Source organism: Prunus persica, chromosome G2 (assembly GCF_000346465.2).
Source record: "Prunus persica cultivar Lovell chromosome G2, Prunus_persica_NCBIv2, whole genome shotgun sequence".
Lineage (NCBI taxonomy): Eukaryota > Viridiplantae > Streptophyta > Magnoliopsida > Rosales > Rosaceae > Prunus > Prunus persica.
Window position 1 is genome coordinate 12,841,761 of NC_034010.1, and position 72,089 is coordinate 12,913,849.

The 72,089-nt window shown below is 37.2% G+C and overlaps 2 protein-coding genes across 2 annotated transcripts; both read right to left on the bottom strand.

Moving 5' to 3' along the window:
* On the bottom strand, positions 10,120-37,487 carry LOC18787917. Its single transcript, XM_007221318.2, has 7 exons — positions 37,050-37,487; positions 33,630-34,118; positions 33,404-33,547; positions 32,401-32,493; positions 13,344-13,391; positions 12,807-13,228; positions 10,120-10,931 (listed from the first exon to the last, which is right to left on the bottom strand). Exons 1-7 carry the CDS (start codon positions 37,351-37,353, stop codon positions 10,323-10,325), a joined length of 2,109 nt encoding a protein of 702 aa, XP_007221380.2. The 5' UTR covers positions 37,354-37,487; the 3' UTR covers positions 10,120-10,322.
* Positions 53,820-55,552, bottom strand: LOC18787910 (ankyrin repeat-containing protein NPR4). Its single transcript, XM_020557279.1, has 3 exons — positions 55,421-55,552; positions 54,882-55,307; positions 53,820-54,428 (listed from the first exon to the last, which is right to left on the bottom strand). Exons 2-3 carry the CDS (start codon positions 55,242-55,244, stop codon positions 53,820-53,822), a joined length of 972 nt encoding a protein of 323 aa, XP_020412868.1. The 5' UTR covers positions 55,245-55,307; positions 55,421-55,552.

A 72,089-nucleotide genomic window follows, 5' to 3' on the forward strand; every position in this document is an offset into this window, starting at 1 on the left:
CTTACCCTTCGCTTAGCTATTGTTTTCCTACAAACACTTGAACTAACTTAGGCATCAGAGGGCCTTTGGCCAACACCCCCCGGGTGTGGTCTATTTACTCCAATCTTTTTTACAGGAATCGAGGAAGAGAGAGAAGGAAGATCGAAGGTGGAAGTATCTAGAAGCGAATATTCTCTTGCGAGATTATTTGCACAAACAGATATTGAACTTCAAATTTTTATTATAGGATGCCAAACACATACAAGATTCAAAGAAGTGACAACATCATACTAAAGTTATACAATATCACGTATACATACCATCAAGAATTTATGTACATAGTTTGACGTTCCTATCAAATATTCCTCTTCCATAAGTAGAAATGAAAATCTCTATAAGAAGAGGAAATTGTATCCAAATAAATAAGGTGACTGGAACACTAGCAAGAAAAATAATTGGAATAACAATCCATGATTGTTCATGAATCATATAATGAAAAAGCCAGATGAAAAGGCAACCATTATGGCAGGGATAGATATGAATAGGGAGGAAAGGCCTATTATCATCTTTGTTGGCAAGGATTTGAGGAAATCATTTTCTACATAACGTGATGTAAGGATTCTCAGAAACATCAACACTAAATTTGTGGAAGAAAAGAGTGATATAGCATCTGACACTATAAAAACCATAAAAACCTTTTTATTCAAGAATATGGGAATGCCTGTTTCTCCATTGTTTCCACCAGCAGGGACTGTGAATGCTGAAGCAAACATAGTGGTAATAATGAGAGCACCTACAAGGCGGCCCTGAGCATGTGCAAGTGGTGCCACCCCACAGGGCCCCGAAATTTTTTGACATGTATATTATATAGATTAATATTACAAGTATTATATATATTTAAGCGTGTAGAAAAATAACACAACTGTGTATTTGGTTTTGTTGGTCTTTATTGCCTCAATGATATCATAAAATAAAATAAAAATTATTGTCTTCTTCCTCTTCTTTTTTCTCAAATTGAAACATTAGAACTTTTATAAATTTAATTTATGATATCATTGTATGCTAATTAATGATGAATTTTAATTGTTAAAAAAGTTGTTTTAAGGTATCAAGTCATGGCAAATTTTCTATTTTCTTTAGTATTTTCATATTATATTATGTGAGGTCCCCGTTTAAGTTCGCACAGGGCCTTCAAAATATCAAGACCAACCCTGCTACATCTATACAAGAAGTTGCAGTTTCTTTCATCCATCTTTCCCCTTCCTTCACCAATTCCTTGTGGTTCTTGGTAAGCAAGAACTTATGAAGGCTATTATGAGAGGAAACTCTTCAAATAGTAACATTGGCTTTACAAGATTCTTCAAATTCCATGACTGCATCTTGAAATAAAAAATACAGCCAGGCAAGCGCGAGATGTTGAGGGTAGGGACCACTCTTTGGTGGGCAGGGGATAGAAAAACAAAAGGTCAGATGGGTGAATGACAAAATCAAAGATGTCAAACAACCTTTTAAATGGAGACTGCAATTGACCAAAAAAAAAATGGAGATTGCAGAAAATTTAAGGGGGAGGATGGGGGAGAAATATGGGTGGAAGGAAGACAATGAATGGAACTATGTATCCCTCATTTATTTTTTAATTTTTGCGGATTAAAATAGTTAAAAGATTGTTTTGGTAAAGTAAGGAGTATGACAAGGGTTTAAATTACAAGCTATTAGTGCCATTAGATTAATCCAATGCTTTTTATTAAAGAGTTGTTCATAGGTCCTATTTTTAGGTCCTTAAGCCATCTCCAGTCATAGGGCTAAATGTAGTCTAAGGCTAAAAATTTAGCCCTCCAAAATATTAATTTTTTAAAGAATAGTGCAGGGCTAAATTTTTCCATCTCCAGCTATACAGGGTTATATTTTATAGTCCTTCATATTTTATTATTTTGAAAAAAACTATGATACAATACTCATACATTCTACAACTATATATTGTTTAATTTAATTATAATTTTTTTAAAACAACACTTGAAAACATTTAAAAAGGTGATCACTTGTAAATTATAAATAAAATTAAATTAAAAAAAAGGATGGGTTTCAATGAAATAGTAACCGACTTATGTAAGTAGGCTTTATATAGTTAACCGACCTTGACAAAACATCCCAGCCACATGTTCAACCGACCTTGAAAATATGTTGAAGGTTGTGGGCTGGGGTTGATATTTTTTAACACTAATCTTCTTAATTACGGAAAAAGCATCAGGCCTGCACGAAATTTGGATTGCGTGTAAAGACCTGGAAGTCTTCTTCCTCCAAGCCTCGAACTGACAAGCGTTTTCTGGTTTAGGACGTTCAGCTGTACCCTACACTACATCTAGGGGTGGTTGCGGTTCGGTAACCGCGAATTTTTACTCAAACCGCAAACCGACCGACTATTTGCGGTTTGGTGATTTTTGAAACCGCAAACCGACCGCGTTTTGCGGTTTAAAACCGCAAATTCTCAAGCATTCACAAAAATATAAATTTACAACCTAAATAAATAAATACACAACCTCAATTTCTCAAGCATATATAAATTCACAATCGATTCCAATTCTCAAGCATTCACAACCTAAGAAAATTAAAGTTACAATTCCAAACATTCCAATTAAAGTTAAACTTCTCAAGCATTCCAATTCCAAATCCTTTAAATTTACAAACCAAAAGCAAAATGAATTAAAGTTACAACCAAAAAGAAAAATCCAATTCACAGTTAATTAAAGTTACAAACTAAAAGGAAAAATGCAATACACCAATGTTACAAACTCAAGTGTTGGTGGTGAGTGGATTTGAAGAACCCCTTTGTGTTGTTTGAGCACCAATGCTATCTACAAATAAAACAACATAGTTTAGTACATTTTATTATAAGAAGAAGCATAAATAACATTAGCATAAATAAACTAATTACTTACAAGTTGTCATATCTTCCATTTCCTTGTAGAATTCAACCTCGTCATCTGTTGGTTCCTTGTAAAAGGAAAATTCGTCCGCTCTAAGCCAATCACTAGTACACACTAATGCCTCTACCATTTTAGGATGCAAAGAGCTTCTAAAAGGATCCACAATCCTCTTGCCTATACTAAAAGTATTTTCACTAGCAACCGTAGAACTTGGAATTGCAAAGATATCCTTGGCAACTTGTGAAAGAATAGGATATCTTGTTTGGTTCCCTTTCCACCAATTCAAGAGAAGAGAAGGGTTTACAATTTTACTTAATTATTCATAGAGTATAGCCATGCGGCTATACTTTGCGGTTTGCGGTAACCGCAAATTTTGAAAATCAAATACCGCAACCGCAACCGTAAATGCGGTTCGGTTCTTAATACCGCGATTGCGGTTCGGTTTATCGCGATTGCGGTTTTATTGCGGTAAAATATCGGTTGGTTTTTGCGGTTTTTCGGTTTTTCGGTTTAAAATGCCACCCCTAACTACATCCCAAAGGCCTCTAGCCAACAAGTAATTTTTAACCAATGCACTCCAGTACTCAGTTATCTTCGTTAAGAACTTCCACAACAATTGCATCGGCAGGAACCACAGGTTTCACCACTCTTACTGATACTAGCGGCTGAAAGCTGACCCGGCTTGCTATTTTTGTTGTTTTTATATTTAGGTCTCAGATCAAAGTTTACAACTCAGAAGAGTAAAGGATCTCATCTTAGTGACCGTTTGGCATTGCTTATTTGGGGTAATAAGTGATTTTTAAACAAATTTGGAAAGCTCAACCCATTTGGTAAACTGTGAAAAAATCACTTATTGTTAAAAATTGCTGTGAGCACTGGCGGACCCAGAATTTTTTTAGCGGAGGTGCAATATTGACTAAGTATGAAAAATGGTTTTTCAGAATAATCATTTTCTCAACATAATTTTTGGCGGCTTTTATTCCTTATACATCAAATAAGAAAACTTGATTTTATGGGATTTTAATATAAAGTATATATTGATTTAATGAGCCATCATTTTTAGCCTAAATCGTATTTTGCACTAAAACCGAATTTTCATATTTTGATTTGGTGGGAATTTGATTTTCTAGTATTTTTATTTGAATCCAAATGCGGGGTACTTCCTTATTTACATTATAAACTTAAGTAAATGGAGTAATATAAAAATAAAAATAAGGTAATCTGTATACCAGTTAAGCAAAGGGGCAATTTGAAGCATCTACAATGATTTTTCCGACAAGGGGAGGTGCAGTGCACCTCCTTGCGCCTTAGTAGGTCCGCCCCTGGCTGTGAGAGAAAGCTATAAGGGAAAACAGCTAATGAGGTGCTTTCATTTTCTAATTATGCAGGAATCAGTTTCGAAGAGGCGCTTGGTTTCATTTTTTGATTATGCAGAAATCAATACCAACAACACTTTTTACAAAAATTTTACCAAACGCCAAACTGTTTTATCTCACAGCAAATCTAACAGCGATTATTTTCACAGCATAGCAATGCCAAACTGGCCCTTAAAGTAGTGTTGGGGGTTGAGTGCATTAAGAATGAGGCCTTTTCTTTTCAAGCATTCTTTAAGTACTTACATTTGTTCTTTTTCTTTATCTGGAAGTACCACGCCAGTATACCAATATTCCATCTAGTACTTATATACCCAAAAAAATTAAAAGAGAAAAAGAAAAAATTCCAAAGGAATTGAGATTACGAATCATGAAAACTTCAACGACTAAATAAATAAATAAACCATGTAGCTTATGTACACCATGTAGTTTATGTTTTTTATTTCAGCATTCATCACCAATAAATAAATAAACCAGTGTTTTGTTTGTTTCAATACTAACAGAAGTGTTGAAGTATAACCCTTCGAGCTGAAGGTCTTGGCGCCAAAGCTGGTTCTAATTTGAATGTTTTGCTTAGTTCAGTTTTTTTTATTAGTTTTGTTTAAAATCTTCAGGTTGTAATATGAGCCCTTAGATCATAGTCCAAGTGGCCTCTTATCTAGCCTAGGATTTATTCTGTTAGATTATGACAAGTGGCTTCATCTCATAAGATGATAGCATCAATGGCTAGGATTAGATCTATGTGCAAATAATCTGTTAAGAGAAGAATCTCTCTTCTCTCTCCTCTAACGGTTATATTGCTCACTGTAATGAAAGCTCTGTAGCAGCTCATGTTTTGAAATACAGAAGTCGTTTCAGCTCAACATCTTCTTCTTCTCCATTCTCCAATAAATCTAAAACCTCCAGAAAACTAAATCATCAAAACCACAAACTCTAATATGGCCTCAGAGCCAGGTTGGATTGCTTAAAAACTGGGAGTGAATCTGTGAAAAGAGTATCAGACTTGATTCAAGCTATTTTTTGAGCTACTCTTGAAGTTTGAAGCTGTAATCATCTGAATCAAGTGCCTAATATGGCAGGATCAGGAACAGCTGAGCTTCGCACACTGATTTTCAATGGAGAAAATTATGAATTCTGGAGTATTAGGATGAAAACCATTCTGAAATCCCATGGACTGTGGGACCTGGTCGAAAATGGGCTCACTGAGTCAGACTTGAAGAAGGAGAAAGAGGATGCTTCCATTTCTGAAAAGTCTCCAACGACTCAAACTCTAATGAGAGATGCTCGAGCACTTGGATAGATTCAAAGTGCTGTCTCAGATCAGCTCTTTCCCAGAATCGTTAATGAGGAGACCTCAAAGGGTGCTTGGGATATTCTGAAGCTGGAGTTCAGAGGTGACAAACAAGTAAGAAATGTTAAATTGCAAGGTTTGCGTAGAGAATTTGAATATGCTCGCATGAAGGATTGTGAGACTCCATCTGTATATCTTGTTAGGCTGTTTGATATGATGAATCAAATGAAAAGTTATGGAGAGGAATTATCTAGAGAGAGGGTTGTGCAGAAACTGTTGTTTAGTCTGCCGAAATCCTATGATCTTATTTGTTCTGTGATTGAGCATTCTAAGGATCTAGAAACTCTGGAAGTGCAAGAGGTGGTTGCCTCCTTGAAGAGCTTTGAGCTCAGATTGGATCGCCATACTGAAAATTCTACAGAAAGGGCCGTTGCTAGCCTGAATATTGAGGAGAAAAATCCTAAGAGTGGCAGTTTTTCTGGAGACCAAAAATCTCAGAAAAACTGGATTATGGCAAGTGCTGGTTTGAAGGCAAACCTAAATGCCATGGATGTGGAAAATTTGGGCATATGATCCGAGAGTGCAATGGAAATAAAAATGCACATAAGGTGAACTATGCAAATCAGGTGGAGGAAACAGGTACTTTGTTTTATATGTGCAATGCTGCAACAGGTGTGAAAAAGAATCACTCATGGTATATTGATAGTGGTTGTAGTAACCACATGACAGGAGATGAGGGACTCTTAGTGAATATTCAAAGGAATTTGACTTCTAAAGTCAAGATGGGGACTGGAGAGGTAGTTCCAGTGGCAGGAAAAGGAACTCTTGTGATAAAAACCAAGCTGGGGAAGAAGCACATTCAAGAAGTAATGCTTGTACCTGGTCTGGAAGAAAATCTACTCAGTGTTGGGCAAATGATGGAGCATGGTTATTATCTTGTGTTTGGAGGGAATATGGTGAATGTTTATGATGATCAGTCACTAGGAAATCTGATTGTGAGGGTTCAAATGACCAATAACAAATGTTTTCCACTTACAATGATGCCTGCAAGTGAGTTGGCTTTAAGAGCAAGTGTTTCTCACTGCCAGCAGACATGGCACAAGAGGTTAGGACACTTAAATGAGAGAAGCATAAAACTGCTTGAGAATCAGGGCATGGTTCATGGCCTACCTCATTTGGAGCAAGTCTCAGTGGTTTGTGAAGGCTGCATGCTAGGAAAGCAACACAGAGATTCCTTCCCCTTGGAGTCTACTTGGAGAGCAACATACCCTTTGGAATTGGTTCACACAAATATTTGTGGACCAATGAAAACATACTCAATCTCTGGAAATAAATACTTCCTGCTATTCACTGATGACTGCACTAGAATGTCATGGGTGTACTTTATTAGAAACAAGTCAAGTGCATTGGAGTGTTTTAGAAAATCCATGACTGAGCTGCAAAGTGGGTATAAGATAAAAGGCTTGAGAAGTGACAGGGGTGGGGAGTTTCTGTCAAGTGAATTTAACAGTTTCTGTGCAGAGGTTGGCATTCAAAGGCAGTTAACAGTGGCATACTCCCCTCAGCAAAATGGAGTAGCCGAGAGGAAGAATAGAACAGTAGTTGAAATGGCAAAGGCCATGCTGCATGAAAAGAGTATCCCCTATGAATTTTGGGCAGAGGCTGTAAATACTGCAGTTTATCTATTAAATAGATGTCCTACTAAGTCTCTAAACAAAGTAACACCTTTTGAAGCCTACACTGGGAGAAAACCAGGAATTGCACACTTAAAGATTTTTGGATCACCTTGTCATGTGCTAATTCCTTCAGCATTAAGGCGCAAGCTTGAGGAAAACAGTCATAAGTGTATTCTTGTAGGCTGTGGACTGTGTGAAAAAGGTTACAGGCTATTTGATCCAAGCACTAGGAAGATAATTCTGTCCAGAGATGTGCAGTTTGATGAGGATGGTTTATGGAAGTGGGATAATGCACAAGAGGGAGAAATAACAGTTCCTATGCCTGCTGAAAATCAGAACTGTGAACCAAGTCTAGACTTGGACACACCACTGCAAATGGATGCAGGAACCACAGTGCAAGATGAACCAAGTCAAGACTTGGACATATCAACTCAAATGGTTGAAAACACTATCCTGCAAGATGGGAGAATAAGTGGAAGCTCACAAGCCATTGACCACACACCAAAGAAATGGAGAAGTGTAAATGAAATCATGGCTCAGTGCAACATCTGCATTGTTGAACCTGAAAGTTTTGAAGAAGCAAACCTTGATGAGTCATGGAGAAATGCAATGAAGGCTGAACTGGAAATGATTGAGAAAAATAACACATGGACACTAGTGGACAGACCATTTGGTAAACCAATCATTGGTGTCAAATGGGTCTACAAGACGAAACTAAACCTAGATGGATCTGTGCAGAAGAACAAGGCCAGATTAGTGGCAAAAGGCTACTCATAGAAACCTAGAATAGACTACAATGAAACATTTGCTCCTGTAGCAAGGTTGGACACCATTAGGACCTTGATTGCTCTTGCTGCACAGAAGGAATGGAATTTGTACCAATTGGATGTAAAGTTTGCATTTCTAAATGGAGTGTTAAAAGAAGAAGTTTATGTGGAGCAGCCACAAGGGTTTGTTAAAGACAATGAAGAAATCAGGGTGTACAAACTGAACAAGGCTCTGTATGGACTAAAACAGGCTCCAAGAGCCTGGTATGATGAGATAGATTCGTATTTCAACAGGGCATGATTCAAGAAAAGTCCTAGTGAGGCAACACTTTATGTCAAAACAAATGACACTTCAGGTATCCTTATTGTTTCACTCTATGTGGATGACATTATCTATACTGGAAGTTGTCCAGAGTTACTTGAAAAGTTCAAGATTGATATGATGCAACATTATGAAATGACTAACCTTGGCCTACTCTACCACTTTCTTGGCATGGGAGTAGTGCAAAAGGATAAATACATCTTTCTTCATCAAAAGAAATATGCATTGAAGGTGATAGAGAAGTTTGGTTTGAAGGATTGTAAATCTGTGACAACTCCACTAGTTGCAAATGAAAGGTTGTGCAAGGAAGATGGTAGTGAGGCAGCAAATGAGAGTGAATATAGACAGATTGTAGGCAGCCTGCTGTATCTGACAGCTACAAGACCAGACATCATGTTTGCCTCAAGTCTGCTTGCTAGATTTATGCATAATCCTACTAGAAAGCACATGGGAACAGCCAAGAGAGTATTGAGATACATCCAGGGCACACTGGATTTTGGAATTGAGTTCATAAAAGGGAAGTCAGCTACTTTGATAGGGTACTGTGACAGTGACTAGGCAGGAAGTGAAGATGATAGAAGAAGTACCTCAGGCTATGCATTTACACTAGGATCTGGTATGTTCTCATGGGCATCCATTAAGCAAAATACAGTAGCCTTGTCTACTGCAGAGGCAGAATACGTTAGTGCTGCTGAAGCAACATCACAGGCTAAGTGGCTAAGGTTTGTTCTTGAAGATTTTGGAGAAGAGCAAGTGGAAGGTACACCAATCTTGTGTGATAACACCTCTGCTATTGCAATGGCTAAGAATCCAGTTTTCCACCAGAAAACTAGACATATTAGCCGAAAGTTTCATTTCATCCGAGAAGCTATTCAAGCAAAGGAGATTGACCTAATCTACTGCAAGTCAGAGGATCAAATTGCAGACATTCTAACTAAGGCACTGTCCAAGGATCGGTTTGTGTATCTCAGAAATCTACTTGGTGTGAAATCACTCAAAGGGTTAGAAGGGAGTGTTGAAGTATAACCCTTCGAGCTGAAGGTCTTGGCTCCAAAGCTGGTTCTAATTTGAATGTTTTGCTTATTTCAGTTTTTTTTATTAGTTTTGTTTAAAATCTTCAGGTTGTAATATGAGCCCTTAGATCATAGTCCAAGTGGCCTCTTATCTAGCCTAGGATTTATTCTGTTAGATTATGACAAGTGGCTTCATCTCATAGGATGATAGCATCAATGGCTAGGATTAGATCTATGTGCAAATAATCTGTTAAGAGAAGAATCTCTCTTCTCTCTCCTCTAACGGTTATATTGCTCACTGTAATGAAAGCTCTGTAGCAGCTCATGTTTTGAAATACAGAAGTCGTTTCAGCTCAACATCTTCTTCTTCTCCATTCTCCAATAAATCTAAAACCTCCAGAAAACTAAATCATCAAAACCACAAACTCTAATAAGAAGCCAACTCTATGGATCAAATATATTGAAAAACTTAAGCTGATTCTGATTTGTTATTTTTCCTACTAATAAACAAAAACGTGCACCTGAGTTAAGATAATCTTCTAGTTCTGAGATCCAGTCAAGCATTTTTTACTATTGCTAGGGTACAGAGGCTTTCACCTTGTTCTTTTCGTTGCTCGATCTTCGTATGTAACAGGCAGAGCTCAAAACAAAGTCAAACAACTTTAAGACTTGATCCCAAATTATTTTCTCACACGCTTATCTTCACCAAGAATCAACAACATATTATCAGGGTGGGGAGGGGAGCGAAGCAAAAGCTTATCCAACAATTATATCTTCACAAGAACAAATAAAATAGATATTGAACTTTTAGTTTTATTATAGGATGCCAAACACATACATGGCATGGACAATGCATACAAGCTTCTTAGAAGTTACAACATTACGAAAGTTATACATTACCACTTATACGTACCATCAAGAAATTATGTCCATGATTTCACTTTCCTATCAAATATTGCTCTTCCAAGTAGAAGAATTTATGCCCTCGATTTCACTTTCCTGTCAAATATTCCTCCTCCATAAGTAGAAATGTACATCTCAACTAGAAGAGGAAATTGCATCCAAATAAATAAGGTGATTGGAATACTAGCAAGGAAAATCATTGGAATAACAATCCACGACTGTTCATGGACCATAATGAAAAGGGCAGAAGAAAAGGCAACCATCATGGCGGCAATAGAGAAGAATAGTGTGGAAAGCCCTATTATCATCTTTGTTGGTAAGGATTTGAGGAAATCATCTTCTGCATAACGTGATGTAAGGATTCCCAAGAACATCAACACTGAAGTTGTGGAAGAAAAGAGAGATATAGCATCTGAAACTATAAAAGCCATAAACAACTTTTTATGCAGGAATATTGGGAAGCCTGTTTCTCCATTGTTTCCACCGGGAATTGTGAATGCTGCAGCAAACATGATGGTAATAATGAGAGCACCTACAACTGTACATGAAGATGCAGTTCCTTTCATCCATCTTTCTCCTTCCTTCACCAATTCTTTGTGGTTCTTAGTAAACAGCTTACGTGGCGTCATACCGTCGTTATTAGTAGAGTCTTTCGTCCGGGGTAATACAATAGTCTCGACCTCCTACATTTTTGTTGAACACAAATATTCATATGAGTAAAAGATTATTACTCTATTTTTCCAATAATTCCCCCTTGAATCTTTGAAATTTGAGAGAAGCCATACAAACCCAAACCATTGGAGAGCAGAGGTAACAAGAAGACTAGCATGCTGACCATAAAGTAAGTTGAATAAGACATCTTAGGGCCGACCTTTATTCCAATTTTTCTTTTCATTCTGCATTTGACGTTTCTATTAAAGGTTATAGTTTAACTCGTGCTATTTTGCTCTAGTTTTCGATTAGAAAATGCGTTTGAAGCATTAGTTTTCAATATTGGAATGAATAAACTACTAATCGTAACTGTGCTGACCACCTTTCTAGAGCATCTACAACGGGCTCCCTAAATGACCTCCTTAAACAAATTTTAGGGAGGAATTGGAAAAATACAACTCCAACCATACTCCCTATCCACCTCCTAAAATAGGGAGACTTCTAGGAGCTCCTAAATTTGAGAAAAGAGAAAGGACTCCTTGTGGCATCCTATAATTTAATGATGCTTTATTTTATGAATATTTTAAACCTTTAATTAATGATAACTATTTTGTATGTTATTATTTTTATAGAGATAGACCAATTAAAAGATAGTTATAGCATAATTGGAGTTAAAATTTTATAGAGAGCTTCTAAAATAATGTTTATATGTGTTTAGCTAAATTTTAACTAAAAAATAGAGAGCATGATTGTCGATTCTTTTACACTTTTTGTAACGAAAACATGCTCTCAATACACAGCATGATTCTAAAATAATGTTTAATGACTCATTTCAGCCCAAACAATTTATTTTCATCTATGTTACAATTTGTATAAGTTGAAAAAGTATAAAGTAACTCCGATTTTCTTTAATTTTTTTAAGACAGCATCCGTCTATCTGCTGATGCAATGTAATGCAAACGTTGGAAAAGCCACAATTTGACAAATGAATATTGATGAATGATGTAGAGAACAAAGATGAACCCATATGCTTAGTGGATAATGCTTTTATTGATTGCGTGCAGGCCTTCATTTGAATATGCGCATAAAGCTCGAGGGCAGTTTGAAATTGGTTTGGTTAGACTTAGAGCACTTCGTTTATACCAAAACAAGTTTGACACCTTCATGAACAAACCAATAGCAAACCAAAAACAAAGAGAAAAAGTTCGAATAATATTAGGGAGATTCACTATTATACCCAATATGGGGGCCCAAATTATAAAAATACCCTACATAAAATGGACTTTAGAAACACACCCAAAGCCCATTTACAACATAACAAAAAAGCTTTTAACTTCTTATAAATTACAAAACTGCCATCAATTTCTTAAAACAAGCCCAACCCCAAAATCTCATAAAAATACCCAAAGCACTCAATAGGGCATCAAAGTAATTTAATAATCAATATTAAATTCAATAAGGCCAGCTATCATTTTTTGGGTTTTTTTTGGGTTTGTTTATAGGAATTCAATTGTGTAGAGTTTATTTATAATATTAGTGCTAGAAATGGGTATATCACTAAATATCTCATAATATTATATTTTACACACCAAGGCGGAGCCAGAAACATAGATCATGGGGAATAGTATATAAAAATTTGAAATCAGTTATTTTTGTCTTTTATAAGCATATGACATGTAATGTTAGATGCCTTTGTGATTTATTATTTTAGCTAGTTTGTAGCAGAATGACCTTTGAACTGTAATTGAAAGCAGATCATGCCTATTAATAAATTACTATAGAGTGCCCACGGCCGATTCCCACAATTTACAAACAAAAAAGGGTCTTTAAAAGGGCATATATATGAAAGCTAATTCATAAGAGAGAAGAAAAAAAATAACTATGAATTATATAGAATATGTTCTGACCTTAAACCATTGCAGTTCTCTCTGCATTTGCAAAGCTGCACCTGAGATATTATCGAGCTTTGCCAATGGGGATAGCATCCCGGTCATATGTAGCGAGCAATTGCCATAGTTATCTCCAAAAGTTCCAATCAATGTTCTTTTTCTTTTATTGAGTCTATAAATAAGGCTATAAATTTTTTCTTGGCGACATTCAATTGCAAACTGAAAGGGGTCCCTTCCCATTTGGTTCTGGATCCACACGAGATCTGGTCTTGCTTGCAATACACTGTCAGTAAACTCAAACATCCCTTTCTCGATAGCTCTGAAAATTGCTTTACGTACATAATCTTTGCTACGTGAATGTTTTATCAATTCACACATGTGATGTAGGAGTTCAAGTGATTGAATATGCCCCTGTTTTATTTGGCGTATGCGGTTGATTCCTAGGTTGGCATTTAAAAAAAAAACATGTCATACCACTAATTCATGAAAAAATTTATTGCTAAAACAATTAATGGAGAATAAAGAAAAGATGAAAAAAAAAAAATTGTAGCATACCCAAACGTTCAAGGAGATTTGATTTCAAACCTTGCAAGAGACCTACCACTGCAATGGAAATTCAAAATCTAAATATAAGATGGTGAAAGCTGTATGTATCTCTGTTAATTAGATGATGACAAAATGTATAAAAAGGAAGAAGTATTAGTTCACTTGAATATTTAGATCCATACATGGATGCGAACATGTATAGTGGGCTGGGCTGAACCCTTATCCCCACTGGTTGTTGCATCCGGAAAAACAAGCGGGCGACGTGATGCTGTTCTGGGACTCCAACCCTCGCAAAATATGTGCGGCTTTTCGCCTACTCGCCGATATTCGGAGCATGAGCACGCACACAACTTTTCAGTTATTTTTTCTAAATGATTGTTCATCCACACGTCTTTTATATAGGTGTTGATGTAACAGCTTTCAAAATTAGATGACTAGGTTTTGAATAATTCTATATATGTTTTTTTTTTTCTCCAAATCAATGTAAAATAAATTTCAACAGCTAGTTTTCCAATTATCCAAAATTGCAACTCCTTTTTTGTTTTAATCTAATTATATTTTCCCTATAAACACCCAATTAATTGCAATAAAAAAATTCACCACTCTTTTTCCATTTGCTCAAATTTCAAGGACATTTAAATTTAGTTAATTAAATTCTTGAAAACAGAAAACTCAATTCAGCTCCATATTTCGCTACATGTGTCTAATAATATCATTTCAGACGGTAATGTGGGCAAATGGACATATGAATGATTGGTGTGTGTCTGGAGGAAGTTCACGTTTCACCCCAAAATTAATTTGCAATGAGGAGGAGTAGCCCAATACCTTATAAGTCCTTATAAAGTTTTCTAACTTTCCAATGTAGGACATTTTCATATTCACATTCTCATAGTGTCTCATTCAGGCTCGATAAAAGCTTCCTCCATATAATATGCATGTGATGTGGAAAATTATACAAGCAATATAATATTTATAATGTCCCAAATAAATTCTTAATGCCATTTCCAGGCAGGACCCTTGATAAACGCAAACCAAGTTTGAAGGATGTTGAGAAGGTCTCTCAATATCCTTCCGATACTTCTTGCATTTTGGACATAATTGGTGAGTTTGCTCGAGTGTAAAGCCCAACGACCACACCCGCTCCATGTTACCGAATATGTATTGTCTACGTGTTTAGCTAGAAAATTCTCCGCACATGCCAGAGCATGTGAGAATGTGAAAGTGGAAATGTCCTAGAAAGCTTAAAAACCTAGCAAGAACTTATGAGGAGTTTGGTGCAAATGTCCCATCAAATGGTAATACAAAATGAGTACGATATGATAGGAGTGCAGCTAACGATGAAGGGAATAAACTTATGCATCAAGAAGAGATAAAGGCTAGTTAGATGAAAAGATGAGGAAGCTTTCAACATTTTCAAAATATGCAAAGCAAAAGAACCAATGGGAAATGATGGGCTAGCTGCTATAAAAAGGGAAGTAGCTAGAGTCTCTAAACATATGAGAGAGTAAGCAAGAAAGAAATGAAGGAGAAGTAGGAAACTATGCACCATAACAGCCCCTTGTGGCTCATTCATTGATAAAAGGGATATTCATTGAAATGTCACCTGAACTTATACCTTAGTTTTAATTTGTCACCTGAAAAAAAAAATTTAAGTGAAATGTCACCTGAATTTTTCAAAATCCAATATTTGTCACCTGACTTTAACATCATCCAATTTTCCAACTATTTTCAAGGGTATTTTAGTCTTTTTATTTTCAAAAGTATTTTAAAAATGGAAAATTCATTATAAAAAAATTATGAAAAGACCCTTGAAAATTATAAAAATTATATATCGTTTCACATTCAACCCCCAGCCATTTTTACATTTAAGCTTTATTTTTTTAATAATAATTTTTTCCATTTTTAAAATATCCTTCAAAATGAAAAGACTAAAATACCCTTCAAAATAGATGGAAAATTGGATGATGTTAAACTCAGGTGACAAATCATGGATTTTGAAATAGGTGACATTTCACTTAAGTTTTTTTTTCATGTGACAAATTGAAACTAAGGTATAAGTTCAGGTGATATTTCAACAAATATCCTTTGATAAAAAAATCTGTAAAATTATATCTTCATTATGTTTATGTTACCATTTTTATTTTCAGTTAGTATGAGGAACTAAACCTCTAAGCCCTAGGATAGAGATTGAAGCACTAACATAATTTTCAAATTTTCAAATTACTCCGTTCCATGCTATTATGGTTCTTGTGATGCCATGCTCTCTTCAATGTTAATGGATTCCTTTATGTTTAATCGAAGTAAACACTCTCTCATATATATATATATATATATATATTTCTTCAAGAGTATGGTTTCTTGAAGAAATTGGTCATTCTCCCTTTGAATCTAAATTTCGTTCTTGTTTGAGTTGGAGCTAGCCAGCTGGTGCCATGGGATGAAAGACCTGAAGAAGGAGTTGCCATTGCCATGAAGACCTAAGCTACTGGTTTTGCTAAGCTGGAGAAGAAGATTGCACAAATGAGGTAAAGCTCATCTTCCTAAATATACTTAGGAATTTTTTGAGCTTGCTAGTGTTTCTTTGTAAGAATCTTTTTGCTTAGTGGATTGCTTGATCGGTTGATGACCCCCAGTTTTTCCCAATGGTGGGTTTCTGGGTGAACAATTTCTGGTTTCCATCTCTATAAATTTTCTAGATTTGTGTTCTTGATAGTTGACTAGTCATCGCATGAAGTTCATGTGTTTCTGGATTTGTGTTCTTGTGGTTAACTAGTCATCATTTTCTGCTGTTTGGTGTTTACTTGATTGTGTTGCCTTCACACACTTTCACCGTAGTTGTTGCTAGCACAGGGGATGCCTAGATTGACGGGTCCTTCTGAGTGCCTAGGTTGTCACAAGTAACTCTCTAGGCTTGCAGGTACATCTTGATATGCTCTGTGTATGTTATTATTTGGTATAATTCATATATGACAGTTGACTAGTCATAAGAGTATTTGGTCAAGGTCTAGAGTGTGAAGTTTGTTGTGTTTTTGGTTGAATATCATTTAAATATACTTTTCGTCACCTAAGTACGTATTACAGAGATGACTAGGAAGTTTATTCCGAAAGGTGTGGTGAGCCAAAGGGATCCTTTGCCCCCATATCATCTTGTTTTATGCCTTGAGTAGTTAGCTCATATTCTACAACATCATGTCACTAGTAAAAAAAAACCCTTGCGCGACCAAATTTTGCGCGACGAAAAACTATTCGTCGCTCAAAGTCACTTTGCGCAACGAAACTTGAAACTTCGTCGCTCAAAGTCTTGTGCGACCAAATTTTGTGCAACGAAAAATAATTCGTCGCGCAAAGTCACTTCGCGCGACAAATTTTTGCGCGACGACAATACATCGTCGCTCAAAGTCTTGCGCGACCAATTTTGCGCGACGAAAAGTAAACTTCGTCGCGCAAAGTCCTTATAAAAATAAATAAAATAAAAAAATTATTTTTTAAAATCTTTGCATGACGTAATCCAAACATTTTGTCACCTAAACCAATTTATTTTTGTTTCTTATTTTGTATGCATAACACTTAAGAAATTAAACGGTATATATATTTATTAAGTAGCTTTAAATTTATTATTTTAGATCGGATCGGATTTTTGTTAGAAAAATATATTATTGTTGTTCGGATTGGGTTTTTGTTAGAAAATATATATTTTAAATTGACGATTGAATTAGTTCATTGTATTCATATAGGGTCAAGGAGTGTAGCTGTAAAAAATCATCAAAATCGGAGTTAAAATAACCGTTAAATCAAGATTTTTCATTATAACTGTCGATAAGTTTTGTCACATTACTTGATCTCTGAATGTTTATTTTTTTCGATTTTTGGAGTATATGATCTCGAAGTATAAACAAACAAGTTTGACAGTTGGATCGTTGAAACTAGTTTTTTTGAATGCATATGCCATCAAAACAATATATTCACTAACAATTAAGAGTTTATTTATACTTTCGTTAAATATAACATAAGATTTTGCGGTATCCTCTAGTGTAAATATTTTAAATTGAAGATCAAATTCAGTCATTGTATTCATATAGGGTCAAGGAGTGTAGCTGTAAAAAATCATCAAAATCGGAGTTAAAATAACCGTTAAATAAGATTTTTCACTTATAACCGTCGAAAAGTTTTATCCCGTGACTTGATCTATGAATGTTTATTTTTTTCGATTTTTGGCGTATATGATCTCAAAGTATAAACAAACAAGTTTGATGGTTGGATCGTTGAAACTAGTTTCGTAGAATGTGTATGCCATCAAAACAATATATTCACTAACAATTAAGAGTTTATTTATATTTTCGTTAAATATAACATAAGATTTTGTGGTATCCACTAGTGTAAACATTTTAAATTGAAGATCAAATTCAGTCATTGTATTCATATAGGGTCAAGGAGTGTAGCTGTAAAAAATCATCAAAATCGGAGTTAAAATAACTGTTAAATCATGATTTTTCATTTATAACCGTTGAAAAGTTTTGTCCCTTTACTTGATCTCTGAATGTTTATTTTTTCCGATTTTTGGCGTATATGATCTCGAAGTATAAACAAACAAGTTTGACGGTTGGATCGTTGAAACTAGTTTCGTAGAATGCGTATGTCATCAAAACAATATATTCACTAACAATTAAGAGTTTATTTATACTTTCGTTAGATATAACATAAGATTTTGTGGTATCCACTAGTACAAATATTTTAAATTGAAGATCAAATTCAGTCATTGTATTCATATAAGGTCAAGGAGTGTAGCTGTAAAAAATCATCAAAATCGGAGTTAAAATAACCATTAAATCATGATTTTTCATTTATAACAGTCGAAAAGTTTTGTCCCGTTACTTGATCTATGAATGTTTATTTTTTCCGATTTTTGGCGTATATGATCTCGAAGTATAAAAAAAAAGTTTGACGGTTGGATCGTTGAAACTAGTTTCGTAGAATGCATATGCCATCAAAACAATATATTCACTAACAATTAAGAGTTTATTTATACTTTCGTTAAATATAACATAAGATTTTGTGGTATCCACTAGTGCAAATGTTTTAAATTGAAGATCAAACTCAGTCATTGTATTCCTATAGGGTCAAGGAGTGTAGCTGTAAAAAAATTCATCAAAATCGGAGTTAAAATAACCGTTAAATCGTGATTTTTCATTTATAACTATCGAAAAATTTTGTCCCGTTACTAGATCTCTGAATATTTGTTTTTTGCGATTTTTGGGGTATACGATCTTGAAGTATATACAAACAAGTCTTATGGTTGGATCGTTGAATGGTGTGTGTATATATATATATTTATTTATTAAGTAGCTTTAAATTTATTTATTTTGTACGTATAACACTTAAGAAATTGAATAGTATATACATTTATTAAGTAGCTTTCACCTTAATTATATTTTAAATCATAAAATATTTTTTTTTTATTTTTTATTATTCAAAAAAATTATTTTTATAAATATTGTGCTACGAACCAATTTTTCGTCTCTCAAAAGTTTGCGCGACCAACAGTTCGTCGTGCAAAACTCAAAAAATTTGGGCGAGTACCAAAAATGGGACGCGGGTTTTTAAAATTGAAAAAAAAAACTTTAGACTTTGCGCGACCAATATTTTTTGTCGCTCAAAACTTTGCGCGACCAATATATATTTTTCGTCGCGCAAAAATTTGGGCGGGTACCAAAAGTGGGACGCGGGACTTTTTTTATATAATTATTTTAGACTTTGCGCGACCAATATGTACTTTTCGTCACGCAAAAATTTAAAAATTTAGGCGGGTACCAAAAATGGGATGCGGGAAATTTTTTTTTTTAAAATAATTTTTTTTGACTTTGCGCGACCAATATTCCTATGTTCGTTGCGCAAAGTTAAATTTTGGCGGGTACCAAAAATGGGATGCGGGAATTTTTTTTAGACTTTGCGCGACCAATATGTATTTTTTGTCGCGCAAAGTTAAATTTTGGCGGGTACCAAAATGGGATGAGGGAATTTTGTGAAAAAAGAAATATTTTTTTTAGACTTAGCGCGACCAATATTCCTTTATTCGTCGCGCAAAACTTTGCGAGACCAATATGTTTCGTCGCGCAAAACTTTGCGCGACCAACAATATTTTTCGTCGCGCAAAGTGATACGATTTTTAAAACCGAAATAACTCCTCCACTATTTTCTCAATGTCTTTCTCTACTCTTACCTCTCCTCTCTCTTTCCCTCTCCCCAAATCCCACCGTTTCTCTCACACTCACTCCTCTCACTTAATCTCTCATCTCTCTCTTCACTATCTCTCACTCTCACTCACTCTCTCATCTATCTTTTCATTATCTGTCACTCTCTCATCTCTCTATCACTATCTTATCTAATTCTCTCACACTCACTTCTCCCTCTCATTCTCACTCACTCTCAATCTTGCCAAAAGGTATATTCTCTCCAAATTTTAAATTTTTTTCATTAATATGTGTTTTTGGAGTTAGTTTTGAGTTTGTGTGGAGTTTGGGGTTGAGTAAAGGGGAGAGATTGGAGTTTGGGTTGGATTTGTGGTATAACAATTTTAGGGGAGATTATGTATTCTTTTTTTTGTTGTTGTTGTTATTTGACCATATTTATTTTTTTGTAGGTAATCATCGAGACTTTGATGGCTAAAGTTGAGGATTAGGAAGCTATCAAAACATATCATCCACCACTACCACCACAATACGCTTGTATTAGAATTTTATTATTGTACTTTGTTAATTTATGTGTACATTTTGAATATTATATATATATATATATTGGATAATTTGATCACTATTTTTCATGTGTAATTTTATTTTGAATATGTCAATTTAAATTAAAGTAATTAAGAAAAATCTTACAATTAAATTAAATTTAAAAAGTAAAAATTCGAAAAAATTAATATAATTAAATTAATATCAATTTAAATTAAAGTGATTTAAAAAAAATCATACAATTAAATTAAATTTAAAAAGTAAAAATTTGAATAAATTAATATAAATAAATTAATATTAAAGAAATAATAAAACAAAAGTCAAAAATCTTGCGCGACAAATTATTTTGTAGCTCAAACTATTAAATTAGTTTATTTTAATTAAAAAAATTTAAAACACAAAAAATATTTCGTCATGCAAATATTTGCGCGACGTTAGTATTCGTCGCGCAAAACTCTAAAAATGTAGGCGGCTACCAAAAATGGGACGCGGGAATTTGCTAACAATGTGTTTCGTCGCGCAAACCTTTGCGCGACCAATGTGTTTCGTCGCGCAAACCTTTGCGCGACTAATGTGTTTCGTCGCGCAAACCTTTGCGCAACCAATATTTTTCGTCGCGCAAACCTTCACTAGTACGATTTACTATTTGCGCGACGAATACGTTTTCGTAGCGCAAACAACACAATTGCGATGAAAAAAAATTTCCGTCGCGCAAACAACCAAAAAATAGCGCGACAAAAATAATCGTCGCGCAAACAATCTATGCGCGACCAAAATTAATTTCATCGCGCAAAGGTAATAGAAAAAAACCCGGGTTTTTTGGTTGGCGCCAAAACCTTGCGCAACGACACAAATCGTCGCGCATGACAATATTGCGCGACAAACACAAGCGTCGTCGCGTAAAGATGGACAGAAAATTGGCGCCTTTTTTTTGGCTGTAAAAAAATTTGCGCGACGAGAGTTTTCGTCTCAAAAGACAACTTAGCGCGACGGAAAAATGTACCATCGCGTAAGAAAACGAGGGATACTTTTTTTTGGCGCCAAAATGAAGGGCGGATAAAATGTTGTTTGCGCGACGGATATTCTTCGTCGCGAAAAGTTAAACGCCGGTGAGTTCTTGCGCGACGAAATTAATATGTTGCGCGACGAAACTTTAACCTTGCGCGATGAAAGATATAATTTGCGCAACGAATGTTTGTGCGACGAACAGTATTCTTCGTCGCGCAAAAAAGCAGATGTCGGCACGTATTTGCGCGACGGAAATGTTGTTTTGTGCGACGGAAAAGTGCCCTTTTGCGACGGCAGTTTGCGCGACGAATTCCATTGTTCGTCGCACAAAGTCCTTCTTCTTCATATTAGTATCTGCCATTGCAGAGGCAGAATGCAGAAATTGCATTCTGCCTCTCTCTCCTCTCTCTCACTCCTCCTGCCGCTGTTCTGCTGTCAATTCAATACGTTCATTGGGTATGTATTTTTTGTCGTTAGTTTAATTGTATTAACGTAAATTCGTACTAACGCTATTAATTTTGTTCTCGTTAGGGATATCTGTGATCAGTGGAGAACAATTGAGAAGGTATGTTATTGTAAAAGTTTGTTTGTTATGTTTGTAATTTTTTTGTGAAGTTATATGTATATAATGTTGTGAAATTATGCGTGACGTAGCACAATGTATTTGTGATGTACGAAGTTAATTAAAATTAACTTCGTACTTTTATTTTTATGTTTAGTAACACGTAGTTTCCCGTTCAAGATTAGTTGGATTTCGTGCATGGATGCGTAAGGCATGACTGCGGTCCAATTAATTCTTGAATTGTCCCATTATTTGGACAGTTTGGTAATGCATAGTGTTGTCACATAATCTTCGGCTACAGGATTAGGTTTCGATTGTGGAGATTTCGGTGTCATCTCGGTACGTTCTTCGGGTGGTACGTAGGTATTTATACCTATGCCCACTTCAAGAACTGTGTCGAGATGCTGTCGAAATTAATCCACGTCGAAATCTAATCTCATGTAGCCGTAGGTTACGTGACAGGACTATGCATTCCCGAATGGGATAGGGCCCTTACCGGAGGCATAAGGTGACATTATAACTTCGTATGAAGTTGTTGTAATTGTTGTGTCGTGATTGTGGTTTCAGGAATTATGAGCAGAAGGTGGATACAGAACCCGAATAGATGCGCAGATGAATACTTGGATGGAATCGAGGATTTTATTAAGTTTGCACGTAGACACAACCCGGGTGCAACTAGAATCCGTTGCCCTCGTAGGAGGTGTAACAACACGTTGTGGGAGACAATTGAAAATGTTGGATTTCATTTAGTAAGGAATGGAATGATTGAAACATATAGCATTTGGAATCTTCACGGCGAACAAGTAGACCATGCTTCGTCTTCAAATGCCCCAAGAGTGGACAATGTTGAACCTATTGTGGATCCTAATGATCAAGTCATGGGTATTATACAGGATGCTTTTCCATTCGCATCGACCAACATCAATCAGGAAGGGGAAGATGACGTGCCTACAGCAATAGACAGTGCGGAGTTTGAACAGTATGAAAAACTGTTAAAAAATGCCAACCAAGAGTTATACCCGGGGTGCGAGAGCTTTTCCGTTCTCACTGCCATTGTGGAGCTAATGCACGGAAAAATAAAGTATCGTATGTCGAACTTGTGTTTCGATTACTTTTTGGGGGTTTTCAAGAGAATGCTTCCGACGGACAATTGTTTGCCGAAAGATCATAAACATGCACAGAAGGTGTTGCATGGTCTTGGATTGGGTTATGAAAAAATCCACGCTTGCAAAAACAATTGCATGTTATTCTACAAAGAGCATGAAACGTTTGCTGCTGATCCCCGAAATGTTAGATTGGCACTTGCCACTGACGGATTCAATCCGTATGGGGTTCTAAACTAACACCACAGCACTTGGCCGATTTTCGCATTCCCATATAATTTGCCGCCTTGGAAATGCATGAAAAAAGAATACATGATGATGACTGTTTTGATAACTGAGGATCCTGGCAGGTCAATTGATGTGTACTTAAGGCCTCTGGTTGATGAGCTGAAGGATTTATGGACAAACGGTGTTCGCACGTACGATAAATCAACTGGGAGGATGTTCACTTTACGAGCAGCAGTTATGTGGACTGTGAATGATTTTCCAGCATATGCAATGGTTTCTGGGTGGAGCACAAAAGGTTATATGGCATGTCCTGTATGCAAGGAAGATGTAACTTCTAGTTGGCACGTGGGAAAAGTTTGTTACCTTGGTCATCGGAGATGGTTGCCATGGGACCACGAGTGGCGAGAAAAAGATAAAGAGTTCGACGGGAACACAGAGCGTCGCCTCAGACCTAGAGAATGGTCCGGTGATGAGATCTTGGAACAGCTGAACCGTTTGGATTTTACTCCGTTCGAGAAAACAGTTAGTCGGACCAGATCTTCTACACATTTGAACTGGACACACAAGCCTATGTTTTTTGAGCTCCCATATTGGTCGAAACTGAAATTGAGGCACAATCTAGATGTGATGCATGTTGAGAAAAATGTATTCGACACATTGGTGGGCACGATTCTAGATATTAAGGGGAAGACGAAGGACACGATCAAAGCTCGTCTTGATTTGGAAAGAATGGGCATCCGAAGGGGTTTATGGATGAATAGGGACAGTGATAAAGCTAGAAGGGATCTTGCATTCTTCTCTATGAAACCGAATGACAAAAAAGAGTTTCTAAAGTTTGTATCGTCTGTAAAGTTTCCTGATGGGTATGCTTCTAATATCGCTCGTTGCGTGAATGTTGACGGGGGTAAATTTACTGGACTTAAGAGCCATGACTGCCATGTGTTTATGCAACGCCTACTTCCTATGGGTATTCGACATCTATTGCCGGAAGATGTTGTGAAGCCAATCATGTTGTTGTCCAGATTTTTTTCCCAACTGACGGCAAAAACATTGCGAAAGACAGACATATTGCAGTTGCGCCATGACATTGTCCAAGTCCTATGCAAGTTTGAGATGATATTTCCTCCAGCTTTCTTCACAAGTATGATGCACGTGATGGTTCACTTGCCAGAAGAGGCATTGCTTGCTGGTCCTGTCAACTATCGCTGGATGTATCCAATAGAAAGGTATATAATCCTTTTCGTTTGTGTATGCATCATTATCACAGGCTTGCTATATTGTATCATATCTTTTTATTTTGACAGGCTTCTTGGAGAGCTGAAAAAAAGTGTACGCAACCGGGCGAAGCCCGAAGGATCAATTATAGAGGCTTGGGTTCAATATGAGTCGCTTACTTTCTGTGGAATGTATTTAAAAGATGTGGAGACGGCTTTCAATCGTCCTCAGCGTAATAACGACGGAGGTATGAGAAAGGAAAAACTTTCTGTTTTTGCCCAAAGCGCACGGCCCTTTGGAGATCCTGGACGAGGAGAGTCGTTTTCTCCAAATGACATGGAAGTAGCGCATTGGTTCGTACTGAACAATTGTGATGAGATAATGGCATACTTAGATGAGCATGAAGAGATGATGAAACGAGAACATCCATCACATTTAGTTGCCCAGAAACAACGTGAATTGTTTCCACAATGGTTTTTGGAATCTGTAAGTTATAAGTTTTTTGTATTTGACAAATATAAATTTTAGTATTTAATTTTATCAGACTAACATGTGAATGGTTTTCTATTAAATTAGGTGAATAAGTTGAAATCATCGAATTCCCCCACTTACAGTGATGAGTTATATAACTTGGCCTTCGGCCCTATTCGCGCTGAATTGTTTTAGGGTTGTTATATTAACGGTGTTAAATTTTTGGGGGCTGCACGAGATGACAAGTTGTGTACGCAAAACAGCGGTGTCCATGTCCCATGTGGAGGCAAAAGTACGAACATTGATTTCTATGGGAAACTCACAAATGTCGTTCAATTGCTTTGCAAAGATCGATACCAAGTGATCATGTTTAAGTGTCGATGGTTTGATAGCAACCCAAATAGGTCGGGAAGTGTTAAAATCGACCATGGCTTACTATTTGTGAACATTAACAGAACTTGGTATGATGACGACCCTTACATTTTGGCGAACATGGCAACACAAATTGTGTATCTAGATGACCCTAAAGCCGGGAGCAGTTGGAAAGTTGTTCAGAAGATGGATCATAGGAACGTGTATGCTATACCAGAATTAGACGGGAACACTGACAACGACGTCGACAATGTGGCTGACCAACGTTTAGAATCATCAATGGAAAATGATGCGGATACACTTCGAGATACACATGTTATACAAGAACCGTTTCAAATTCAAGGAGTGTCTTCAATCGAAGTACCGATTCAGTCAATTACAATTGACCTCGGGGATCTCCCAAGATTCGATGTTGCAGTGGGCTCGAGCAGCGAAGATGATGTAGTTATAGCAGACGAGGAGGAGGAGGATTGGGAGACCGAAAGTGATGATAGCGACGATAACGAAAGTTATTATAGTTCAGATGATGAATAATTCAATTTTTTATAATTTTATTATGTTTGTGTACAGACTTTGTGTAATACAAATGTTCGAATATATGTAGTACAAATATCCAAATCTTATATATGTGGACAACTGAAACATTATTCAAATACATTTAGTTACAAAACATTGGTACATCAATCTATCCAAACCCTTTTAATAACAATTTGTAATTTTTTTTTTTCACAACACACATTTACAAAATGAAAATGATACAAAATTTGTTATAAAACATTGATAACTAATTATATCCAAACATTTTTATACAAAGTTTGAAAATTATTGACAATAAACATTTTTCAAATCTGAAAACCCATGCGCGACGAAGAACGCAATTTTTGCGCGACGAATAAATATCGTCGTTCATAAGTTTGCGCGACAAAGATAATCTATTGCGCGACAAAGTGTCATGCGTCACGCGATGAACTTTTGCGCGACGTAAAACATTTCTTCGTCGCGCAAATATTATATGATTTTACAATATATATTATATATACACATATATATTTGAAATTGACGATCGAGTTAGTTCATTGTATTCATATTGGGTCATGGAGTGTAGGTGTAAAAATTCATATAAATCGGAGTTAAAATAACCGTTAAATAATGAGTTTTCATTTATAACCGTTCAAAAGTTTTGACCCGTTACTTGATCTCCGAATGTTTTTTTTTTTCCAATTTTTGGGGTCTAAGATCTTGAAGTACAAATAAACAAGTTTGACGGTTCGATTGCTGAAACTACTTTCGTAGAATGCGTTTGCCATAGCAATCATATATTCACGAACAATGAATCGTTTACTTATACTTTCGTTAAATATAACATAACATTTTGTCGTATCACCCTAGTGTAAACATCTGAAATTCATGATCAAATTCACTAATTGTATTCACATAGGGTAAAGAAAAGTAGCAGTAAAAAATCTTACAAATCAGAGCTAAATTAACCGTTAAATCATGACTTTTCATTTACAACCGTCGAAAAGTTTCGTCCTGTTACTTGATCTCTTAATGTTTGTTTGTTTCGATTTTCGGCATATATGATTTGAAGTATAAAAAAACAAGTTTACCGGTCGGATCATGAAAACTAGTTTCGGGTGTAGGGTTTCTGTGGTTTAGGGTTTAGGGTTTAGGGTTTAGGGTTTAGGGTACAGGGTTTGCGCGACGAACACACGTGTTTAATCGCGCAAAGCCTTGCCAGGACGGGATTGCGCGACGGAAAATGTTAGGTTCGTCGCGCAATATCACCAGAACTTTCGCCTCCCACTCTTCCTCCCTCTGGACACTTAGTGAAAATTTTTTGGGTGTTTTTGCGCGACGCTGCACTTGTTCGTCGCGCAATCGCAGCCATCCTTTCTCTTCGGGCGGTTTTCCATACATTTGGGTTGCGAGTTTTTAAGGACATTGCGCGACGAACAAACGTGTTTAGAACTTTCAGCCCCGCTCTTCCTCCGTCTGGACACTTAGTGAAAATTTTGTGGGTGTTTTTGCGCGACGATGTAACTTGATTCGTCGCGCAATACCCTATTAAAATTTCTTGCGCGACGTAACGTTATCAGTGCGTCGCGCAAGATTTCAATATCGCCCGCTAAACCCTACATCCCAAATTTGGGCGGTCTGCCAACATTGCGCGACGAACTGACGTGATTCGTCGCGCAATACCCTATTAAAATTTGTTGCGCGACGTAACGCTTATCACTGCGTCGCACAAGATTTCAATATCTCCCGCTAAACCCTAAATCCCAAATTTGGGCGGACTGCCAACATTGCGCGACGCAAGAATAAACTCGTCTTTCGTCGCGCAATACCCTTTTAACTTTCTTGCACAACGTATCTTTTATCACTGCGTCGCGCAAGATTTCAATATCGCCCGCTAAACCCTAAATCCCAAATTTAGGCGGACTGCCAACATTGCGCGATGGAATAAACCTTTGTTTCGTCGCGCAATACCCATTTAAAATTTCTTGCGCGACGTGTGGATATATTCGTCGCGCAAAAACGAATAAAATTTCAGAAACCACGCGATGGCCTCCTTCTTCCCCAGTTTCCTGGTTTTCTTCCACTCCGCCGTCTCTCTCCCCAAATTTCGATGGATTTGGACCGCGCCCGCCACACTGCTGTTACCCCGGAGCTCCCCCGCCGTCACCGTCGAGCCAGCCGCCGCGATTTCTTCGATTTTCACCGAATCGGCTCCGCCGTGATTCTCCCTCCTCCGGCAACCAATTCCTACACCTGAGGTATGGTTTCTGTCCTATTTTTCATGCTTTAGCTGATGGTTGGGTAGGAATTGGTTGATTGTTGCTCTAGGCCGCTTAATTTAAAACCCTAAGTTTCGGCTGGATTTTGAATTTCAATTCCGGCCACTTCCGGCCATTTTTCGGGCTATGTCCGAGAACAAAAGTGGCCCGAAATGATGTATTCAACCTAGGGTAGGAACCTTGGCCCTTAGTTTTACGAATTTTTCGGCGATTGGTATCGCTTTGGGGCGGCGCGTGGGGCGGCGCGTGGGGTACTGTAGCAGCCTGAATTAGGTCCCAGTGCAATCGTGTGGTTGTCACGAGCGCATAGGTGTTTTCGGATTGGAATTTGGTTGCCGTTTGCGTCTCGAACGGATTTTGCCTATTGTGCGATTTCCGGGGTTGTTATGTTCGGACCGTTGGATCGAACTCAAACTCACGTATGGTGTAGGTTGTATTTGTTGGATCGTCTACGATTCGACGGATCGTGGATCAGAGTCCCGGATACTCCGAACTCGTAAACCCTAGGTCAATAATCTGAATTGTATAATATTAATATCGGATATTCGTATATTTTATTAATTCGTTTCTGTATTTATGAAATTGTGTAGATGTCAGACCAGATTACACGTCGTACGGCGGTGACGACCACGCAGAGTTCGGAGCCCCCGACTCAGCCGACATCTGCTGCCACTGCGCCAGCACTGATGGAGCACTTGGCAGTTGGACCTGCGGGGTCCCAGGCGCCTGCCTCATCAGCGTCATCAGTGGCGCAGCCTGTTAGCGCCAGGCGGCGTCATCGGCCCGTCAGCACCACCGACACCACATCCACGGATGCGTCGGGTATAGCCATCACATTTATCCAGTTCATTTTATGTTTTATTTCTTCTTGTTGTTTTTTAATTTTTGTGTGTATTTGATTGTTAAATTTATTTTTTATTTAACATTCATGTCATCTTTCTTTGCAGCAAAGAAGAACACCCGAGGGCCGTGTCGGCAATTGAAGACGGCGAAGGTCACCCGGGTGACCAACAGTCGTATCAACATCGGATACGACGAGCGACATCGGGCTGCACCGACGGCGGAGTTGCATAGCTCCTTGGCCCACGACATTGGTCATGTCATTCGGAGCTATTGCCCGATGCAATGGATGTCTTGGAAGGTGATGCCTGACGAGACCAAGACTGCGGTTCGCGGCCAGTTGTCGGTATGCAGGCCTTTTCATTCTTTTTCTTTCAAACGTAGTTTTTATATTATTTAAATGTATGTAATTAATTTATTGCAGACGAACTACAACTTGGAGGATCTTGACGAAGAGTCGTTGGCGTACGTCAACAGACTCTTCTCTGAGAGGTACAAGCAGTGGAAGAGCGACTTGCACCACCATTTTGAGGCGTTCGATGATCCGCAAGTCGCTCTTCAAGAGGGTTGCCCGAAAGAGCTTGAGGGGCGGGAGGATAGTTGGGCGTGGCTCTGCGCTCATTTTCAGGCGCCCGCTTTTGTGGTAATTTTGTATATTTTATTTTATTTTATTACAAATATTTTTTTAATTTTTTATATTTAATTTCAATTTCAACTAATACGTTTTATTTTTTGTATAACAGAATAAAGCCAAAGTCAATAAGGGCAATAGGAAGAAGAAGACTCTTCTCCATCATTCGGGTTCCAGGCCCTTCTCCTATCGGATGGATGCACGGCGTCAGGTAATAATAGAATAATTTTTATTTAATTTTTCACTTTTTCATTATTCTTAATTTATTTTGTCGTTCTAATATTTGTCTTCTTTTGTTCAATTTAGGGGGGGTCCAAATTCCCAGAGATCGACGTGTTTGGCGACGTTTATGTTCGGCCTGGGAATGAGTTGGCCGAGTCCCTTCATGTAAGTATTATTTAATTTTAGTTCTTATGTTACGATTCAACTTTAAAGTTCATTATATGAGTGTTTGAATTTATATTTTATGTTATGCTAAACAGACGACGATGGTGGAGAGGAGCCAGTTGGTTCTTCAGGAGTCTGTCTCCCAACTTCCTCCCGATACTCCGATCGAGTCTGTGGATCCTCCACAGGATGCTGGGTTTCAAATCTTGACGGAGACATTGGATCAGACTCTAGGGAGGAGACCGGGGACATATTGTCGAGGGATGGGGAATGCCAGGCGGAGGGAACCCAGACCCCGTTCATCAGCGCAGTCGAACAGTCAGGTCACTGCTTTGACAGCACAGGTGGCCACTCTTCAGAGCCAGATGTCGGTCATCTGCAGTCCCTCGCACAGTCCGGCATTCCAGTCCCGCGTTTTGATGTGCCGACCTCCCAGCCCGTCCACCCAGAGCATGCCCACCAGACCACTGCCCCGGTGGACGCCCAGACCTCCGAGCCGCATACTGGCGACGATCCGGTTGATTTTGCTTCATTATTTGATTAGTGTATTTATTTTCATCATAAACATTTATTTTATTTGTAATACATTTATTTTATTTTATAACAAAAATTTATTCTAATTTATTTTTATTGCAATTTCATTGTTTAATCAATAAAAAAAACCAATTTTTTTTTTTTAAAAAAAATTGTAATATTATTTTTGCGCGATGGAAAACATGTCGTCGCGCAAACTTGTAACAAAAAAAATTAAAAAATCAACTTTTTTGATTGCTTTTCATTCTTGCGCGACGAACACATACGTCTCGCAAACACGTTTTGCGCGACGAAAGGTTTCGTCGCGCATCTATTTCTGCGCGACGACAATGATGTTCCTCGCGCAAAGATATGAGCGACGAAAACATTCTCATCGCGCGAATGGTTCTGTGACGAACATATACGTCTCCCGAACAAGTTTTGCGCGACGAATTAAATTTCGTCGCGCTATTCCTGTTGTCGCGCAAATATACGTGCGGCGAATACTTGGTCGTCGCGCAAAGATTTATGCGACGAACAGTTGTTCCGTCTCCACACTGTTGGTGCAATGATGGTTTCCCCGTCGCACTGTTTTGCGCGACGAAGAATTATACCTCGTCGCGCAAAGGCTTTCTTCACGATCTTCGCGCAACGGAATATGCACAACGAATGTTTTGTCGCGCTGAAATTAGTGCGACTAAATCAGACTTTGCGCGACGTTTTGTTATTCGTCGCGCAAAGAGTAAAATGTAGTAGTGCTTTGCGCGACCAATGTGTCTCGTCGCGCAAAGTTTTGCGCCACCAATATTTTTTCGTCGCGCAAAGTTACTTTGCGCTACCAATATTTTTTCGTCGCGCAAAGTCACTTTGCGCGACCAATGAAAAAACTTGGTCGCGCAAAGTCTTTCTTCTCAATCTCTGCGCGACGAAGTTTCTGTCGCATTAAAATTTGTGCGACTACAATGTATTTTGCGCGACGAAATTCTCTTCGTCGCGCAAAGTGTAAAATGTAGTAGTGGTGTCATAATGAAACTTCGGAAACCAGTTTTGGCAGCTAAGAAGCGGACCCATATTTCCCACCTAGATGATGTGATTCTCTTCGCAGAAGCTTCTCCAAAACAGTTCAAGATTATGAGCAAGGGTAGTATTGATTATTTCTATAAGATGTCCGAGCAGTTAGTGGATTTTGAGAAGATTGTGGAGTATTACTCTCCTAATATTGAGAAAGTTAAAGCGATGGAGATTTCCCAATGATGTGGTTCCCCCTTAACCAGTGACTTGGGAAGATACTTGGGTGTTCCACTAATTCATGGAAGGAAGACTAGCGACATAAATAAAAGACTGAATCCCTTTCTATGGTTGGCAGAGTGGCTTTGGTTCAGTCTGTTACTTCTACTATCCCGATCTATATACTATGCAAACGGTTAAACTGCCTATGACAGTTTGTAGGGAGTTGGATAGGTTGAATAAGAACTTTATTTGGAGATCAACTGATAGGAGAAGGAAAGTGCATCTTGTCAGTTGGAGTACTATTTGTCCTAAGAATAGAGGTGGTCTGGGGTTGAAAAATACGGAGCATGTTAATCAAGATCTCCTTGCAATAACTTGATAGAGACTGGTGAAGAAAGATAATGGTTTATGGGTCCATTGAGCTTGCTCTAACATTGAAGAGAATCCGGTAGAGAGCTAGATACCATACACCTTGTGGGATTGATTTTCCTCCCTAGAGAATATTCGTCTAGTAATCCCTTTTTCCTCCTTACAGAGTTGTAGACGTACCTCGTGCTTTGTCTGTGGCCACATATTTATAGGGGCCTTGGTGGCTAGAGTTTCGGAAGAATAATCCCTCACATGGAAAAGAATTATTTTTCCCTAATTTAGAGAGATTGAACCAATTAGGAATTTTATTAGAATCAAATTCCTCATTATTACAAGAATCCCCAAATTGATAGGACTAATTATTTGACCTAGGATCTTCAAATATTTGCTTCCACCAACCTAAATATCATAATTCTTGTCTCGACACATATTAGCACAAATTGGTTTCCTTCCATTGCCTTCCCAACTGTGCAATGACAGATTCTTATTTGCTCATGAACATTAGTTATTCTTCTTCAGTATTCTTAATGCAAAAACAAAGTGCGAAGAGTTCAATAACATAAGAAGAAATTATTTAAATTTTATCAGATAAAACCATAATCGCAACATACCTGACCAAGTGATCTTCATTCGATTACATTCTTCTTTTCCTTCATTTTGAACACTTACACGAATATCACTGATGGCACGCTCTATGTGTATACCTTTCAAAAAATAACAGTAATTAACCTCAATCAATATATTTCGAATTACTATTTCTATTACAATTATGGATATGTGAGAGAATGTGAAGGTAAATAGTCCTATATTGGAAAGTTGAGAAACCTAGCAAGGGCTTATAAGGAGTTGGGTTACTCTCCCCATTGCCAATTGGTTTGGGGTGGAACCTCAATATCCTTCATGGTATCAGAGCGGGTTGCCCACGTGTGAAAGCCCAACGGCCACACGTGCTCCACGTCACCCAAAATGTATTGCCACGTGTTAGGCTTGAAAATTCCACATTGGATAGTTGAGAAACCTAGAAGGGGCTTATAAAAAGTTGGGTTACTCCCCCATTGCCAATTAGTTTGGGTTGAAACCTCAACATCCTTCAATCTTTTCATAATTGATTTACGTATATATGTTTTGTGTGTTGTCAACTTTTTCCATGTCCCCTCATGTTCCTATGTTAATATTCTGTCACATGTGCTCTTAGATAACAGTGTGAAAATACCTTTAACTCTTAATTAAAAATAGAATAATAAAAAGAAAATAACAGTTCTGATCCTTCATCTTCTTCCTTTGTCTTCCCAAACCTCGCAGCCAACAGACCCCTTCCAATTCTTTGAGATAAGAAGTTAAAACAATAATTAAAAAAACCAATTCAGCATTTCCACATCTCTCATCTGGGTGCTCCATTTCCTTCTTAGTCTGATGTTTTGAACCCCTCCCTCCGATAAAGTCACTGAAGTTGTCATTTCTTAGCCATTAAGATCAATAACTATATTATTTTGAAGTTTCAAGGCTCAAATTCAAAAGCGCAGTCAATTTTGAAGTGTCAGGTTCATTACAGTCAATGTAAAATTGAAAATATATAATTGTAATTGTAAGAGGGAAGAGAATGTGGATACTAACAATTATAGATCCATATTTGCCATAATTTGAGGCGTGTTCCACTCGGGAATGCAGAAGGCATAAATGCTTCCATCGGGAATGCCCCATCTTGGCCCTTGGTAAAGACCAATTGTGGACAACGCTGAATTAATTCCCGAGCAATACCTGTAGTAGGGAAAAACAAGTTTTTATAATTAAGGAAAAAAAGGAGTAATCAATTTCATTGTTATAAGATTACAACTCTTACCAAATTTCATGCCCATAATAAAGGTGCAAAGAAGTCCAGCCCCGTATGGTCCTTTTTCTGGCATTAGATCTTGGAAGGGAGTGACGGAGTAAAGATAATCAACGATATCCCATTGTTCATTCATAGAAGCCAAGACAACTGGAGTCACATTATTGCTGTCCCAAGTGGGAATACTAAGTATTTTCTTGCTCTTTCTAACCATGCATTCAACCATTTTTATATTTCCTCTACTTGCAGCAAGAGCAAGAGCTGTCCAACCATCATTACCTGTTATTTCTAAGTCTTCCTCGGACATCAACTGCACCAACTCTTCCACAATATGCTCGTGCTCTAGATCTGTTGCCATGTGAAGAGCTATCTCGTTTGTAGATGGAAGTCTTGTTCTTATTGCATTGGGATGTAGGGTAAGAAACTGCTTTGCTTCATCCCAATCCCCACTCCACACAGCATCGAACAACGGCTGACATTGATGGAAGTCATTGTAATATCCTGCGCAAAGTTTGTTAATTAATTTTATTAATAATTTCAGATAACATAATCCATTTATTTTTTGTCTTAATAATTGAATGGATTGTACCCATGCATATAATATGTATGTAGCTCTTTCTTTTTTTCAGTCAGATCAAGAATATGTAGCTAGAAGTGTAAATGAATCATATATACACTGACAGTTTATTTAAGGAGATTCACTATTATACCCAATATAAGGGCCAAAATTATATAATAAAAAAACAATATATGAAATGAACTTTAGAAACATACTTAAAGTCCATTTACAACATAACAAAAAGGCTTCGAACTTCCTATAAATTACAAAATTGTTGTCGATTTCTTAAAACTAGCCCAAACCTAAAACCTCATAAAAAAAAAATCCAAAACACTCAATAGGGCATCAAAGTAATTTAATAATAAAAATTAAATTTAATAGGGTCAGCTGTCATTTTTTGTGTTTTTTTTTGTTTGTTTATTTATAGAAATTAAATAGTGTAAGGTTTATCGGTAGTGCTAAAAATGAGTATATAACTAAATATCTCAATTATTTATTAGTTTTTATTTTTAGCTATCATTCCCAACATTTTGATCCAAGAAGAAAAACAAGTTTATCATATGCAAAATGGGCCTACAAAGTGTCTCCTCAATAATGTGATTGGAGGGATATACCTCAATAGGGGTGGCCCTGAGGGTGTGCAAGTGGTGCCACCGCACAGGGCCCCTAAATTTTAGGGGCCCCAATTTTTTTTCATGTGTATAATATATGTAGAGTGCTGCTATTTTCACCCACCTCATATTTTTCCACCCACCTTATTTTAAAAAATTTAAAGACAAATTTATCCCTATGTAAAATGACTTCTAAAACTCTAAAAATAAAACAAATTTTAAAAAGAAAATAAATTTTTTCTTTTACTCTCCATATTCTTTCCATCTTCCTGACCTCAACAAATTCAGCGAGCATTGATCTACCCATCCTAATCCTTTGAAAAGTTTAAAAAAAAAAAATCAAATCAAATTCTCAACTCCACCTTTAATATTGTGTCAGGGTTGGTAGGTGAGGCCAAATTGTCCTTTAATTTTATTCCAATTTTAAAGATTTTTTAGTCTGATTAACACACATATGGGTCCTTATTCCATATAACATCACTTCAATTAAAAATCCATTGTAGTCTTGTTGGTTGTATGTTGTTGTGGTGGTGGTGTCGCGGTCGTGAAGCCACCAGTATTGCTAAGGGGTTGATGAGAATATTAATATGGTAGGGTAAGGTCGTGATGTTGAAAACACATGAAGAAGATGAAGATTTTTTTTTTTTTTTTTTTGGGTTAAAATTTTTATGTTTTTAACTTGGAGTTGATGGTGTTTGGTCGAATTAATAATTAAAGGGTATTTTATGAATAATGGTGGGTGAAAAAGTAGGATTTTAATTTTTCAAATTTACACAGTGAGTGAGAAAATAGGACAAGTGGGTGGGAATAGCAGCACTCTATATGTATAACAAATGTTATATATATACAGAGTGAGCAAATTGTTGACACAAAGACGTTTCTAGTTGTGTTGGTTTGTAGGGCCTCAACTTCTATTTAGGACTCGACTTCAAAACCTGCTTGTGTTAAAGGCTTGTCCAATGTCAACACCAACATTCAATATCCCATCTACTTTCACAACCACAAACTGAAATAATAAATACCCGAACGAATTAGTCAGTAATTATGCTTAGATATTCAATTTCGCAAAAATAATGCATCCAACTAAGTCAACCAAAATAATTGCATCGAATTAATGATGTTCTTGGAATATTGATGCAAAATAAATTAGGTGTTAAAAAATATTTAATATCTGAGTATGACCTATGATGACAAAGACTCATCGTCACAATCATGGTGATTATTCAAAAAGTGTAACATCTCTGACCCAATGTTATCGATTTAATCCAATTTAATTCTTTTGTGAAATTTCAATTTTGTCCTTGGGAGTAGGGGTACTTTGATCACTTGAAGAAAAAAAAAATATTTATTGTATGACATTACATAATGGTGTAAGTTTGTGTTAGCTTATGTGAGGTCCCAATTTAAGGTTTGCACAGGGCCTTCAAAATTTCAAGACCGGTAACCTCAATTGAAGGGGATGGCTGAAGTTAAAACTTCCACTCTTTTTTTGGGAGTAGAACCTCCAATTTTTGCAGCACGTTTGTTACATTAATATATGATTACGATTTGAAGTATACTTCGTTTTCCCTCCCTCATGAATTATATATAGATTGTGTCAATCTACCCCCAAACTTTCATTTCAACCAAATTTTCCTATAAAATATACAAAACTAGTCGATGTACCCAACTCGAATTCTTATCAATTACATCAACCATATATCGTCAATTAAAGTCACGTTTTAAGAGACTCATTATCGTTTGACATCATATTCTTTACAAAAAGTGGCACTAATTGTCATTTTGCAAAGTTAGGTGCTTAGCAATTGACTAACTTTTGAAGACTTTCAAGGCAACTTTTGTGTAAAGAATATGGCGTGGTATGTGCATTTGTTTTGCCTGACATCTTGAATGGAATTGCTCGGAATATGAGCATGGGGTATAAATTGGGTAGTTTCGTGATTCATGGGGAAATTAGCTATTTTAAAATAAATAAGTAAAGCCAAAGGGGTAAATTGACACCGTTAAATTTAATTTCCATATTGTTACACATGTAATTTGCATAAGTAGGGAGATCAAAATGTAAAAGAACAAAACGTAAATTGATCAGTCCTTAATTATATATGTGTTAGTATAATAAGAAACATAAATAGTGGTCTTGTGGTTAATCAATTAAATGTTTAGGTTATATATAATATGTATATAAATATATATTTCTGGTTTAAGTCGAATATTTACTTCTCACAGATTTGTTGAGATTCAAGATTTGAACTGAGGACTTACTTGGTTTTGGCTTGAAGTTTTCTGCCAAAGTATCCCAAGCGCGTTTGGCTGAACTGGTGTTTCTAATGAGGGAAGAAGCTTCCCGCCCGCAAGAAATTTGGATTGTATGTAAAGCCGTGGCATTCTTCTCCCTCCAAGCTTTGAACTTATCATCAGCTTCTTCTTCTTCTTCTTCTTCTTCGTCTTGTTCCACTACATCCCAAAGGTCTTGAGCCAGCAAGTAAGTTTTAACCCATACACTCCAATCCACATAGTTACTGCTATCAAGAAGTTCCACAACAGCTGCATCTACGGAGACGGCCATTCTTACCAGGGGCTTACTTAGGAGAGGCTTTGCAATTTCTGTTTTATTTACTATACCCAATTGAGTGAAGAACCACTTGTTAAGGCAATGGGGGTCTGCGAAGGGTGGTGAGGATTATGTGATTATGTAATTTATTGTGATATATATATATCAGTCCTGTTCTCTTGGACTACAAGGGTCCAAGAGATTTGTGGTCACTCATTATTAGATGTAAATTCAACGGTTCACTCACTCTTGTATTTCTTTTTAAAAACTTTTTTGAACCATTGGATTAATATCTAACGGTGAGTGACCACAATCTTTTGAACTCCTGTGGTCCAAGAGATCGGAACTATATATATATATATATATATATATATATATATATATATACACGCATGCTACTGCCACCCGTTACTGCTGGTTCGTTTCTGCCTGTGTTTGATACTGGCAGGGTCTTTTTTAATTGACATTTTCTTTTGTCCGACCTCATTATGAATTGACCAATAGAAACGCAGAATTTCACTTAGACCGTCTGAAGCTAACTCCACTTAGGACACTTTTTCTCTCTCTTCTTTTTTTTAATTATATATATATATATATATAAATCTTTTCTCCTCCGTCTTCTTTTTGTCTCTTTGATGTGTCCTTTTTCTTTTAATTGTCAGTTTTTTTTTTTTCACTTTTATTATGCTGGCAACTATTGTAATCTCTCAAAAGTATTTTTTTTCCCACTTTTATTTTTCTCAACTGAATTTTTTTTAGTTTTTATTTTTCTTTATGAGTTAAAATTTGAAGTTTTTGTGGCCCTTCCCAACTCTAACTTCAATAATCTCCCTACCATCAAAGTTGTCACTGACAACACTGTTAGATTTTCTTGCTTAAACAGGTGCAATCCCTTATCACCATTAACTTGCATTGCAATTAACAAATTAAACCAAACCATCGTAATTATAAATTCAATTTATAATGAAGTTGGCCATGTGCACGCACAATTTAACAAAGGGTAATTTATATTAACACACTTGAGGTTTTTAAGGTTTTTATATAACTCCTCCAGATCATGAAAACTTGCATTGCAATTCCTCATCACAATTAACTTGCATTGCAATTAACAAATTTAACCAAACCATTATAATTATAAATTCAATTCAATTTACAGGGGCTTACTCAGGAGAGGCTTTGCAATTTCTGTTTTATTTACTATACCCAATTGAGTAATCACTTGTTAAAGCAACCGGGACCGCGAAGGGTGAGGATTATGTGATTTACCATTTCAACGAAGAGTAATTTACCCTTGAGGTTTTTAGGGTTTTTATATAAATCCTTCATATCATGATAATTACACAAACACCTTTTCAAGTTTCAACACTCCATGAACAGCCAAAACACTCTTATCCAAATCGTAATTTTTTTTTTTTTCGGTCAAACCAAATCGTAATATACCCTTGGTTGAATACGGTCGAATGCCATCTCAAATCTTACACATTATTGCTAAACAGGTCTAGCCAAGTGAATTGCCAAAAAATAAAAAACTAAAAAAGCCTATTCCAATGGAAAATGACTTTAATTTGTTGACTAATATAGTCTGGGTTCAAACTCCCCTGACATCTTGGTGGTGTGTGTGTGAGAAACCCCCCTCACATTTAAGTTTTGACAATCGCTTGTACTAAAAAAGGGTTATAAAATCTCCACCCTAGAACTTGTTTTCCTGCCAGTTTAGCCCTTATACTAAATTTTCTTGCCAATTTACTCCCCACCATTAGTTTTGGCAATTTTCATCCAAATCTCTGTTTTAAAAAAATCACATGTTAGGCACATACCTCTTACTGGGTTTTGGGTTTAGGTGGTGGTTTGAAATTACAAATATGGAAGGAGGATTCCTGCAATGCAGAGGATTTCTATAATGGAAGAAGGGCCTAACGGCCATGAGTTTATTGTGTGATATTCCCCTGAAACTGGACGGCGGACCTCGACGGACGAGTTTTTCAGAGAGTTGAAGATGACAACTTTTGTGAAGACTTTTTGTGAGGAGGTCAGCAACTTGATTAGTGGAAGGAACAAATTGAACAGGATGATTGCCAAGGGCAACTTTCTCAGGAACAAAATGGTAATCCAATTCAATATGCTGTGTGTGAACGTGACGAACTGGATTCGTAGTTAGATAGGTGGTATTGATTTTGTCACAGTAGATGAGAGTAGGAAATGTATCCGGGCAGCCAAGCTCATGGAGAAGACAACTAACCCAGACGGTTTCAACGCAGGCATGAACTAAAGAACAGTACTCGGATTCAACACTGGAGTGAGCAATGGTTGGTTGCTTCTTGGAACACCAAGAGATGAGAGTGGTAACCAAAAAGATGAGATAACCGGAGGTAGAGCAATGGGTGTCTAGGCAGCCAGCCCAGTCAGCATTAGAGTAGGCACGAATAGTCAGTGGTGAAGGAGAGGGACGTATATGCCAACCAGCAGGGGCGGCCCTGGGGTGGCGCAAGTGGTGCCACCGCACAGGGCCTCCGATTCTTAAGGGCCCCAAAAAAAAATTTCTTTATATTATATATATTAATATTATAGGAAATGTATATATAGTATAGCGTGCTAGACATTTGCACAAGGGCGTGTCTGGTGGAGTTGGCTCTAGCGCTTTTCCATTTAACGTAGCGCCAGATTTCGATTCTTGCTGAAGTCGGTCTATATGCTGTTTTATATATATATCCCCCAAACACTTTCTACTCTGATCATTCTTTTAAAAAAAAATTCTCATCTAAGAAAAGTACTTTTTTCATTCAAAACAAAATAAAAAAAACTTCATGGCTTCTTCTTTTCTTTTAAACTCTGATTTTCTGGTAAGTAATCATCATCATTCATCAATATCTCTTTGGTTCTTTTTTCAATCCTTTGACAATTTTAGTTATTCTTTCAATTTCAGGAATTTCAACACCAAAAAGAGAAAACCATAATTCCTATATTCATAAAGAATAGTCAAATTCAAATTTCAGGAATTTGTGTGCAACTACTCTTTAATTTGTGATTGCTAATTTTTTTTTCCTATTAAACACAAATTGCTTATTGGAGGCAGCAAAGGACCTTGTAGGGGCACAATGAGCTTATTTTTGTACCAAACATTTAATTTTATCAAATAGAAACATTTAAATTTTTATGAATTTGATTTCTGATTGTCATTACATATTTATTCATGACTTTTAGTTATAAAAAAAATTGTTTATGACATTAAGTTATGCCAAATTTTTATTTATAGTATTTCGTATTAGATTATGTGAAGCTCTAATTTAAGTTCGCACAGGGCCCTCAAAATCTCAGGGACGGCCCTGCCAACCAGTAGGGAGACCCCCAGCCAGGTTTAAAAGTAGGTAGCAAAATATTAAATATAGCCCAGGCATGGTTTATCTTAAAATTAAAATCATAATGCACAACAACATAAAAGAAATATTTCACTTACTTCCCATTAAACCGGGATGTCAAGATAAAACATGGATGCTCATACAACTTTTTAAACTGGGAGTTCAAAAATTTTCTTTTTCACGCAGATCGCTCCAACTAAAAATACAAATTTTTCCAGGGGCTCATAGAGGGATCCCTTAAATAAGTTTACAGCGAGCTTCAATTGAGGGACCCACTCTGCATTTTATTTCACTAATCCAAACTGTCTATTTTGTAGAATCATTCAAAGATTATTTCTATGCAAAATCACTTGAATTTGGATTCATTTGATCACTCAATTAGAAGATTATTGATACATACTTTTTCTTGTAGCACTGTGTTAAGATTCTTCCTCTTCATCTTTAAGAGATTCAGTAACGTTTGTTAAGAACTTCCACAACAATTGCACACATAATTAAAAGGGACTAAATGTACCATACAAGTGTTTAAAAAATTAAAAAATATAATGAAAGGATAATAATGATATTTCACACATCATTCAAATTTAAAAATATTACAGTTGCCCGTTTTGGAATTTTTCTTCAATTTAAAGGTTTATGTGTAAATTCAATGCAAGAAATGAGTTTTATTATAAATATGTTTTTTTCGACTAATATATTGTAAATGTTGAAATACATTAAGGAACACACGTAGAACCACACTTTTTAATACACCATTTAAATTATCGAATTAAGTTAGTTTCAACCTTTAAAATTGTATTTGTTTAATGGGCAATCCTTTTCTTTCACACATCATTCAAATTTAAAAATAATTAAACATTGGGGACAATATAGTAGCCCAACTTTTAAGACTATTCATTATTTTATTATATTTTCTCTCCCCTCTCTTCCTTTTTTTGTTTAATGGGCAAACTTTTTCTTTCATCTTCTATCTTCTTCACCCTCAAAAAGTTTCCAACGAATTCCTTATTGTAAAGAGTTTTGTAGTTTATTTTCCTTCTTCATAACATTTGGTCATTGTTGCTGTAAAAATGCTAATGATATTAGTGTCCATGAAATTCAATGATTTCAAACGGTGAAGGAAATATAGATTAATAATCATTTTGTCAGTCTTTGTTTAATAAATTTAATGAATTAGACTTGCAGTAAAGACTGACTTGTTAGCATGTTGGTAATTGTTAGTCTTTGTTTAATAAACATTTTGTCTAAGTCTTTGTTTACATGTTGATATCAGAAATCTCAGCGAAGATTTTTAGTAACAAAACATATTTTTAAAATCCGAATTGATACACAATATTCAAAAAGTACTTGACGCAAAAAAGCAAACAAAAGACTGAAATTTCAAATTATTCAAAAAGTATCATTGTCGACAACGGTAGGTACTAGGTAAGAATTTATCTTACAAACCAGATGTCTCAGGTTCGAATTACCATGACATCCTAATTGTGTGTGTGAATTTATACTATTTCTTGTACTACAAAATATATATAACATGTTAAGTATTGGCGAAACAAGGACGGTGCTTTTTCATTCCAAGCATTCCTTAATACAAGCCTGGGTGAGGAAAGGAACAAAAACAGAAACTGGATCGGTGTATGTGTGTGAATGCTGTATTGTCATGGTCTTTGTTTAGTTAGCATATTGTCTAGTTCTTGTTTTTACTTGTATAGTCTTTGTTCACACATGTGAATCTGTGACTAAAAAATAAAAATTTAAAAATAGCCCACCGAGTATGTCTACTAATAGTGTTTGTTTGTATTAACATCTAGATGGTCACAATTAAAAAAGAAAAGTAATAGAAAGTGAGGAGAAACTAAAGGACAATACTCAAAAAGTACTTGACGCAAAAAGCAAACAAAAGACTGAAATTTGAAATTATTATATAATTGTCGATGATGGAAGGTGCTAGGTAAGGTCCAGCAAAATAAAATTTTGAAAATTATTAAGGTATAATTGTTGATGATGGTAGGTATTACAATTATGCAGGAATCATTGTTGATGATGGTAGGTATTAGGTAAGGTCCAATAAAATAAAAGGATTCGTTAATTTATGGGACTAACCATGGCCAATATGTAGTTGTTTAATAGAAACTTGTTAAACTAATAATATCTCCAAAAGCCTGAGGACAAAACCGAGTTTGTAGTTATTTGCATCATAATTTCATTAAAAACATATCAGTGTGAGTGCATTGATGTTTGTGTAAATGGTTGGGACGTGTTAGATAAATGCAAAACCGAGAGACATTTGACAGAATTATTGTCTTTTATTTATTAAAGAAATTGTTACAAAGGAGGAACAGCATTTGGATCTGGGTTTTGGAAATAGTATTCGGCAATGGTGAGGTTGAAGGCAGTGGTGGGATTTAGAAAATCTACATATTGACGAAATATTGGAGATATTATCGTTTTTTCTAGTTACGGATATTTCAGAATGTATCCATACACATATCGTATAAATATCAATAATATCAGAAAATATCAATGTCGATAATTTCACTCACACTTCAGCAATATTTTGTTAAAATATATATCGCTATAATATTTGAATGATAATGGTGTGTTTAATCTTTTTTCATTAATTACTACATATTTTCTACACTCACAATATTTGTCAATTCTCTATATAATCAACTTAAATCAGTTAAACCCATCATGCATTGCATTTCCTTCCAATTTTTTGTGATAAAATAATAGATAATTGACTAAATAAACATCCTCCAAAGTTTCAATAAAAATTTTCAAGTTTTTCTTACAATTTCCATGGTTTTTATTCAATTTTTATTGATATCGATAATATCCCAATATTTCCATTGAAATTTCGGTGTTTTTGGACTATCGATATTGCCGATATCATCGATATTTTAGACCTTGGTTTAGACCACGTGTTGTAATTTTTGTTGTTGAGCTTTGTGATTCCTCCAACTACGTGAAGATCACCCATTGTGTCAGCAAAATTCTGGTTGTACCGAACAAGCTTGATTTAAAGATGCAAACTTATAGGAACAAACTCGTTACCACTCAAGGAAGCTCCTGCAAAATCAGTCCCTGACTGTTCCACTCTCATACTAATTGTTGAGAAAATTAGAGTACACAACTCTAATATAGACTTGTTGGAGACAAAACAAGTAAACAAATTACTTGTATTAGACTCACAAAATATTCCAACAAGACAACTCTTAAGGAAAAACACACTTTTTAGAAGCTGAAACTCTTTCTCACTTAGTAAAGACAAACTCTAAAATACTGACACTCCTCAATGGGGTCATCATTAGGCGTGCAAGCCCATAGGCCGTGGGGGGCATATCCGGCCCATTGAGAAAATGCCCGGCCTGTTGTTGAGTGGGCGGGGCTTGGCTTAGGTGTCTAAAGCCCAGCCCTTTTGAGTCCAAGAAAGCCCGACCGGCCTATAAAAGTCTGGCCCACAGGCTCACATACATAAAATATATATAAAAAACCCAAGTTAAATGAAATATGGAGAAAATCATTATCTATTATCATTGTAAGAACTGAAAAAAAAAGAAAAAAAAGTATGAGATAAAATATGATTTTATTAATATGGGATTGTATAACTATATCTTTATATTTATGAGGAAAAAAAAAACAGAACTATGAAGTTATGAACAAAGAAAAAAAATGGAGACATAAATATATAACAAATGTCAATATAGAACTATGAAAAAAAGAGGAAACATAGAAACACACCAAAACATAGAAAAAAAAATATATATTATAAAAAAGACAAAATGAAGTAGGCCCATTTAGGCCCAGCCGGCCCGATGGGCTTTTTCAAGCCCGAGCCATGGGCAAGGTTTGGACTTTGAATTTTCCAAAAAAACCCGGCCCAGTTCATTATTTTCTCTCTCCTCTTTAAAGCCCGACCCGACTCGGCCCATTGACAAAGCCTACTCCTCACAAGAACTTCTTACTGTCACTTAACTTCATGACTTCTTAATTGATTACATTAATAAGCTTCATGCCCACTTATAAAAGTAGTACCGACTTATGTAAGTCGTCTTTATATAGTTAACCCGCCTTGAAAAAACATCCCAGCCACAAGTTCAACCGACCTTGAAAATATCTTAAAGGTTCTAGGAATTGTTTAGGCTGTTTGGTGTTGCTTACTTTGCTGGGTAGACTTCACTTGAGCATTCTAGATTTTTCTAGTTTTATTTGTGCATTATTATTTCTGTGGGCTTGAATTTTACTTTTCTTGGGCTAATTAATATGTTTGTGGGTTGGGGTTGATATTTTAACACTAATCTCTTTAATCACGGAAAAAGTGACGAGGAGTAAATTTAAAAGATATTCAACCAAGAATGCAACAAACTTCACGCACTCTAGACCTTGACTAAATACTCCTATGACTAGTTAACTGTCAGATATGAATTATACCAAACAATAACATACACAGAGCATACCAAGATGTACCTGCAAGCCTAGAAAATTACTAGTGACAACCTATGCACTCAGAAGGACCCGTCAATCTAGGCATCCTCTGTGCTAGCAACAACTATGGTGAAAGTTGTGAAGACAGCATAATCAAGCAAACACCAAACAGCAGAAAAAGATGACCAGTCAACTGCAAGAACACAAACCCAGATGACTAGTCAACTATCAAGAATACAAACCCAGATAATTTACAGAGATGAAAACCAAAAATTGTTCACCCAGAAACTAACCATTGGGAAAAACTGGGGGTCATCAACCGACCAGGCAATCCACTAAGCAAAAAGATTCTTACAAAGAACACTAACAAGCTCAAGAAATTCATAGGTCTATTTAGGAAGATGAGCTATACCTCCTTTGTGCAATCTTCTTCTCCAACTTAGCAAAGCTTGAAGCTCAGTTCTTCATGGCAATGGCAGCTTCTTCTCCAACTCTTTCATCCCATGGCACTAGCTTGCAAGCTCTAACTCAGATAGAAATGAAATTTGGATTCATGGAGAAAATGACCAATTTCTTCAAGAAACAGTACTCTTGAAGAAATCAATCTTGAATCTGACCTAAATATATATATGATAGAGTGTTTGATCTAGCAAGATGAAGTTTTCATATTTCAAATGCAGTTTTCAAAAAGAAACAATTTGGAAAACTCAAAGATGAAAAATATGAAGGTTACTCTTGAGGAAGAAGAAGATAAAGTTTGCTTTGAAACTTTCCAAAACTTGTCCCCCAAAGTGACGGCTGTCAAATGAGGAATCCTTTGGCCTTTAACGCCAAAAATTCCCTAGGTCAGAATCAACACATATCAGTAGAGAGAGAAAGGAGAATAGGACAAAATAGTTGGTTATCCAGTTGAAAATCCTACAGAGCAAGGATGACTAGTCATACGAGAGACAGATGACTAGTCATCATTTTATGAAATCAATTTAATGCAATGTGATGCAATGCAAAATTTACCTTTGTCAATTTGCTTGAACCTCCATAGGATATTTGTTAGTTAAGAACACCTAGAGAAGCTATTCTTAATCTAAACTTGAGCTTGATAAAAACAATAAAATCCTATTACAAAATTGTTAAGGAAAGCCAAAAGAAACACTCAAAATGCATACATTAATAAGGCCCGCACGAAATTTGGATTGCGTGTAAAGCCTTGGAAGTCTTCTTTCTCCAAGCCTCGAACTGACAAGCGTTTACTGGTTTAGGAAGTTCAGCTGTACCCTACACTACACCCCAAAGGCAGGGCCGGTCCTGAGTTTTCAAAGGCCCAGGGCGAAAATCTAAAGTGTGCCCTCCTACACACATTAATCACTAAAACTAGTATACTTGTTTTATCAACTAAGCATTGGTTTTTTTGAGTAAGTATATATTCCAAAATATTTTTAGATTTTGAGCAATGTCTTCCATATTCCTAAATAATGAAAACAAATGTCCAACTATAGATACCATATCAGTGAGTCAAAGAATTTCAAGAATGCAAGTCAAGCCAATATCAAAGAATTTCTTTTAAAACTCTCGTCATGGATCCTTTGTTCCAAAATTTCATATTCATCTCAATATCCTATTCCTAAATTATGAAAAACAATATCTATTTAATTTTGATTCATCTTACAAGAAAAATAGGAAATCACCCAGGTTATTTTTGCAGAGGAACAATTCCAAGAGGAAAGCAAGGTTTCTATTTGAAAAGAAAACCCCAAAAGAATAGTACAAATATTAGTGATTCAAAGAATTCAAATGAATAAATCCAAGAAAACCCCATAATGTAAATGACTTAGAAGAGGAATCGATAGAGAAAAAAAGCAAATCACACATGGTAATTTTTTGTAGAGGAGGAAACCGAAGAGTAAAACATAAATGAACTTATCATCATCGGCATCAGGGAGAAATTCGATAAGAGTTCATGTCACTGACAGATTGGGAGGAGATAGGATAGGAGGAGGTCAAACGATGTGAAACTACAAACAAATAAATAAATAAAATCAATTTTTCCTTTTCATTTGATGTCAAATCATGAAAAATTACCTTCAATTGATTTCTACAAGGACCAATTTTGCACTGAACAAAATCCCACATTTTGGATTTTGGAATCTCCCCAATCCATCAATAGAAAAATTAATTTAGGGATTCATAATTCTGGAACTAGTATGAGAGGCTTAGATGAGATGAGATGAAGAAGAAGAAGAAGAATAGAAGAGATCGTCGTTTTGAATGCCATTTTTTGTTCTTCTCTCAAAAATATTAAATTAATTTATAATAATATAATATAACACTTATTATACAAATAAAAAATTTGAGGCCCCCTTGAATAATGGGCCCAGGGCAGTCGCACTGACTGTCCTGATCAGGGCCGGGACTGTAATGACCCAAACCTAAAATTCATATTTAATGAGTAATTTATTATGAGGAAAGACAATTTTGCCATTGGAATAAATTATGAACTCAAAGTTGACTTTTTGACCGAAAAGGAATTTGACAATTTCACATACACCGTTGCGTAGAGCACGACGAAACGAGTTCGTAGACACGAAGTGAGCTCGAATTGGAGTTTTAACGAAGAAAATACGATTAAAATATCACGAAGGGCAAAACGGTAAATTGGAAAATCAGATTTAAACCTCACTTCTCTCTCTTCTCCCTCAGTTTTCCTCTCTCTCCCTCTCTCTTTCTCTCTCTCTCTCTCTCTCTCTCTCTCTCTCTCTCTCTCTCTCTCTCTCTCTTTCTCCTCCAACCGTCACCTTCCAAGCACCATAACTCCCGCCACCGACCACCTCTGCCCCTGCCGTCGGCGCCAACAGAACCAGCTCGGTTCCATCTTCAAGCCCCGACCACTCTCCGCTGCCAGCCGTCGCTGTAGTCGCCAGATTCCGTCCAAAAACGAGCCGGTTTTGCATAGTTTTGCAACCGTTCATTCTCCTTCAATTCTCTTCCAAATTTGTCGAGTAAGGTATGGATTTCTACTTATTTTCCATGCTCTAGCTGATGGTTGGGTAGGTTTCCATTGATTTTCACCGTAGCTAGCTCAGTTTTCAAATTGGAATTCGGTTGGTTTTCGGCCTCTGTGTTTGGCCACTTCCGGTCAGTTTTTGGGGTAGGTCCAAGAACAAAAGTGGTCCCAAATATGGTGTTTATACCTAGGATAGGAGTTTGGAACCTTGGTTTTGAGATTTTCCGGCGATGCGTAATCGCTTTGGACACCCATCGCTGCCGGCGGTGTGTGGCGGCGCGTGGGCGAGTGTAGTGCGGTGGGACAGTGTTCTGATGCGATCCTTAGGTTGTCACGAGCGCATAGGAATTCGCATATCTCAATTTGGATACCGTTTGAGCCTCGAACGGATTTTCCATATTGTGCGATTATCGGGTTCAATACTGTTGAGCCGTTGGATCGTAATCAATTTCAGATATGTTGTTCTAGATAATTTTAGAAACGTGTAGGATTCGACGGATCGTGAATCGGAGTCCCGGATACTCCGAAAACGCGAACCCTAGGGCTAGGGTTTAGAAATTATGCGATTACAGGATTGTGATCAATCCGACTGTCCGATCGACATCAATACCCTCGGGACATGTGTCCTAGATATATTGGACCTTCTAGCGGCATCCAGATCATATTGTGAGGTCATGGACCCGTGGGGTTCCGGATTGACTTTTTGGACTTTAGCGCTAGTTGAGTCCCAAGATACCGCTAAACTACCCCACGTAGAAGGAAAGCTTTTATGGGCGTAGGGATCACTTTAAATTGATGCACGTACTTTTAGGAGCCGGGGGTAGGGTTTTTAATTTAATACTATATTGTATGAATAGAATATTATGGTCATTGAATCAGGCACCCGGGCACCAGTTGACCCGCAGGAGGGACCTTCAAGAGGTCCAGCGAGCTCAAACTATCAGTGAGTGGACTCTTTGTTTTTATAAATGAATTTAAGCAGTTCAGTTTCAGTTAAGCAGTTCAGTTTCAGTTATAAGTTGTTTATTCTGTTAAATATTTTGTGTAGCATGCTGTCGAGTGAAATCTCCTTTAAAGAATATAGAAAAAGGTATTCTCGTTAATTATCAAATAAATGGCAGCAGAATCTTAAAAGTTACAGAAAGTTAATTATTCAACAGTTTTGCTTTAGAAACTTTATATTTTCTTAAACCACCTTGTACCCAGATATTAAATGTTGCCTTCGGACTATATTTGTTGCCTTCGGTTTAGTCCGCATGCTTGACAGTTACCCCACGAGTTCCTTGGTACTCGAACTCGTGTGGAGCAAGTAATGTGGATAAAGGTGGACTACGGTCCCCTGAATCCTGCGAGTGCAGCTCGGACTGACTTCGTGTCACTGAGACCTGCGAGTATGCGTCACCCATGGTGATGCAAGGAATTGACGGATATAAGGATTTGACGGAAATAAGGGTACACCTAGGTGATAGTTTTAAACTGTTTTCAAATGTATAATTAGATACATGCATTGATTTCAGAAATAAAGAGAATAAGTTAGTTTGTATAACTGTTTTTACAGTGGGGTTAGTATGTTCATATACTATTTTCTAAATTTTGTTTTGGGTCCACTCACCCTTACTGTTGTTTTGCACCCCCAGGCAGTAGATGTGCACAGGAATCCACCACCGGGCCATTTCCCATCTTCCGCGCCTTTCTTTTGATGTAGGATTTTTGTTTTGTAAAGGGATTCACTCCTTTATAAATTCTTAGTAGTCGCTCTGATGTTTTGCCCTAGACTGAGATTTGAACTGTTGGAATGTGTATATACGTATACTGGCAGTTGGTTGTATATATGTATACTTGTTTGGCAGGTGAAAATATTTTGGTATTGAGCCAGTTACAAGGGAAACTCTGCCGATTTTTCGGTAGAAGTCAACCTTGTTTATTTGATCATGTTTTGTGTTGAGGGGCAAATAGGTCATTTGTGCCCGACATTCGCCAGGTGTCGGACACACACAGGGTCTGGTTTGGATTCCAAAGCGGAATTTGGATCGGATTCTGTCAGGGACTGCCCAAAGGCCTCTGGCCAACAAGTAATTTTTAACCAATGCACTCCAGTACTCATAGTTATCTTCGTTAAGAACTTCCATAACAATTGCGTCGACAAGAACCATAGGTTTCACCATTCTTACTGATATGAGTTGCTGAAAGCTGACCCGGCTTGCTATTTTTGTTGTTTTTATATTTAGGTCTCAGATAAAAGTTTACAACTCAGAAGAGTAAAGGATCTCATCTAAAGTAGTGTTGGAAGTATCATGCGAGTATACTAATATTCCATCTATTACTTATACCTGTTTACTCTCTTTTTTATATTTGTTTTGTTGAAGACTAAGTAAAATTCCCCACTAACCATTTAACCATTTAATGGTTTCCGAATTAATTTTCTTTATACGCGCATGCCACTGTTGGCAGATGATAAAATACTGTTGGGGGTTGAGTGCATTGGTGTATTAAGAATCAGGCCTTTTCTTGCAAGTATTCTTTAAGTACTTACATTCCTTATTCTTTTTCTTTTTCTTTTATATATATCTAGAAGTACCACGCCAGTATACCAATAGGAAAAATAACAAATCAGAATCAGCTTAACTTTTTCAAGTTTTTCAATAGGAAGATTATACATTACCAATAGGGTACAGAGGTTTTACCATGGTGGTGCCTTTTGACAGAAGCCGACCCAAATTCCGTTTTGGAATTCGAGCCGGACCCTGTCCGTGTTCGACACTTGGTAGATGTCGGGCACGAATGACCCTATTTCTCTTCTATACAAAGCACCAAGGTTGACTCCTACCGAAAAATCGGCAGAGTCTCCCTTGTAACTGGATCAATACCAAGGCAGTTACACCTGCCAAACAAGTATATATATATATACAACCAACTGCCAGCATACATATATATACATTCCAACAGTTACATTCTAAGTCTAGGGCAAATTATCAGAGCAACTACTAAGAATTTACAAAGGAGTCAATCTTTTTACAAAACAAAAAGTCCTACATCAAAAGAAATGCGCGGAAGGTGGAAAACGGCCCGATGGTGGATCCCTGTGCACGCCTACTGCCTGGGGGCGCAAAACATTAAAAAGGGTGAGTGGACCCAAAAAAACAAAGTTTAGAAAATAGGATATGAACATACTAACCCCACTATAAAAACAGTTATACAAACTAAATTATTCTATTTATTTCTGAAATCAATGCACTCATATAATTATACATATATATGCCAATCCTACTCATGGTTAATATTAATTTCTTAAAGCATTGAAAACAGTTTAAAATAACCACCTAGGTGTACCCCTTATTTCCGTCAATTCCTTGCATCACCATGGGTGATATGTACTCGCAGGTCTCAATGACACAAGGTTAGTCCGAGCCGCAACTCGCAAGATTCAGGAGACCATAGTCCACCTGATCCGCATTACTCGCTCCACACGAGTTCGAGTACCAAAAAACTCGTGGGGCAACTGTCAAGCATGCTGACTAAACCGAAGGCTACCAATAAAATCCGAAGGCAACATTTGATCTGAAGGCAACTTATTTACCGAAGGCAACATTTAATATCTGGGTACAAGGTAGTTTAGGAAAATATAAAGTTTCTGTAACCTTTCAAATTCTGCTGCCATTTATCTGATAATTAACTAGTATTTCTTTTCCTATATCCTTTAAAGGGTATTCCACTCGGCAGTATGCCAAATAAAATATTCAAAAGCATAGAACAGCTTATAACACTAATCTTTGAATAAAATTTATTCAAGATCAAATACTGTAACTGAAACTGAACTGCTTAAATTCATTTGTAAAAACAAAGAGTCCACTCACTGGTAGTCTGTGCTCGCTGGACCTCTTGAAGGTCCCTCCTGCGGGTCAACTAGTGCCCGGGTGCCTGATTCAATGACCATAATGTTCTATTAATATAATATAATTTTAATTTAAAAACCTTGACCCCCGGCTCCTAGAAGTACATGCGTCAAATTAAAATTGGTCATATGACCATAAAAGCTTGGAATAGTTTAGCAGTATCTTGGGACTCAAAAAGTGCTAAAATCGCAAAAAGTCAACCCGGGACCCTGCGGGTCCATGACCTCACAAAATGACCCAGAAGCCTCTAAAAGTTCCAATATATCTAGGACACATGTCTCGAGGGTTTGGTCTCGATCGGACGGTTGGATTGATCACGATTGTACAATGGCACGATTTCTAAACCCTAGCCTTAGGGTTCGCGATTTCAGAGCATCCGTGACTCCGATTCACGATCCGTCGAATCCTAAACGATTCTGAAATTGTCTAGAGTAATATATTTGAAAATGATTACGATCCAACGGCTCAACCATATTGAACCCGAAAATCGCACAATATGCAATAATCCGTTCGAGGCTCAAACGGTATCCAAATTGAGATCCGCGAATTTCTACGCGCTCGTGACAACTTAAGGATCTCATGGAAACATAGTGCTATGTCACTACCCTCGCCCATGCGCGGGCAGCGCTGGGTGTCCAATGCGATTACGTATCGCCTGCAAATCTCAAAACCACGGCTCCAAACTCCTACCCTATGTATAACACCCTATTTGGAGCCACTTTTGTTCTTGGACCTACCCCAAAAACTGACCGGGAGTGGCCGGAATCGAGATCCCAAAATCGGCCGAATTTCAATTCGAAAATCAAGCTACCTACATTCAAAATCGATGCAATCCTACCTAACCATCAGCTAGAGCATGAAAAATAGGTAGAAATCCATACCTTACTCGTCAAATTTGGAGGAGAAATGAGGGAGAACGAGCGGTTTGAAGTTTTGGAAAAACCGGTGCGATTTTTTGCAGATTCCGGCGGCTGGAGTGGCTGACGGCGACAGAGACCGGATGGAATGAGAAGAGGAGGAAGTGGTGGTTCGAACAAGACCGGTCTCGAGGCCGGTCACTGGCGGTGGCGGTGGCGGTGACTCTTGGAAGCCACGGCTGAGCAGAAAAAAAAAGAAGAGGGAGGGCGCTGCGCGCATGGAGAGAGAGAGAGAGAGAGAGAGAGAGAGAGAGAGAAACTGAGGGAGAAGAGAGAGAAGTGAGTTTTTTGTAAAATCTGATTTTTTGAATTACCGTTTTGCCCCTCGGAGTATTTTAACCGTATTTTCTTCCTTAAAGCTCCGATTCGAGTCCACTTTGTGTCTACGAACTAGTTTCGTCGTGCTCTACGCAACGGTGTGTGTGGAATTGTCAAATTCCTTCTCAGTCAAAAAGTCAACTTTTCTTTAATAAATTATTCCAAGGGCAAAATTGTCTTTTCTTGTTAATAAATTAATAATTAACTATTAATTTAGGTTTGGGTTATTACACCTTTCACTTGTTCTTTTTGTTGCTCGATTTGTATGTAGCAGGCAGGGCTCAAAACAAAGTCAAACAACTTCAAGACTTGATCCCAAATTCTTTTCTCACACGCTTATCTTCACCAAGAATCACAACATATTATCAGGGATACAAGCTTCTTAGAAGTTACAACAGTTCGAAAGTTTTATTATAGGATGCCAAACACATACATGGCATGGAAAATGCGTACAATCTTCTTAGAAGTTACAACATTACGAAATTATACATTACCACTTACACGTACCATCGAGAAGTTAAGTCCATGATTTCACTTTCCTATCAAATATTCCACTCCCACGTAGATGACTTTATGCCTTTGATTTCACTTTCCTGTCAAATATTCCTCGTCCATAAGTAGAAATGCACATCTCAACTAGAAGAGGAAATTGCATCCAAATAAATAAGGTGACTGGAATAATAGCAACAACAATCATTGGAATAACAATCCACAATTGTTCATGGATCATAATGAAAAGGGCGGAAGAAAAGGCAACCATCATGGTGGCAATAGAGATGAATAAGGTGGAAAGGCCTATTATCATCTTTGTTGGCAAGGATGTAAGGAAATCATCTTCCGCATAACGTGATGTAAGGATTCCCAAAAACATCAACACCGAAGTTGTGGAAGAAAAGAGGGATATAGCATCTGAAACTATAAAAGCCGTAAACAACTTTTTATGCAGGAATATTGGGAAGCCTGTTTGTCCATTGTTTCCACCGGGAATTGTGAATGCTGCAGCAAACATGATGGTAATAATGAGAGCACCTACAACTGTACATGAAGATGCAGTTTCTTTCATCCATTTTTCTCCTTCCTTCACCAATTGGTTGTGATTCTTGGTAAACATCTCACGTGGGATCTTATGCTCCATATTTAAAGATTCTTTAACCAAGGGTAATACAATATTCTCGACCTCCTACGTGTTGTTGAACAAAAGATTCATATGAGTATAAGAGGTTATTATTCTAATTTTCCAACTAACCCTTGAATTTTTTTTCAATTTGATAGGCCATATAAACCTAAACCATTAGAGAACGGAGAAGACAATGTTGACCATAGAGAGTACTACCTTTATTTCTATTTTATTTGTCATTCTATATTTTTAGTTTCCATAGGTTATTTAACTCCTTCCATGTTGCATTGGTTTTCGACTAGAAAATGCGTTCGATGCTCCTTTAAATTACATAAATTGAAACATTAGTTTTCAATATTGGAATGAATAAATTTAACAAAAAATGACTCATTTTAGCCTCAACAATTTATGTTAGAAATTAATTCCCACAATTTCCAAACAAAAAATACATATATATTGGAAACTAATTAATAAGAGGGAGAAAAAAAAAACTACCACTGAATTATATGTTCTGACCTTGAACCATTGTAGTTCTCTCTGCATTTTCAAAGCTGCACCTGAGATATTATCGAGCCTTGCTAATGGTGAAAGCGTCCCTGCCACATGTAGCGCGCAATTGTTATCCCGATCCGCAATATTTCCAATCGCAATTCTTTGTCTTTTACTGAGTTTATAATAAAAAAGGTTATAAACTTTTTCTTGACGACATTCAATGGCAAACTGAAAGAGGTTCCTTCTCATTGAATTACACGCCCACACGAGATTTGGTCTTGCTTGCAACACACGGTCAATAAACTCAAACATTCCTAGCTCGGTAGCTCGGAAAACTGCTGGAATGAGAAAGTCATTGCCATCTGAAGGTTTTATCACTTCACACATATTATCTAGGAGTTCAAGGGCTTTCAATATGGGCCAATTTCATTTCTCGTAGGCGTTTGATTCCTAAGTTGGCATTGGAAAAACATGTCATATGACTAATTCAAAGAAAAAATAAATAAAAAACTGTTAAAACAATTAATGGAGAACAAAGGAAATATGGAAACAATGTAGCATACCCAAAATTTCAAGGAGATTTGTGTTCAGACCTTGCAAGAAACCTAGCACTGCAATGGAAATTCAAAATTCAAACACATGATGGGGATAGCTGTATATGTCTCTGTTAATTAGATGACAAAACGGGTGCAGAGCAACGTTCAGATAGTAATAGAATCGTTATGATCAACTAGTGATTCAAAATGAACATTACCTATTCTTCCATTTTGTTTTCTTACTTAATGCAAGAAAACAAAAAAAATTGGGTGTATTATTAGAAACTATAAGAACAGTTTGATAACATATGAAAAAATGATTTCTATTTTGCCAGATAAAACCCAAGTCTTACATTTAAGTCGCAACATACCTGACCAAGCGATCTTTGTTCGATTATGTTCTTCATTTCCTTCATTTTGAACACTTACACGAATATCATTGATGGTGCAATCTATGTGTATACCTTTCGAAAAAATTACAGTAATTAACCTCAATCAATATATTTCGAATAACTATTTATATTACAATTATGGATATCTCTTGTCATAATCTATTTGCACATATATGTTGTATAGGCATGTTCCCTCATGGGGTTGAGATCTAATGTCCCCAAGTTTCATGTACCCTGTATAGAATTTTGACCCTTGTCCAAACACTTACCTGAACTTTAATTTTGTTAAGCTTTATTACTTTTAAACAGGGCTGCTATTTACACTCACCTGTCCAAATACTCATCAATCTAAGGCCCAGTTAGGAATTTCTGTCACTTTCAAAAAAAAGTTGCTTATGTTGTGCTTTCAAAATAATTAGCTGTAAAGTAAAGCAGCTCCATGTTTGGGACCTAAGTGAAGGGCCATTAGCCTAGAGTTATCAACTAGGTGAAGTAGCCAACAGCTACACCACTAAGAGGCCAATTAGCCTAATTCTATGTACCTAAAGCGTTGTACCATTGTTCCACTTTTTCTAAACACATAAACCAATAATAGTATCAGAGTATCACATTACATTCTAAATTGTAATTGTAAGAGGAAAAGAAAATGTGGATACTAACTATCATAGATCCATTGTTGCCAGAATTTGAGGCGTGTTCCACTCAGAAATGTAGAAGGCCTAAATGCTTCTATTGGAATTACCCCATAGTGGTCTTTAGTAAGGACCAATTGAGGGCAACACAGAATTAATTCCCGAGCCATACCTGTAGTAGAGAAAAATAAATTTTATTATAAGGAAAAAAACGAGTTATCAAATTAGTTGTTATAAGATTAAAATTTTTACCAAATTTCCTTTTAGCTATACAGTAGTAAAGAAGTCCCGCGCCGTATGGGCCTTTTTCTGGCAATAGATCCTCGATGGGAGTGACGGAGTAAAGATAATGAACGACGTCCCATTGGTCATAGATAGAAGCCAAGAGAATGGGAGTCAAATTCTGGTTAGTGGTAATACCAAGTATTTTCTTGCTTTTTCCAACCATGCATTCAACCATTTTGATATTTCCTCTTTGTGCAGCAAGAGCAAGAGCTGTCCAACCATCATGATCTGTTATTTCCAAGTCTTCCTCGGACATCAACTGCACCAGCTCTTCCACAATATTCTCGTGCTCTAGTTCTGTTGCCATGTAAAGAGCTGTCTTGTTTGAGTACGGATGTCTTGCTCTTATTGCATCTGGATGTAGGGTAAGAAACTCCTTTGCTTCATTCCAATCCCCAAACCACACAGCATCGAACAACGGCTTATACAGACTCTTGTCATATCCTGCACCAAGTTTGTGTTAATTAATTAATTATTTCATATAGCATAATCCACTTATTTTTTGTTTTAATAATTGAAAATATTGTACCCATGCAAGCATAATCCTTTTTTTTTTTTTTTTTTTTTTTGACTTTGAGGGCCACTATTTGCCAACATCTTGAATGGAATGGAAATATGATTGTGGGTAGTTTTATGATATTTAAAAATAAATAAATAAAGTTAAAAGGGTAAATTGACACAGTTAGATTTAATTTCCACATTGTTGCACATGTAATTTGCATAAGGATATAAATTTCTTTTCGTATACAGTAACAGGGAGACCAAAATGTAAAAGAAATAAAAGTAAAATGATTAGGAGTCCTTAATATAAGCAGCAGAAATTGTGGTCTTGGTATATAATATATATTGTATTTGAGTGACACCTTAGGATTTTTTTTTCAACAATTCAAACTGTGTATTTTTCAAGTCTTCATTCTTAGATCATTCTTGAAAAAATCAGAGAAATTAAAAATCATTAAGGCATGTAATTGAGACCGATAAAATCAAGGAACACGATACTTCAAAAAAGTACTTAAATTTCAATAATTTGAATGGTCAAATGATATTAAATGAATATCTACAAAATAGGTGGTTTAGATGAGTGAAATACAATGCGGAGTGGTCCCTACAAAAAATGTCCCTCAAATAAGCTTATTTGAGAGATCCCTTATATATATATATATATATATATTTCTTGTTTAAGTAGAATATTTACTTCTCACAGAAAGAGAACCAAGTACACCCGGGGGGTTGTTTGATGAGGTTCAAGATTTGAACTGGTGACTTACTTGGAAGAAATGGTTTTGGCTTGCACTTTTCTGCCAAAGTATCCCAAGCGCGTTTGGCTGAAGCGGCGTTTCTAATGAAGGAAAAAGCTTTCCGCTGCACGAAATTTGGATTTTATTAAAGCCGTGGCATTCTTCTTCCTCCAAGCTTTGAACTTATCATCAGCTTCTTCTTCTTCTTCTTCGTCGTCATCTTCATATTCTTCTTCTTCATCTTCTTCATCTTCTTCCACTACATCCCAAAGGTCTTGAGCCAACACGTAATTTTTAACCAATACACTCCAATCCACATAGTTACTGCTATCAAGAAGTTCCACAACAGCTGCATCTGCGGAGACGGCCATTCTTAGAATGGAGAACAGTTTAAGAAATTGCTAAAAGTAAACTGGAAATCATACCATCCTTGTTCTATCACCCTTAAAATGATACCATCTTTGTTTTACTATATGTTAAGTTGGCACTTGATATTGTCTAATAAACTACTACTAGTATTTTAACAATATACCTGGGCTGGATGATGAGCTTGCAGGCTGAACAAATGAATTATTTAGGAGTGATGGTTGCGGTGTGAATTTTTCGGCCGAAGTATCCCAAGCAATTTTGGCTGAACTAATCTCCTTAATCACTGAAAAAGCATCAGGTCCGCACGAAACTTGGATCACATGTAAAGCTGTTGCATTCTTCTTCCTCCAGGCCTTGAACTGATCATCAGCTTCTGCTTCTTCTTCTGGTTTAGGAGGTTCAGCTGTAGCCTCTACTACTTCCCAAAGGTAGTTATCTTTGTTAAGAACTTTGACAACAATTGAAAGGACCCGCCCCGAATTTCCCAAAATCCGAGGCGAATCTTGTGGAAATTCCGACATCACCCCGATACCAGGCCCACTTACTAAAGACCGAGACTTTCTGCCGAAATTTCGGCAGAGTCTCCCTTATAAATTGGACATTTCCCAAAATTACAACCTACATAAAACACAATTTAATATCCACAACTGGCAGCATGCACAATATAATTTCATGCAATTCACATAATCGGCCTTCGGCCTTCAAATAATTCGAAACGAAACCACCAAGTACGCTGTCAATTCAATTACTACTTTAAACAAGGCAAACAATAAATTCAATCACACTTAAGAATATCAAAGCAATCCATCACATTTAATTTTCTCAACAGCCAACATACGAGGTTTTAACCTCCTAACACAATTACATCTATGTCCGCGGCTGCACCTAATAACCTTAGGCTGCCTACGTACCCTCTCTGAGGGATTAAGCCACACGTAGTTCTTCCATAAAATCCAATTCCACACATAGGCAATACCTTATTTTATTTCTCTGTATTTCACATAATCTCCCCATACGCCGGTACAACCAACGCCACGTATGGGGCCTGTCAACACGCTGGATTAACCTACGCCACGTGCGACCTCAACATATTATCACGTAATCTCCCTATACGCCGATACTACCAATGCCACGTATGGGGCCTGTCCGCAAGCCGGATAACCTACGTCACATGGGACCTAACTTTCACAGGGTGGTACGTGTAGTGTAACCAAACTCCGGGGATGTGCCTAAGGTAGTGCGTATAACACTTCAAACTGACATTCTAGACTCTTTTTATACCCTTACAAACATATATAAATATATAATTTAATTCTAATATTGTGTAAACCTCAACAACAGTCTAGCACCCGATAATCCCCCTGGAAAGGTGAGACTACTCCGGAAGACTCACGGTCAACTAAGGGTCAAACTACCCTAACCCTGGTCAAACGGGCCTACGGGGCCCACGACCTCCAAATTCCGATCTGAAAGTTCCTATGGGTTCTACAAGGTATAGGACACTCGTCCTGCAAGTTTGGTCCAGATCGGACTGTCGGATCGCTCACGATCGCACGATCTGACGATTATTATAAAACATAAACTTTATATTATTTAATTGGAACATCCGGGGCTCCGATTCACAATTCGTGAATTCCTACAAGATCCTAGATATACCTAGATTAACATATATTAAATTTGAGACCATGCAACAGTCTCAACCTATCGAACCCGGATAACGCGCAATAGGCGATATCCGTTCGATAGTCAAACGATGTCCGAATTGAGATCCGCAAAATCCTACGCACTCGTGACAACCTAAGGATCTCATCGAGACACAGTGCAACTTCGCTACCCTCACCCACGTGCCGTCACACGTGCCGGCAGCGTTGGGTGTCCAAAGCGATTACGCATCGCCGGAAAATCTCAAAACCACGGCTCCAAACTCCTACCCTAGGTATAACACTCTATTTGGAGCCACTTTTGTTCTTGAACCTACCCCAAAAAATTGACTGAAAATGGCCAGAATCACGATCCCAAAACCGGCCGAATTTCAATTCGAAATCGAATTGCCTACGCTAAGAATCGATCCAATCCTACCCAACAGGCAGCTAGAGCATGAAGAATGGATGAATTTCCATACCTTGATCTCCAGAAATGGCGGCCGGAGGAGGGAGATTGGAGCCGACGAAGTTCGAGCGAAAACCGGGCGAAAATCGCCTTTTTTCAGCGGCTGGAGCGGCGGCCGATGTCCGGGGAGGGTCGGGTCGTGACGCCGTGGCCTAGCAAGTCCTTTTGGCACCGGTCCCGTCCCGAAGCCGCGGCCGGTGGCTGGAGATACGAGGAGAGAGAGAAAGACCGACGGGGAGAAAGGGATAGGGCACGCTGGAGGAGAGAGAGAGAGGGAGAGAGAGAAAAATCTGATTTTTATAAAAATCCCATTTTAAATAATTACGATTGTGCCACTGAGTTTCTTTTGACCATATATCTCTCGTTACAACTCCGATTCGAGCCCACTACGTGTCTTTGAACTCGTCTCAGTATGACCTATCCAAAAATAGTAGTCACTGCCCCAAACTCTCTCTGGGTAATAAAATGACCAAAATACCCCTATCTCAAGGGTAAATTTGTAGTTTCCCTTAAATAATTAAATAAGGGATTAAATTTGGAGTCGGGGTGTTACAACAATTGCATCTGCAGGAACCACAGTTTTCACCGTTCTTACTCCTATTCACAACCAGATATGAGGGGCCGAAAGCTGACCAGGCTTGCTATTTTTGTTGTTTTATATTTAGGTCTCAGATAAAATTTTACAACTCAGCTAGAAAAGTGTGTGTCATTTTGCAAAGTTAGGTGCTTAGCAGTTGACTAACTTAAGACTTTCAAGGCAACTTTTTTGTAAAGAATATGGAGTGAGATGAGCATTTGTTTTGTTTACATCTTTGAAAGGAATTGCTTGGAATATGAGCATGGGGTATAAATTGGGTAGTTTCGGGATTTATGGGAAATCAGCTACTTTTCCTCTCTCTTCTTTTCTTTATATTTTCTCCTCCCTCTTGTTTGCGTCTCTTTGATATGTGTCCTTTTTCTTAAACTGGCGCAATCCATTGCAATTAACAAAGTAAACAAAACCATTAAATTATAAATTCAATTCAATTTACAGGCGTTCGCGAAGGGTGAGGATTATGTGATTTACCATTTCCATTCGTTGACGTAATTAAACAAATTCAACGAAGAGTGATTTACCCTTGAGGTTTTTAAGGTTTTTATATAACTCCTTCATATCATGATAATTACACAAACACCTTTTCAAGTTTCAACACTCCATGAACAGCCAAAACACTTTTATCCAAATCGTAATATACCCTCAGTTGAATACGGTTGAATACCATCTCAAATCTTACACATTATTGCCAAATAGGTCTAGCCAAGTGAATTGTCAAAAAATAAAAAAAATAAAAAAGCCTATCCCAGTGGAAAATGACTTTAATTTGTTGACTAATATAGTCTGGGTTCAAATTCCCCTGACATCTTGGTGGTGTGTGTGTGAGAAACCCCCTTCTCATGTAAGTTTCAACAATCGCTTAGACTAAAAAAGGGTTATCTACTAAAAAACACTACAAACTATCACGCTTGTCGAAATCTCCACCCTGAACTTGTTTTCCTGCCAGTTTAGCCTTCATACTAAATTTTCTTGCTAATTTACTCTCCACCATTAGTTTTTGGAAATTTTCATTCAAATCTCTATTTGAAAAATCACATCTTAGGCACATGCTTCACTACTTAATTAAAATTTGATTTTTTTTTTTCTTTGCTTCTTCAAAGAGCTCAAATTTCTTTTCCTTCCTCCTACTGGGTTTTGGGTTTAGGTGGTGGTTTGAAATTTACATCCTTGTCCTCTTCGTTATAAAGGTTGAGATCGATCTAACGATGGAGAGATTAGGGTGTAGTGGAGGGTTAGTGGGCTACGGCGCATAAGATGATTGGGGAGAGAGAGAGAGAGAGAGAGGTGTAAATTTTGTATTTTGGATTGATTTGATAAGTGTGATACATGAGAGATTTATACATAGTTGAAAACCCTAGTAGAGATATACAAGGAAACTGAATCAACAATACAAGGAAGGTAAATCCATATTAACACGTATAGAAATATGGAAGGAGGATTCTTGCAATGCAGAGGATTCCTATAATAGAAGAAGGGCCTAACGGCCATGAGTTGATTGTCTGATATTCCCTTGAAACTAGACGGCGGACCTTGACGGACGAGTTTTTTAGAGAGCTGGAGATGACGACTTTTGTGAAGACTTTTTGTGAGAAGGTCAGCAACTTGATCAGTGGAAGGAACAAATTGAACACAATGACTACCAAGGGCAACTTTCTGAAGAACAAAATGGTAATCCAATTCAATATGTTGTGTGTGAGTGTGACGAATTGGATTCGTAGTTAGATAGGTGGTATTGATTTTGTGACAGTAGATGAGAGTAGGAAATGTAACTGGGCAGCCAAGCTCATGGAGAAGACAACTAACCCAGACAGTTTCGGTGTAGGCACGAGCGAAAGAACAGTACTCGGATTCAACACTGGAGCGAGCAATGGTTGGTTGTTTCTTGGAACACCAAGAGATGAGAGTGGTAACCAAAAAGATGAGATAACCGAAGGTAGAGCAATGGGTGTCTAGGTAGCCAGCCCAGTCAGCATTAGAGTTGACGTATAGTCGGTGGTAACCAAAAAGATGAGATAACCGAATAGTCAGTGGTGAAGGAGAGGGACGTATATGCCAACTAGTAGGGAGACCCCCAGCCTGGTTTAAAAGTAGGTAGCAAAATATATTTATTAAATATAACCCAGGCATGGTTTATCTTAAAACCAAAATCATAATGCACAACAGCATAAAAGAAATATTTCACTTACTTCCCATTAAACTAGGATGTCAAGATAAAACATGGATGCTCATACAAATTTTTAAAACCAAGTTTTCGGATATTCAGTAGCATTCTTTTGATATCGATCCTCGTGTGCCAACTACCCATATCACAAATTTATTCAGCTCAAGTTGCACGGTAGTGAGAGTGTCCATTCCATGGCTATACCTCATTGAACTATCCTCACAGCCGCACGGACTGCAGGACTAGTCGATCCATATAACCCCTGCCCAGGTTTAAGGTATCGAATCCCAAGGTGGTCCCTATGCTCCCTTCACTCTCATATCAACTCGGAACACTGTCAATGGAGTTGATGCTTAAAGTATGATTAAATCCATACAATAGATATGTGAACCAAAAGCAATGTGGAGTTCTCATGCAATCATATTTATTACTTCATACATACAGTAAAATACAAGCCTGGTTTAGTGGTCTCCTACCCGGAGTCCAATGCTGATGCCTGGTCCCACACACTTTACTTGCCAAGTCGGAAATAAGCTCTTAACGTGCCAAGGTTAGGTCGAGTCACATTTTACGAACCCTAAGTCGAATACAAACCCTAGTTCAGAACCCTACGTTGTTGTCAGAAACTTAATGTGAAAACCCTAGGTCGGGTTATGTGGCAAATACTAATCGCATTTTAGAAAATTTAGGAAAGCTCAAAAATAAATTTGGATCCTTAAGATAAGGTTGGGAACAGTTTATAGGTGGTCCAAAGCTTTAGGATTTTGATTTGGGACTTGAAAATATTTGTCGGAGGTTCAAAATAAATTTTTAATAATTAAAATAAATTTTGGAAATTTAAAACTCATTTCCAAAAGTCCAAAATTCATTTACACTAATTAAAAGTAATTTTTGAAATTAAAAACTAATTAAAAATAATTTTCAAATTTTAATTACTAATTTTAAAACTCCACAAAATAATTTAAAATAATTAACCACAACTATTTACTAATTATTAAGTAATTTCAGAAATAAAATAAAATAATTAAACACTAATTAAACATTACATAAAGATTAATTAAAGTCCAATTAATAATAGAGTAATTAATAAAATATAAAATAATAATTAAATGCAAAATTAAACTAATTAAACTAAATTAGGAGATTAAAAAAACTAATTTGCGAAATAATTAGTTATTTTCGGAATAATTAAATAAATAAATTAAAACTACTTAATTAATCTAAAACAATAATAAAAACTAGTTAACTAATTTTAAAAAGCAAAACTAATAACTAAGCCAAAGTAAGATAATTAAACTAAACTAAACCACAATGAAAAATAATTAAAACAACTCAAAAGGAGAAACTTACCAAGGATGGAATGAGAAGCTTCAAGGGAGGAAATCAACTTCCAAAGGAAATTTGAGGAGATGGGAGTGCAACTAGGGCTTTGGATCTCAACCAAATATCTGATTGGAGGGTCCATATTGCATCAAAAACTGGAGAAAAACGATGAAGAATTGGCTGCAGCACGGAGGCACACGACTTGTCATATGGGAGGGACGGTCCAGATTGTTTGACAACATCAGATAAACGACTGAAAACAAACCAAGTCAGCACGACCCGTTTGACAAACACGCGGATCATCAAACTAGTCGGCTTTTTATGTGGGTAATTAACGTTGTGCCACGTTAGTGTACAGTCAAGGTCTACCTCCAATCGCGTAACAAAATGTTAGCACCTGTCAGAACACGTCAGTATCCTGTCAGCATCTCTCATCTGTCTAATCAGCTACATTAGCACGCCATCGACACTCTAGATCACGCCATGTGTCCAGTTGAAATAATTTTTCTTTTCCAATTTTCTTATTTTCCAGAACTTCTAAAATCCACCAAAAATAGCTTCGAGCTCCGACCAATTCCTTGAAAATTCCAACGACCTCGTCTCCACCTCTACTATTTTTTGTACTTCACTTCTCCAAAATCCTTCAAAATATTTCATGGAAAATTCTCCAACACTTAATATAAATCCAAATAAAGTCCAAAAATTCAAATTTAATTTCCAAAAATTCCAATCTTCACCAATTTGAGTCCAAAAATTTTCTTTTTCACTCAAATCGCTCCAACTAAAAATACAAATTTTTCCAAGGGCTCATAGAGGGATCCCTTAAATAAATTCACGGAGAGCTTCCATTGAGGGAACCAACACCCCTGTAGGGCCCACTCCGCATTGTATTTCACTAATCCAAACCGTCTATTTTGTAGAATCATTCAAAGATCATTTGTACAAAAAATCACTTGAATTTGGATTCATTTGATCACTCAATTAGAAGATTATTGATATGTACTTTTTCTTGTAGCACCATTTTAAGATTCTTCCTCTTTATCTTTAAGAGATTCAGTTACGTTTGTTAAGAACTTCTACAACAATTGCACACATCATTTAAAGAGACTATATGTACCATACAAGTGTTCAAAAAACTAAAAAACATAATGCAACGATAATAATGGTATTTCACACATCATTCAAATTTAAAAATATTAGAGCTGGCCCTTTTGGAATTTTTCTTCAATTTAAAGGTTTATGTGTAAATTTAATGCAAGAAATGAGTTTTATTATAAATCTATTTTTTTAGACTGATATTTTGTAAATGTTGAAATATATTAGGGGACACACGTAGAACCACACTGTTTAACACACCATTTAAATTATCGAATTAAGTAAGTTTCAACCTTTAGAATTGTATTTGTTTAATAGGCAATTCTTTCACACATCATTCAAATTTAAAAATAATTAAACATTGGGGACAACATAGCAGCCCAACTTTTAAGACTATTCATTATTTTATTATATTCTCTCTCCCCTCTCTTCCGTTTTTTTGTTTAATGGGCAAACCTTTTCTTTCATCTTCTATCTTCTTTCCCGCTGCTTTCTCTGGCTTTATTGTACATGAGTTTACACTCATACACACCCTCAAAAAGTTTCCAACGAATTCCTTATTGAAAAGAGTTTTGTAGTTTATTTTCCTTCTTCATAACATTTGGTCATTGTTGCTGTAAAAATGCTAATGATATTAGTGTCCATGAAATTTAATGATTTTAAACAGTGAAGGAAATATAGATTTATAAGCATTTTGTCAGTCTTTGTTTAATAAATTTAATAAATTAGACCAGGAGTAAAGAATGAATTGTTAAAGTAGTTGGGGTTGTTAATTGTCGGTCTTTGTTTAATAAGCACTTTGTCTAAGTCTTTGTTCACATGTGGATACCAGAAATCTCAGCAAAGATTTTTCGTAACAAAACATATTTTTAAAATCCGAATTGATACACAATACTCAAAAAAGTACTCGACGCAAAAAAGCAAACAAAAGACTGAAATTTCAAATTATTCAAAAAGTATCATTGTCGATGACGGTAGGTACTAGGCAGTAAATGTCTTTGTCCTTCTATTTTTATTTATTTTTATATTACTCCATTTACTTAAGTTTACAATGTAAATAAGGAAGTACCCCCCATTTGGATTCAAATAAAAATACTAGAAAATCAAATTCCCACCAAATCAAAATATGAAAATTTGATTTTAGTGCAAAATACGATTTAGGCTAAAAATGATGGCTCATTAAGTCAATATATACTTCATACTAAAATCCCATAAAATCAAGTTTTCTTATTTGATGTATAAGGAATAAAAGCCGCCAAAAATTATCTTGAGAAAATGATTATTCCGAAAAACCATTTTTCATACTTAGTCAATATTGCACCTCCGCTAAAAAAATTATGGGTCCGTCAGTGGTACTAGGTAAGGTCCAGCATTTGGATCTGGGTTTTGGAAATATTCCGATGCGGCAATGGTGAGGTTGAAGGTGGTGGCGGGATTTCGACCAAAAAAAAAAATGGTGGTGGTTGGATTAATTAAGAACATCTACAATTATGCTTTTTATTTTTATTTTTTGCTAATAACACTTGAATCCTATTGGATTAGTTTAGTTTTGATTTGGTTTTGGGACTGTGGATCCGCTCCCATCTCTATATCTTTTCTCCATCAGTAAAATTGGTCGTATTGGACACATTTAAAAAAAATTTAAAAATTTAAAATAAAAAAAAACCTGGTCAAACGGCAAGGGACACATAATTTGAGTCCTAATGATGAGTCACACGCATGTCAATCCCAACAGGCTCTTATATATAGTTGAGGAGAATTTATTTTACAGACCAGATGTTTTAGGTTCGAATCACCATGACATCCTAGTTGTGTGTGTGAGTTTAGACTATTTCTTGTCACTACTACATTTTACCCTTTGCGCGACGAATAACAAAACGTCGCGCAAAGTCCCATTTAGTCGCACTAACTTTAGCGCGACAAAAAATTCGTCGCGCATATTCCGTCGCGCGAAGATCGTGAAGAAAGCCTTTGCGCGACGAGGTAAAACCATTCGTCGCGCAAACATGTGCGACGAGTAAACCATCGTTGCACCAACGGTATGGAGACGAAACAACTGTTCGTCGCATAAAATTTGCGCGACGAACAAGTATTCGGCGTACGTATATTTGCGCGACGACAAGACTAGGGCGACGAAAAACCATTCGTCGCGTAAAACTTGTTTGGGAGACGTAGATGTTCGCCGCAGAACCATTCGCGCGATGAGAAAGTCTTCGTCGCTCATATATTTGCGCGACGAAATTTCTGTCGTCGCGCCGACTATATGCGCGACGAACACATTCGTCGCGCAAAACTTGTTTGCGAGACGCATGTATTCGTCGCGCAAGAATTAAAAGTAATTAAAAAGTTGAATTTTTATTTTTTGTGTGGGTTTGCGCGACGAAACATTTGCCGTCGCGCAAAAATAATATTACATTTTTTTTATTTTTTTTATTTTTTATTTTAAATAAAATTGGTTTTTTTTTATTGATTAAACAATGAAATTGCAATAAAAATAAATTAGAATAAAATTTTTTTATAAAATAAGATAAATGTATTACAAACATATAAATGTTTATGATGAAAATAAATACACTAATCAAATAATGAATCAAAATCAACCGTGTCGTCGCCAGTATGCGGCTCGGAGGTCTGGGCATTCACCGGGGCAGTGGTCTGATGGGGCTGCGCGGGATGGACGGGCTCGGAGGTCGGCGCATCAAAATGCGGGACTGGAATGCCGGACTGTGCGAGGGACTGCAGAATGACCGACATCTGGCTCTGAAGAGTGGCCACCTGTGCTGTCAAAGCAGTGACCTGACTGTTTGACTGCGCCGATGAACGAGGTCTAGGCTCCCTCCTCCGGGCATTCCCCATCCCTCGACAATATGTCCCCGGCCTCCTCCCGAGAGTCTGATCCAACGTCTCCGTCAAGATCTGAAATCCAGCATCCTGTGGAGGAGCCACAGACTCGATCGGGGTCTCGGGAGGAAGCTGGGAGGCGGACTCCTGAAGAACCAACTGGCTCCTCTCCACCATCGTCGTCTGTTGAACATAACATAAAATATAAATTAAAACATGCATATAAATTGAATGCGTAACATAAGAATTAAAATTAAATAATACTTACATGAAGGGACTCGGCCAACTCATTCCCGGGTCGAACATAAACGTCACCAAAGACGTCGATCTCTGGGAACTTGGACCCCTCCTAAATTGAACAAGAGAAGAAAAATATTAGTATGAAAAAAATAAATTAATAAAAATGACATTAAAAATGAAATATAAATTTTGTGATTATTACCCGACGCCGTGCATCCATCCTATACGAAAAGGGTCTGGAGCCGGAATGGTGGAGAAGGGTGTTCTTCTTCCTATTACCCTTATTCACTTGGGCTTTATTCTGTTATACAAAAAATGAAACATATTAGTTAAAATATAAAAAATTAAATAATAATGAAATAAAAAAATAAAATAAACATTAATAAGTAATAAGTAATAATTAAACAAATATAATTAAAAAAAATACCGCAAATTCGGGCGCTTGAAAATGAGCGCAGAGCCACTCCCAACTATCCTCCCGCCCCTCAAGCTCCTTCGGGCAACCCTCATGAAGAGCGACTTGCGGATCATCATAGGCCTGAAAATGGTGGTGCAAGTCGCTCTTCCATTGCTTGTACCTCTCAGCGAAGAGTCTGTTGACGTACGTCAACGACTCTTCGTCGAGATCCTCCAAGTTATAGTTCGTCTGCAATCAATTAATTAGATACGTTAAGTAATAGAAATATACACAATTTTAAAGAAAAATATTGAAAATGTAAGGTACATACCGACAACTGGCCGCGAACCTCCGCCTTGATCTCGTCAGGCATGACCCTCCAAGACTTCCATTGCATCGGGCAATGGGTTCGCATGACGTGGCCAATGTCGTGGGCCAAGGAGCTATGCAACTCCGCCGTCGGTGCAGCCCGATGGCGCTCGTCGTACCCGATGCTGATACGACTGTTGGTCACCCGAGTGACCTTCGCCGTCTTCAGCTGACGACACGGTCCTCGGGTGTTCTTCTTCGCTGCAAAGAAAAAAGGTATTACTGTTAAATAAAAAAATATTGTTAAATTTCAATATAAAATTAACAATACAAAAGTGTAGTTATACCTGGCTGTGATCCCGAGGCACCAGTACCGTCGGTCGATGTCGTGTCGATGGAGTCGGTGGGCCGGTGCCGCCGCCTTGCACTAGCTGGCTGCGCCACGGATGACGCAGATGACGCAGGCGCCTGGGGCGACTGGGACGCCCCGAGACCAACCACCACGTGGTCCATCAAAGCTGGAGCAGTGGCAGCAGATGCCGACTGAGCCGGGGGATCCGAACTCGGTGCAGTCGTCATCGTCCTACCACGTCTAATCAAGTCTGACATCTACACATTTAATTTCATTCAGAATTTAAACTAATTAATTAAAAGCATAGCATGACCTAGGGTTTGGAATTTCGGAGTATCCGGGACTCCGATCAACGATCGGTCGAATCCTAAACGACCCTAGAAACACAAACGTACAACTACATGAGTTTCAGTTCGATCCAACGGTCCGAACATATCAAACCTGGAGATCGCACAATAGGCGAAATCCGATCAAGACTCAAACGGCAACCAAATTCAAACCGGCCAAAACCTAGGGTTTTAATTCCTATTTCCTATAGCGAAAATTCACAAAATCCTAACCAACCATCAGCTAACCAGTAACATATCCATCCAGCCAATCAATCATAACAAACATACAGAAATCATAACACAAATACAAAATCAAAATCAAAATCAAAACTGACAGAAATCATCATAACACAAATACAAAAATAAAAACTGAATTAACACATACTTCAATGGACACAGAGTCGATAGAGGCTTACAGTGGCGCAGAGAAAACAGACCCAGAGAAAAGAGAATCGGCAGTGGCTACGGTGGTGAAGGCAGGGAGGCTACGGTTGCGAGGGCGACGGCAAGGAGGCTACGGTGGCGACGGCGACGGCAAGGACGCCACGGAACGAGCGGAGGTGGCTGAGGTGACGGCGGAGAGAGAGGGCTGAGGGAAGGAGGAAAAACCAGAGAAATGGGGAAGAAGGAGCCCTCGGGTCGTTTCTGCAGATTTAATTGAGTTTGCGCGACGCAGGACCTAATTCGTCGCGCAAAATCGTTTTAATGAACCTTGCGCGACGACAATTCTGTCGCGCAAAACAACATTAATGAATCTTGCGCGACGACCCTCATTTATTCGTCGCGCAAAGTTTTTGTTCACCGCCAAAATTTTGGGATTTAAGGTTTAGGGCGAGGCGGAAATTGAAGGGTCTGCGCCTTTTGCTCGACGAAGTTAATAAGCGTCGCGCAAAGGACGATATTGCGCGACGGAAACATTATATTCGTCGCGCAAACACATTCTCGGCGCCTAAAAATTGAGATTTAGGGAGAGGTATCTGTCTTTTGCGCGACGAAACAAGTAACCGTCGCGCAATGTTACCTTTGGGGTTTAGGGTTTGGCTGGAGCTGAAGGGCCATTGCCTTTTGCGCGACGAAGACGTGTTATTCGTCGCGCAAGTTCAAGATTGTGATTCGGTTGAAATTTTCGCTAAGTGTTCAGAGGGTTGAGGGATTGCGCGACGAATAAACTATTGCGCGACGTTTTTGTTTTATTCGTCGCGCTAGTGTAGAATTTCATTGGGTTAAAATTTTCACTAAGTGTTGAAAGGGGATGGAGGGGTGGACTTTGTGTCCCAGATTGCGCGACGAACGAAACCATATCCGTCGCGCAATCATAATATCTTTCACTTTGCGCGACGATATTATGTGTTTCGTCGCGCAAAACCTAAACCCTAAAATGTAAACCCTAAACCCTAAGCCCTAAGCCCTAAACCCTAAACCCTAAAATAGTTTCAATGATCCAACCGGCAAACTTATTTTTTTTTTCTTGGAGATCGTATACGCCAAAAATCAAAACGACCAAACATTCAGATATCAGAAAACGGGACAAAATATTTCGACGGTTATAAATGAAAAGTCATGATTTAACGGTTATTTTAATACCGATTCCAATCATTTTTTATAGCAACATTTGTTGACCCTATATGAATACAATGACTGAATTTGATCTTCAATTTCAGATTTTTACACTAGGGGATACCACATAAACGTTAAGTTACATTTTGACAAATGTATGAACAAATTTTTGATTTTTGGTGAATATATGATTTTGATAGCACACGCAGTCTACAAAACTAGTTTCAGTCATCCAGCCGTCAAACTTGTTTTTTGACAATTCGAGATCTTGGACAGCAAAAATCGGCCAAAAAAAACATTCAGAGATTAAGTAACGGGGTAAAACTTTTCGACGGTTCGAAATAAAAAGTGATGATTGAACGGTTATTTGAACTCCGATGTTGATGATTTTTTGCACCAACAGTCCTACACTCCATATGAATACAATGAACTACTTCGATCGCCAATTTCAAATATATATGTGTGTATATAT

Coding starts and splice junctions, on each gene's coding strand:
- LOC18787910 (XM_020557279.1), bottom strand. CDS start 55,244: ATGTGTGAAGTGATAAAACCTTCAGATGGCAATGACTTTCTCATTCCA. Junction 54,429..54,881: donor GAGAACTACAATGGTTCAAG/GTCAGAACATAT, acceptor AACAACACGTAG/GAGGTCGAGAATATTGTATT.
- LOC18787917 (XM_007221318.2), bottom strand. CDS start 37,353: ATGGCCGTCTCCGTAGATGCAGCTGTTGTGGAACTTCTTGATAGCAGT. Junction 34,119..37,049: donor AAACTTCAAGCCAAAACCAA/GTAAGTCCTCAG, acceptor AACTTTGCGCAG/GATATTACAATGACTTCCAT. Junction 13,229..13,343: donor AAATCTCCTTGAACGTTTGG/GTATGCTACAAT, acceptor ATGCCAACCTAG/GAATCAACCGCATACGCCAA.